The sequence below is a fragment of the Leopardus geoffroyi genome, chromosome B3 (genome assembly GCF_018350155.1).
Source record: "Leopardus geoffroyi isolate Oge1 chromosome B3, O.geoffroyi_Oge1_pat1.0, whole genome shotgun sequence".
Taxonomy (NCBI): Eukaryota; Metazoa; Chordata; class Mammalia; order Carnivora; family Felidae; genus Leopardus; species Leopardus geoffroyi.
In genome coordinates this window covers 126,254,042-126,326,130 of record NC_059337.1, presented here as the reverse complement: position 1 = coordinate 126,326,130, position 72,089 = coordinate 126,254,042, and the positions used below count along the sequence as shown (strand labels likewise).

At 38.3% G+C, this 72,089-nt stretch overlaps 2 long non-coding RNA genes across 2 annotated transcripts in view; both read right to left on the bottom strand.

Annotated features, from left to right (window-relative positions):
- Nucleotides 1-1,551, bottom strand: part of LOC123582324 — a 5,822-nt gene extending 4,271 nt beyond the window's left edge. Inside the window, exons 1-2 of the long non-coding RNA XR_006704318.1 lie at nt 1,386-1,551; nt 1,037-1,130 (exon numbers count right to left, since the gene is read on the bottom strand). This is a non-coding gene — a long non-coding RNA (uncharacterized LOC123582324). The remainder of the gene's footprint in view (nt 1-1,036; nt 1,131-1,385) is intronic.
- Nucleotides 1,552-35,260: 33,709 nt separating this feature from the next.
- Nucleotides 35,261-60,752, bottom strand: LOC123582323. Its single transcript, XR_006704317.1, has 3 exons — nt 60,649-60,752; nt 35,597-35,682; nt 35,261-35,493 (listed from the first exon to the last, which is right to left on the bottom strand). It is a non-coding gene; the product is annotated as an uncharacterized LOC123582323 (long non-coding RNA).
- Nucleotides 60,753-72,089: the final 11,337 nt, after the last annotated feature.

Sequence of the window (72,089 nt, the reverse complement as noted above, 5' to 3'; positions counted from 1 at the left end):
CGATTAAACTAAAGTTAAACAACCAGAATGATTTTAAGATGAACATTTTTTACCCTTGAAATTATTCCCCCACTATAGTATATTGTATATGTCCTTTCATTTACATACACAGACACACAGATACACACACACACACACATGCACACAGATACACACAATCATTTATTGCTAATATCTCTCTGAACAGCAGAAAGTTAAGAAGGATGTCTTTCCTATCTTGTCAACTTGTAGCCTTTCAATATTAGGCAGAACCACTTGTATGGAGGCTTTTGTCCTTCAATTCAATCCTCAACCCACTGTCTTATACATCCTCCTGCGCATGAAGTGTATGCAGGCATATTTCATCCCCTTTGGCCATTTTTGGTTGGGATAAATCAGAGAAAACCTAATACCTTAAATGAAACGGCGGTTTGTAGCATAGTTTTAAAAGATCCACATAAGGCAAGATTGTTCATGCTACTAAAAGATAAAATATTCAGGGTAGATCATTTCTCTCTTCAGATCATCATGACATGAACACAAAATACCTATCTATATCTATCCATTTACATGAAAGTATTTTCTTCCATACAACTGCCGAGAGAAATTATACATTGTACCAGCCCAAGGACTTTGGGGATACTCCTGGCAAGTTATTCTACACACATGTAGCACTTGATCTTTTTTCCAGGAATTTTTAGGAGCACAAGCTCATTTGGATTTCACAACAGCCAAGGAGAGTAGTAAAGCCAGTATTATTCCCATTTTAGGGAAGAGCAAATCCAATGTGATAAGCCCTTGCTTAATGTCAGAACTGAGTGGAAAATCCAAGACTCCCAAAACTTTCATCAATTATCTTTCTACTGTACTATAACAATATGCTTTGTTTTTCTTTCACTATTTTTAAAATACCCACATACAAAGATGTTCATTATAAGTAAATTGTGGTTTTTAATTCTATATATAAAGATGCAAACATAAATTGTCTCACAACTCTAAAAGGCTGGAATCAGCAATAGATATAGTAATTTTTATGAAATATTTACACTCTACTTACTTATGTGTTCATCTTGAAGAATAGGAGTCAGCAGACTATAGCCTACAGGCCAAATCTGGTCTGCCCACTTGTGTTTTGTTATCTTTTTAACAGCCTGTGAATGAAGCATGGTTGTTACATTTTTAAACAGTTGAAAAACACTAAAGGAAGAAGAATTTCATCCCAAGTGAAAACCACATGAAGTTCAAATTTCAGTGCCCATAAATAAAGGTTACTGGAATGCAGCCCACTCATTCTTTTACACACTGTCTTTGCCTTTGCTACCAACTTGAGTAGTAACAACAAAGATCACATGGCTCAAAAGGCAAACCTTTACTATCTGACCTGTTACAGGAAAAGTTTGCCGTACCTGTTACAGAGTATGCCCTCTTCATTCCTATCAGATTGTGTTTTCTTGAACAGGAAATGAGAATGTCCACATCTGGAACACCTTCCATGTTATACTCCTAGCATTTCTGTCCTTAGAAAGGGAGATGAGAGTTGAGACCTTCCTGATAAGAACGATTATCTTACTAATAATCATAGAAAATTCTATATGACACAAGAATAAAAGATTTTGTAATTTGGAAGGTTCCAGGACCTAATCAGTCCCATCCGATAGAAAGGGAAATGCAGGTTGGAGGTATAAGAAAACTTAACAGCCTGTACTTGGGAGCTCCTACCCAGTTCTTTGGAGTAGATGCATTGGAGTAGAAGTAGAAACACCTTCCCAAAGTAGAGCAAAGTTTGCCTAGTGCCTACCCTCTAACAGAAGATGTTTTCAGAGGCAGAAAGACTCACTTCTCTTTCCCCAAAGCTATTAAAACTACAAACATCCGAGTACCTGCACACACCACTAGACCCAATTTCCTTTGGACATAGGCCCACTGCAAGTTAAAATACATAACAAAATTGAAATTTCAGGCCACAGCCACACACTTCTGGCCCAGTCTGTTAAAGGGGCCAACACACCTGTTAAGGATGTGATGGCAAGCTGCCATGTTTTGCCGCAGTCAGAAGTTCAGTGTCATGTAAAAGACTTTTGTCCCTAGTGCTGAGATAATGAGCTTGTTCCTTCCTGATGATTTATGGGATGCAGATGAGAAACTGGCTGATTGAGGCTCTGGAAGATGAAAGTTTTCTGCTCTTGGCAGTAGCACAGTACCCAGGAGAACATGGTTTAACTGCTCCAGTTCCATTACTGCCATCAGAAAAAGTCTAATAACAAATTATGCCAGGTGAATATAAATAGTACTTATTTCACTCAATTTGCTGTCAGGAAAGCGCTCTCAACTTCTTTGCTAAACCAAACTATGCTAGGCTGAGAAATAGTTACCGACATACTCCAGGACCTGGCTTGTCCAGAGCAACCAGCTGGCCCCTAAATTACTACCCCTCCTTCAGTCATGGTTTTTTTGTGCTCATTTTTAGGCCTCTACACTCACTCCCGATTAGCCATAAACATAACCTTGTTCTATCTGCTTAATATAACTCAACAAAACATTGAATTTTGCTAGAATGTGAAAGAATTTCAAGTACCAATGTTATACACCTGAGGTTAATGAGTACCATCTTGTATTAATAGACTCCGCTTTATATAAGCATTAAGTAAATCCTTCTGTCCCATACATTAACCACCAGCCACAAGGACTATTAAACTTAAATTTAAATTAAGTAAAATTAAACAAAATTTAAAATTTACTTGTGCAGTAACACTAGCATGTTTCCAGGGCTCAATAGCCGATGTGGTCAGTGGCTCCCATATTGAACTGTGCACTCCATCCCATCATTGCAGTAAGCACTATTGGACAGGTCTGCTCTAAATCTTTACTCACAAAAGCAAAATTATCCTTCAATCCTCCTCTTACTCTCCACTTACTCTTATAGCCAAAGCAAAGCTTTTGTCTTTTTTATCTTTTGAAGAAAAAAACCGGAAAGAAAATAATGTTTTTTGAGTATCTGCCATGTGCTAAGCATACATTCTTGGTTCACCCAAACAATGCATTTAATTCTTCCCAAATAGTCTAAGAGGTCCTTAAATCCCAGGTCTGCTCTCCCTAAGGCTCCTGTCTTAGGCCATCTCCACTACAGTCATCACTTCACTGATTTTTTTTTTTTTTTTTTTTTGGCCATTAAATAAATGATTACTGAGCACCTACTACAGTGTGCCTGGGAACTGTTCTAAAAGTTGTCATCTACTTGGTGTTGCCTCTGGGAATCCAATTTTGTCAACCTTTGATTTATTTGCCTTTCTCAGGAATCCTTCCACAGCTCCTCTTGTTGGAATGAATGTACACCATGTTCTCTCTGAGCATCTTCCACAGTTTTCCTTTACCAACCCAAAATGATTCCCAAACCTGCCTCCTTCCCCACCTGACCCTTAGCAATTGACTGTGAAACCAATGACTCCCTCTGCCAGAAATGCAAGGAAAATCTAAATATCCCAGTTTCTTTCCACAATTTTATCAGGAAATACACACTTTACGTGTGTATATTAAAAAGCAATCATTGTACAGTCATTGCTCTGAGAAAGTCTAGCTATCTTATTTAAACACCAAATATTTACTATAGGCTGCAGCATCTCAGCTTCAAACAGTTTTCAGAGAGAAGGCAATATTTTATTAGAAATATATTGAATCCTTGTCTACGGCCATACCACCCTGAACGCGTCCAATCTCATCTGATCTCAGAAGCTAAGCAGGGTCGGGCCTGGTTAGTACTTGGATGGGAGAAATATATTGAATCCTTAAAGACCTGAATATGAGAACTGAAACCATAAAAATCCTAGAAGAGAATACAGGCAGTAACTTCTTTGACATTAGCCATAGCAACGTCTTCCTAGATATGTCTCCTAAGGCAAGGAAAACAAAACCAAAAGTAAATATTGGGACTACATCAAAATAAAAAGCTTCCGCATGATGAAGGAAACAATCAACAAAACTAAAAGGTATCCTACAAAATAGAGAAGATATTTGCAAATGACATATCTGATAAAGCATTAATATCCAAAATATAAAAAGAACTCATAAAACTCAACACTCTAAAAATGAGTAATTCAATTAAAAAATATGCAGAAGACATGAATAGACATTTCTCCAAAGAGGATATACAAATGGTCAACAGACACATGAAAAGATTCTCAACATCATTCATCATCAGGGAAATGTAAATCAAAACTACAATGAAATATCACCTTCCACCTGTCAGAATGGCTAAAATCAACAACGTATGAAACAACAGGTGTTGACCAGGATACGGAAAAAGGGGCCCTCTTGCGGTATTGGTGGGAATGCAAACTGGTACAGCCACTCTGGAAAACAGTATGGATATTCCTTTCAAAAAGTTAAAAATAGAACTAGCCTATAACCCAGCAATCACACTACTAGGTATTTAGAATACAAAAATAGTAATTCAAAGAAATACATGCACTCCAATGTTTATAGCAGCAGTATCTACAATAACCAAATTCTGAAAACAGCCCAAGAGCCCATAGACTGATGAATGGATAAAGAATTTGTGGGATATTATATACATACATAATTGAATATTGCTCAGCCATAAAAAGAATGAAATCTTGCTATTTTCAACAACATGGGTGGAGCTAGAGAGTATTATGCTAAGTGAAATAAGTCAGGGAAAGACAAATACCATATGACTTCTCTCATGTATGGAATTTAAGAAACAAAACAAATGAGCAAAGGGAAAATAAAAGGAAGAGAGGCAAGCCAAGAAACACTCTGAACTATAGAGAACAAACTGATAGTTACCAGAGGGGAGGTAGATGGGGTTATGGGTTAAATAGGTGATAGGGATTAAGAGCTGCCCTTATTGAGATGAACACTGGGGGATGTATGAAAGTGTTGAATCACAATATTGTACACCTGAAACTAATATTACACTGTATGTTAACTAACAGGAATTTAAAAAAAAACTTTAAAAAGGGGTGCCTGGGTGGCTCAGTCAGTTTAGCATCCAATTCTTGATTTCAGCTCAAGTCATGATCCCAGGGTCATGGGATCAAGCCCCATGTTGGGCTCTGCGCTGAGTGTGAAGCCTGCTTAGGATTCTCTCTCTCCCTCTCCCTCTCTCTGCCCCCACCCCTGCTCTCTCTCTTTCTCTCTAAAATTAAAAAAAAATGTAATAAAAAAAAACTTAAAAAAGAAATACATTGAATCTTTTATGAAAATACAAAGCCAAGTCAACTAGAAAGAGTGGTAGATGAAAATAGCTATAAATTCTTCGACATTCCTCCCATCCAGAGGTGGAGAGTACTTCCCTTCCCCTTGGATCTGGCCTGGCTGCTTTAACCAATGGAGGATGGTGGAAGTGATGCTGTGTCAGTTAGCTGTGTTAGCCTTAAAAGAGCTGGCAGCTTTAACTATGGTCTCCCTTGGTAACTGAGGCATCATGTAGGCACTCTGACTATCTTCCAGAGAGACCACACGGAGAAGTCCTGAGACTACATGAAGGGGGAGATGCCTTCCAGATGTCTCTCTAAGATGCCAGGTATGTGAGCAAAGCCTCTATACCAGCCCAGTCACCAGTTGTGTACTGCCCAGGGACCAGAGTCTCTGCCAGGTGGAACAGAATAGACCAGCCAAGTCCCGTTAAATTCCTGTCCCAGAAAATCATGATAGATAATAAAAAGGTTGTTGCTTAAGCCATTACATTTTGGAATAGCTTGTTATGCAGTAACAGATAGCTAGAGTTGAGGGAAACAGATTTACTGGTAAGACTTGGCTACGTCATTTGGGCATGTTTCAACATGATCCTCTAGAAAGTCACGAGGAAACAGCCAGATAGATTTTGTGGAAAGACAAAAATAATGTGGGTGAGAAAGGAGAAGACAACGTCCGCTGGTTCTCCTGGATGTTCTCCCAATATTTGACCTGCATTCTATCAACTTATAAGAAATGGCCCCTTGTTCAGTTTACTTGCCTCTCTCTCCACTAGGATATAAGTTTCTTGAAATCAGAGATCTCTAACCCAGACATGTCCCCAGCATCTAAAGGTTATTTTATAAATATATGAGCTATGGCAGTACTCAGTTTCTAATCCAGCCCTACTACTCTCTAGTAATTTAGCCTTGAACAACTTAACTTCCATGTACCTCAGTTTTGTCATCTGTAAAATGGGGATATTAGTATGGTTCCTACCTCACTGGGTACTGAGAAGTGAATGACAAAATATTGTGTTTGGTGAATGAATCAAAATATTATTTACTTAATAATCTTGCCCTAGGCTAGCCCTTGTCAGCTTATAAGACCCAACAAAGTACCCACTTACACACTAAAGATTGCTTACAACCTAGAAGGGATTTCAGAAACCAGGCAGCGTTCTCAGGCAAGGTTCTCAAAGACAAGGCTTTCCAGAAAAGCAGAAAGTGACACAAATTGAAGATCTCCAATCCAATTTTCTTTCCACCTCATCATAGGAGCTGGCTTGCAGTGGCTCCAAGTTATTGGACTCTGGGCCATTGTGAACGAAAGGCCAGGAAGGGCTTTTTAATCCTGAGATTGGAGAGCAATAGCCCACATTCAAAAGCTGGTCCCTGCACTGGCCTCATCTGGCCCACAGCCTAGCTTCCAAAGAGCCTAATGAGTACAGATATGGTTCCGGGGACATGACAAAAGGTGGAGAAAGTAGGAGAAATGAATGCTAAAGCCCTGGGGCTGTGCAGATGTGGTTCTGTAGTGCTGATGGGGCTTCTGGTGGCCAGAGGGTAGGTGCTGAAGGTGCTGAGGCTTTTGTGGGTTTTGCTGGAGACTCCAGAGCTGAGGCTGACCTAGGCCCAGGAGAAAGGACTCTCAGCGTCTCCCAGTTCAGCAGGTTCTAGGAAGATCAAGAGAAACAAGGCAGCCATAACTGCTCATCTGTAGTCTCTGGAAGAAGGAGAAAATTTTCAAAGCCTTCTGGAGAGTAACAATAGCATAGGCATTGAGGGTACAGATCCTGAAGTCCATAACCAAGCTGGTATCTCAGCTTCATTACTTTCTTCTTTCTTTCTTTCTTTCTTTCTTTCTTTCTTTCTTTCTTTCTTTCTTTCTTTCTTTCTTTCTTTCTTTTTGAGAGAAAGAGAGTAGGGAAGAGGCAGAGAGAGAGGGAGACAGAGAATCCCCCAAGTAAGCTCTGAACTGTCAGCATAGAGCCTGATGTGGGGCTCGAACTCCAGAACCATGAGATCATGACTGAGCTTAAGTCTGATGCTTAACCAACTAAGCCACCAAGGCACCCATCCCTCAGCTTCATTACTTTTTGAGCGAACCAGTTAACCTCCCTAAGCCTGTTTCCCCATCAGAAAAAGGGGCAGAAAAACAGTACCTGCCTCAGAAGTGTTGGGAGGTTTCAATGAGATAGTTCAGGACACCCTATTCCATTTAAAATACCTTTTTCCCTCTTCCACTTTTTCTTTTCCATTACATTTAATGCCGTCTGACATTTTAAAATGTGTGCGTGTGTGTGTGAACACGTGTGTGTATAACAATATATGCATAGCTTATTCTTTACTGTTTCTCCCTCTGCTACAATGCAAGACCCAAGAAGGCAGATGAATCTCTCTATTTTTTAAAATATCCCAAGTACTCAGAAGGAAGTCAGGTGCATAGTAGGTGCTCAGTAAATATTTTGTAAATGAAGGTAAAGCCCTTGACCCATAGTAAACCCTCAGTGGCTGCTGATATTATTTGCTTACTCTTGTTCCTTAAATCCTGCCTGAATTGCATTCCCAGCAGTTCTGTGTTCCATAATGCTGAGCTCACTCCTTTCCTATAGCATTTATCCCATTTGGTCTCATATTACAACCTCTGTATTTGTGTATCTTATTTCCTCTACTAGAATAAGTACAGCAATTCAAGTATCAGGTTCAGTGACTAAAGACCAGGCCAGTACATGCAGTCATTAAGAGAATAGGCTTTTGATTCAGACCACAGTTTGAGTATCCAGCTCTGCCACTTAAGCGGGTGCCCTTGGGCAAGTTACTGTCACCAAGCGTAATTTTCCTCATCACTTTAGTGAGTGTGATGGTTGTTCTGCACTCAGAATTGTTTGGAGGATTAAATGAGATACTGCTTTTTAACTCCCTTGCACGGTGCAGACACACAATAAAAAGGAAGTAAATGTCAGCTGTGATTATTCATCGTGGCCTCCCTCCCTCTGGGTATTTTGCATGGCGCCTGGCTCAAAGCATCCAGTAGAGCAAACAATCACTGAACAAATGCATCTCAGATTTAACCTGAAGCAACCCACTACTTCACACAGTTCTCCTAATGTTCTCTCATTCTGCCCTGCCTCGCCCTCTGTCCCCATCCTCCAAGCCAGCTAAGTTCCAGTATCCCCTGCCGACTGACCGTATCACCCCTCACGTTGCCCTGCTCCGTCTGTGAGCCAAAGCTGTCATTCTTACAGCAGTCTGGCAGGGCTGCAGGCTGCTTTTCAGGCTGGTTCTCCTCCGGCCCGTCAGAGATCAGGTCAAGCAACAAAGGAAGAGATTAAATGCCAAGGACTTACTGCATTTGAATGCTTGGTCCCTGGCCCATATTTATGCTAAGGGACAACAATTACAACAACATGACCTTGCATAACAAATGGATCTGTCAAACCACGCTTTGCAAAATGACTTGCATGAATTCAGGCTTAACTGGTGATTTTCCAACACACTGGCCATACACATTGGCCTGCCATACTCATTTGTCAAAATTGAAAGGAAAGGGATGCATTCATTCATTCATTTTTTCATTCATTTATTTCTCTATCTGTTCAACAACAATTTGCTAAGTGCTAGGCTAAGACTGTTGAATAAGACATAGTTTGCACTTTGAAGGAGCTTGAAGTATAGGGGTAGAAATCACAGAAAAGCCAGTGTTCTATGTAGAACAGAACCCCCCCAAATTTCCAATTCCTTCTGGAAAGCTGAGCTACTGTCTTACTGGATCTGGCAGCTATACCCAAATACCATAAACTGGGTGGCTTAAAACAACAGAAATTTATTTCTCACAATTCCGAAGACTGGGAGTCTGGTGGAAGCCTGCTTTCTGGTTCACAGACAGGGGTAGAAGGGACAAGAGAACTCTCTGGGGCCTCTTTTATAAGGGCACTAATCCCATACATGACTCTGCCCTTATGTCTTAATTACCTCCCCAAACCCCACTTCTTAATACCGAAAAAATGAAGATTAGGATTTTAGCATATGAATTGGGGGGGGGGGTCACATTCAGTCTGCGGCAACTGGTAACTATGGCCAGGATTTGGAAAATTGAAAGAAACGTGACATTTTACATGTTCCCCTCAATCATCTAGGTAAGTGTCTTATTTTCAGTGCCCTCTGCCAGAGCAGATTTGAAGACTAGTCTGTGTATGAGAGGACAAACATGTTCTATCATTGCTCTCCTCAGTGGAAGACATCCAGCTGGTTTTATCCACTTCTACGTTGGTCAGTGCATTAATTTTCCATGGCTGCTGCAACCAATTACCACAAACTTAACGGCCTAAAACAACATGAGTTTAGTATCTTAGAGTAATGGAGGCCTAGAGTCTGAAGAGGGTCTTACTGGCCTAAAATTATGTGTCAGCGGGGCTTCTTTCCTTTCTGGAACCTTTAGGGGAAAATCTGTTTTCTCATCTTTCCCAGCTTCTACGGGATGTCTGCATTCCTTGGCTCTCAGCCTCCTTCCATCTCCAAAGCCAGCAATGGCGGGTTGAGTCTTTTGCCATCAGATCACTCAGTACTGACTCATCTGCCTCCCTCTTCCACATTTAAAGGACCCTTGTGATTATACTGAATCCACCTAGGTAACCCAGGAAAGTCTCCTTATGTGAACATCAGTTTACTAGCAACCTTAATTCCATCTGCAACCTGATTTCCCCTTTGCCATATAACACAATGTATTCACAGGTTCTGGGGAGTAGGATGTGAGCATCTTTGAAGGGCTATCAACCTGACTACCACATCTATGGCAGCTTTGCCTCCACACTGTCATTACAGCATTCTAAAATATTCAGGATGAAGAAGAGGGAACCATTCTGAGTGTCACAGGCCATTGGATGTCATAGTTGCTCATATGGGGTGGGTTGGCTGCGGAGCTGTCTCAGAACCCAAGTCTCAGAACATAGCAAACACCTTGCTACCTGTTATCGTTCCATAGTTCTCATCAGAAAGTCACAATGAGGACAAATGTGACTCAGATCCCATATAGCTCCCTGGACATGTTTCCAGATGCTGAATAATCCATCAGCATCCACTTCAAATGGCCATTCCTCCCTATCTCTCCCCATTTCTTCTCCAGCCTCTTTTATCTGGTGCCAAAGTGGGAGAAATCTGCAGAAATTTGAATAAAAATTTGTTGTTCCTGCTGACGTTAGCAACTTTTGAAATGATTGCTTAGGCCAAAAAACTTTGGAATATTTCTTGATTCTTCTCTTCCCATCACCCCACGTGCAATTCTCTGATTATTCTCATTGGCTCTACTTCTAGAATATACACCAAATCTAAGTACTTCTCATCACCTCCACCAGGCCCACCTTCCTTCAAACCCCACCATCGTTTGCCAGTTCTATTGTAATAGCCTCCTCCATTGGTGTTTCTGTGAAAGGGTGCAGAATATGCCACCCCAAAATATGCCATGTCAGCATAAGGATTAACTTCAGCTGAAGGCAATTGAGAATTAAGAAAATTCTCTGTCTCCTCTTTCCCTACCAGGAAGGGCAGGATAATTCTGAATCACCAGGGACAACTCTAGACTCTTAACCCAAAGGGAAACCAAAATAATCTACAAAATCAATCTTGCTAAAACAACCCTTGTTTTATCAGTTTCTCCTTTATATTTACCCTCCTTCCCCCAATTTGCCACCCTAGAAGCTCAAAGACCCTTTCCTTTGTCACTTCTCTACAAATGTATTTTTTTTTTTTGTTAAGATGCCATATAAGCCAAGTTTCTGATCACTCCTTGGAGTTATTAGTCATTGAGTATTATTACTCCCATGTGTATGTACAATGCACACAATAAACTTCTATTTGTTCTTCTCTTATTAATCTGTCTGTTGCCAATCTAATTTACAGGGCTCCAGCCAATGAACCTAAGGTAGGTAGAAGAAAGAATTTTTTTCCTCCCTTGTATCTATTGCCTCTCTTACCTTCTGGCTGTGTCCAACCCTGAAGCCAAAGTGATAGCTTTAAAACAAAAAGCAGATAATGTCATTTTTCTTCCCAGACGACTTTTTTAGTGATTTCCCATCACACTAAAATAAAATCCACAATCCATACCATGGCTCACAGGCCCTTCACAGGTCTGGTCTGGACAACCTCTCATCCCCATCCTCAGTCTTTCCTCCTTGTTCCTAATTTAGGGCACTTTAATTTAGGGTGAATCCCCTGCCTGCCAGCTTCTTCTCTAGGGCTTCCTGTAGCCAGATTCTTCACATTATTCAAGAATCAATTCAAGTGTAGGGTTGCAAGATAAAACAGAAAATACTTCAGTTAAATCCATCTGAATCTCAGATTAACAATGAATAACATTTTAATTTAAGTATGGCCCTTGTATTTACATACTGGGCATCTTGTATTTTTTTTTCAAATTTTTGTTTAAATTCTAGTTTGTTAACATATAGTGTGATATTGGTTTCAAGAGTAGAAACATCTTGCATTTTTATGTGCTAAACCTGGCAATACTATTTAAATGACATTTATTGAATGTGACATCTACATATTCTCACCTACTTCATGTTCTGTCTTTTTAGCCTGACTTTATTATGAATACTATCATTGTTACAGTGGCTATATTGATTACTTTTTAGTTTCTGTTTAGTATCTATCTATCCAAGTAGAATGTAAGTTTCACAAGGTAGGGACAATGTTTTGATTGCATTGCATCCCCAGAACTCCTAGTACAACTTAGGAGTTATGCTAATTATTTATTGAAGAAATAAGTAAATAGCTAGCTAAGTTTCTTTGACCTTGTGCTCTGACTCTACGGTGGCCTCCCTCTTCCCTTCAACGCAGTATACAGCTGTCTAGGCTTGATTATCGCAGGAGGTAATTAAAAAAGGAAAAAAGGCCCCAATTTATATTTCAAAATATGTTCCCATCACATGTGTTTATTCAGGTTAGCACTGGCCAAACACTATAGACACTCAGTCAATGTCAGACCCTCTGCCCTGGATTACACTGGGAATGGCATCTCCCTTTCTGTTTGAGGGAGATGAGAAGCATCTGGCACAGGACCCCTGTGGGAAATCCATTATGCATTTAATTGTCCAGGCACTTAAGGAAGGGATGGGGTCACTTTTCTAGTTCTGCTTTTCCTGTTAATTTAAATGCATGCATTTAAATCAGGTCCTTCCTCCTGCCTGGCTGACAATTACCCTGTTTGACAGTTGCTAGTCCTCAGCAATGCCTGAGACTTGTGAATAATTTAGGAATGCTGCGTTATTGCCTAATCAAGATAACTGAATAAAAGTGAGATCTGGACTTGCAGCATCAGCAGCTTTTTGCCAAAAATGGCAGCATTACAATTGACTAAGTGATAGGCACGTTGAGAAGGAGAGGCACTCTCCTACAGCATTCTGCAATATGTTCATTCTTTGGATATAATCTCTGTCTGATATTCATATCACAATACCTACAAATCCCAACTTGATATGTAGTTGGCAAGAATAAAAAAGAAATTCACCAGTCCTACATGCTGTTTTTTTACAGAAGAGTCTCTACTCCAAACCCTTGCTCCCCCAAATGACATGCCATGGTGTTTGGTTTGGAAAATATGGTCACTCACTATTCATTTGCTCAACTATCAAAATTGTATCATGTGCTTACAATGTGTTAAATATTGTGCTAAGCACCAGGATAAAATGCTACAGGAAGAAGGAGGAGGAGAAGGAGGAGGAGGAGGAGGAGGAGGAGGAGGAGGAGGAGGAAAAGGAGGAGTTCCAGGGCACACAGAAGTTATTGGCAGAAATAGTTTTCAAGCAATATCACAAGTTTATCCATTGTAATAAGTGCCATGAAGGAAAACTTAAGAATGAGATGAAAGCTTGGTATAGGGAACATTGATTTGGATTAGTGGGAAAAGAGAGTGGGTGTCAGGGAAGTTTTTTTTTTAGAAGAAGTGACATGAAAGAAAAGATTCAAAGAATGAGCAAAAATTATTTGTGTGAGGAACAGAAGTAAGAGCCTTCAAACTAACTTACATGAAAACTCAGTGACAGGCATGAGACTGCAGCTTTTGAAAAACTGGAATGGAAAACAATATGGCAGGACCCTAATGAACCAGAGCCAAAGGAGCAGAGAAGTGGCTGGAGAAGGAGACTGGTCAGACTGAAACAGGGCAGGAGGGCCCCATGGCCTCCAGGAACAGGATTTCATTCACAGAGCAGAGGAAAGCCATCTTTGTCTTAAACAGGTGAGTGATAGAAATATATTTGCATCTGAAAAACTTCACTCTGGCTCTTGAAAGAAGCTCACCTTACAGCCGGTTCTCCAAAGTAAAATGAGGGTTCAAAGATCCACTGGGGAGTTAAGAAAAGAGTATATCAGAACACTGATATTTTTTATTCAACATTTCTATTTTTATGTGTATTTTAAAATGCACAGAAATACTAGTGTAGCTCTACTAGTATGTCATCTATAAGTAAATACACATTTATTGGAGTTGTGTGCCTTCTGATAAGATGATAAAAGTACAGGATAAAAAAAAATCTGGTAACCAATGGCTTAGGCAACTTAGAAGGACATAGAGAAAATAAGAGAGACAGGGAAATTTGAGATAGTATCTGCAGGAAAGGGGAAAAACTACAACAACAATCTTTATTGTACCCTTTTAGGTTCCATAAATGGAGCCTGTAAATTTGATGAATGACAGATTAACAGGAGAAAAGGCAGACAAATTTTGTTTGATGTTAATATTTTAATTTTTATATGCATGGAGGCCTTCATAGAAAAGAAGTGAAGACCTAAAGAATCAGTTAGATCTTGGGGTTTGTATATCATTTTAACAAAGAGAAATACATTTGTGAAAAGTGATGTAACAAAGGAAAAGAGGTTTAGTGTTCTAGGGGCACTAATTTTAAGAAGGTAAATATATTGGGGAAAATGAACGAAAGATAATGGCTATTTTAGTAACATTTGTTTATGCTGACTTACCTCTGTGCCTACTTTCTATCTCTAGTGATAAGGGTTATTCTTCTCTTGGTGTGGGAAAGGGTTGTTGGGGAACAACTGCACAAAGGGAAATATATGTCCTACTTTTAGGCAGATGGGGGAGAGCAAAGAGCTCTTTCTGCATTTGTTGCTTTATTGCCTTCAAATCAAAATAATCCTTATGCCAAAGAGACGTATTTAGGGGTGGCATATTGTGATCTCTTTCATACCCTGGAAGGTGCTACATAAAGTTGCTTGTGTAAGAAGCTCAAACAAACCAGCAGCCACAGCTAGAGTGTCATTTCAGGACTCTGAATATTGAGGTCATACCTTAGACATCATTTACTTTCTCTACTGTCTACACTTCAATATGTCTGGCATGTGTCTTCAGATATGGCCCACCACAGGACTCTTAATTGTCCCTCAGTCTCAGTTTCTCCAGGGAGGGACTTCTTTAATGCCTTAAGGTGCTCCCATGGTAACCCCTGACATAAATTCTGCACACTTTGCAAAGGCTACACTTTGAGTTCTACCATCCCAAATATATTTTGTAACTGATAAAATTTCATCCAGCAATTTTCTTAAATTGTGATAATGATCAAATAGAAATCCGAGCTGTTACTGTCTGTCTCTCTCTGGACACCAGATCCTTATAAAGTAACCTCATTTTGCATTCTTTACTGTAAGGCCATTCACCCTAAAGCTCAACGCTGTGGTTGGCTCTACCACCATCTTCTCTGAGTTGAGATAAGCATCCACTCAACAGGAAATTAAAATAATAATAATAATAATAATAATAATAATAAAACATCAGGCATGCTTTCCTTTTTTGCTGGGGCTGTAGTCTGCTGGGGTAGACTGAGAAATTTCACTATCTTTAACCTCAATCTGCATAACAAAGCTGATGTTGGCTGCTTAACATACTGGGAAGATGTTCAAAATACCACCCACACTTGGGATGCTCAACAAAATACAGGCAGGCACACTCGGAATCCTAGGACTCAGGAGGAAGGAGGAATTTGCCCTCCCTTGCCTCCTCCCACTGTGTGGAGGGCAACCAGCCAGGGACACAGGTGTGCAGCTCATTAAGAACAGAATTAAGCCCAACGGGATAGGTAACAACCATATGAAGAATGCTCTGCAGAGCACAGGCCCTCTCTTCCTGCTCTGACCTTGAGAAGAGAGTCAGGAGGAAAATGCTGCCTCCCTTATGTACCTGTTCACTCTGCTGTCAACCCGGTAAGAAGAGCCAGAAAGCTGTTTTACCTCTAGATCTGCAGCAGAAGGCCCAGAAATATGGTTGCTTTTAATAATATATTGAAGGAAATAGCTGATGAGTGTACATAGTATGTCAAAAACTGTCCTGAGAGCTGGAGGAGCTAATGAACATAGCAGAAAGCCTGCACTCCAAAGGGTTCCCAAAATACGTGAACACATCTAAAACATTATTTCTCTCTTAACACTGTTTCCAGATAATAAAGCCGCAGTGAGGTTCAGGCAGCTAAATCTCACATTTCCAACCATACAGTCCCCCAGCGCATGAGGCTTTAGCAAAATTAGAGATCACCTCATGCCACAGAACTCAGGGGTTGCTGTCAAATAATAGAAACTAGAAACAAATCCTCAGTGTCTAAGGTCTATTCAATAGCCTTGCTTTCAAGAAGAAGGTGCACACAGAGAATTTTAGCCTAGAGTAGGGAACCAAATATGGGCTAGACAGAGGGAGGGTTGGAAGTTTCCAAGTATAGACTGCAAGAAGAACTAGTTTTGGCAACCCGAGTGTCTGAATCTATTCTAAAACTTTGAAAACAGCAAGAAAAATTTCACAACTGGTTTATTTTCTTGAAATCTCTTAGGAAGTCTTTAAATTTGTCTGAGAATCTTGGGATATAGTATCTAACAAGTGTAAGTGATGTCAGATAAAGACAAATTCAGACTTGGTAGGGAGAGACTATTTGAAAGAATTATTGCAAGTGGTAAATGTGGAAACCTCTTGCAATAGGGAAAGGGTGGGGGCACTGAAGTAGGAAGAACACTCTGACTATAAGATCTAGAAGTACCTCAAGAGGTAGGCAAAAAGGATGCTTCTTTTATAGAGTAGGAGTAAACAAGGCTACGAAGAGCTGGGTATGGAAAAGGGGGATGAAAAGATGGTGTGATGGGATAGTAGATAAGAGAATGCTTTATCGTAAGGCCAGTATCAGGAAGGGCTGAGTCTTTGTTTTTTTTTTAATTTTTTTTTTTTTACGTTTTTATTTATTTTTGAGACAGAGAGAGACAGAGCATGAACGGGGGAGGGGCAGAGAGAGAGAGGGAGACACAGAATCGGAAGTAGGCTCCAGGCTCTGAGCCATCAGCCCACAGCCGGACGCGGGGCTCAAACTCACGGACTGCGAGATCGTGACCTGAGCTGAAGTCGGATGCTTAACCGACTGAGCCACCCAGACGCCCTGGGAAGGGCTGAGTCTTAATCAGTACAGGCTCCTATAACAAACTACCATAGAGTGGGAGGCTCATACCTAATGGAAATTTATTTCTCACAGTCCTGGAGGCTGGAATATCAGATGCCAGCATGGTCAGTTCTAGTGAGAAGCTCCTCCAGTTTGGAGACTGCCTATTTCTTGCTACATCCACACATGGCAGAGATCAGAAAGAGAGAGCAAGCTCTCTCCGGTCTCTTATTAGGGCACCAATCCCATTCATGAAAGCTTCATCCTCACCACCTCATCTCATCCAATTACCTCCTAAAGGCCCCACCTTTTAGTATTACATCGGTGGGTAGGGTTTCAACATATGAATTTGGAGGGTATACAAACTTTCAGTCCATAGAAGGCTGCTAAGGAGGGGTTGTGCACAGGCTCAGGCTGAGAAGCAGAGCAAAGTTCAGTAATCTGGGAGAATGAAGGAACCATGATCAAAGTTTAGTTAATAAGCACTTTGTTTCAGTTGTTGAGTGGGGACAAAACAGGTTAGCTAATCATTTAATAGGTAAAGAATGGAGGGGTGCTTGGGTGGCTCAGTAGGTTAAGCTCTGACTTTGGCTCAGGTCATGATCTCTCAGTTCGTGAGTTCAAGCCCCACATCGGGCTCTGTGCTGCCAGCTCCAAGCCTGGATCCTGCTTCATATTCTGTGTTTTCTCTCTCTTTGCCTCTCCCCTGCTCGCACCCTGTCTGTCTCTCAAAAATAAATAAACATCAAAAAAATGTTTTTTTAAAAAGAGGTGAAGAATGGAAACTTGAAGGGACTGTGTCTGGCCTTATCATGGGCAAACAAGGGTAGGGGGTTGTCCATGAGTCTTATCTAGGTCATATGAGGAAAGATAGTTCTCTGCACTAAATCATTTCCAGGAACACAAAGAGTGGGAGGATTTGTTCATCTTTGTTCTTTTGCAAGAGCACAGGGCTCAGGTAAAACTTAACATTGTCAGAATAATTACAGAGGTAACAGGGCTGTTTGTTTAAAATCAGATGTTCCAGAAATATCCAGTTTGAATGGAATCTCTTTTCATGTTTGGACATGGTGTTTTGGCTTTTAAGTAATTGGGCATTTACTCTTTTTTATAAAAATCTACAACACAAGAGCCCTTTCAGGGTGCCATTAGAATACTGCATTAACCCGACAAAGCCCTCAATTTAAATATATTATAGTGTAAAAAGTAATTGTCATGGCGAGGAAACCTCTCATTTATGACCAATTCAGTAAATATCTATTGAGTGCCTATAATGTGCATCCTGCTTATTACGTACATATTTATGCAGACAAATACCACCAACACACAATTCCCCAAATCCAACTTTTCAATAAAATCTAGCTTAAACAGCTAGTTCAAGCAACCTACAATAGAGGTAATTTATATACGAAAGGAACTTTGTCAAGGAAAACTGTTCCTTTTTCCCCGTTACCATGTCCTCATCTGGGTTGGTTCTATATAAGTTGTACCAAGAGATATTTCTTAGCAGCTGGATAAAAATGTTCCGGTATTTTCAGAAAATTCCTGTTAGAGAATATGCAGGCAAAGGAGCATAAGAAGTCACATAAGAAATTAAAGTGATAAAAAATTAATTACAACTTAATCCCTAAAATGCTTTACTACCTATACACACAATGTACTGAGCCAACATAATAGGCAGTATACATTTAGATAATCCATTTTTAAATATTACTTTTAAACTGTAATCTCCTTCAATTATGCAACAAGAATAAAGCATCATTAAGCATGTAACAATGGAAGGGTAAACTGGCTGAGTTGCATGTTAAAAAAGCAACCCCCCCCCCACCACGTAAACACTGAAGAAGGGCCCTCCTGCCTCTCCACCTACCCCCTAATTATGTTTCTCCTTCTGCTCTCTCCACCCACCACCCAGAATTATTTCAAAGGGACTAAAGCTCTTATTTACTGAGTTACCCAGAGTGTTAATCATGTCTAATGGTTTTAACACAAAAGCAGCCAAATCTTAAATGTGTTACTTAGAGGTTTTTATTGCCTTGCTTCCTTTTGTCCACTTGGGTTTCTTTTCCTACCTCGAAATTCTCCCATGATTCCAGTAAACCTCCCCGCTTCTACTGAAATCAGCACCTCTTTTCAGTGAGCCTGTGTTGGGGTGAGGGGAGACGGGAAATTTAGGAAAGGAAGAGCAATGGTGCAGAGACTATTGGCTTCAGAAAATCACCTTATAATCCCTATGTCACCATCACACTGTAAGGAAGGAAAAATTTTCCCTCTACCCTCTTAGGATTTTTCATCTGTGCTTTAGAATTAAACTGACATAAAACAGATTAACAGAAGAAAAGCATACAGATTTGTATAAATTTTATGTGACATGGAATCCAAAGAAGTGGCAAAGCCTAAGTACTTTTATATTTCATTGAACAAAAAGAGGCAATTGTGGAAAAGAAACTAAATATTCCAGAGAGGTTAAAGGAAGATAAGAATTCTTTTGACAAGGTCTATTTGTACAGAATTCTTTCGGCTTTGACTCCCCATTGAGGAATGTTTCTTTTCTCCCAATACAGCAAGAATATCTTTCACATGGAAGTTTTTAATCTCCTGTTTTCAGGCAGAAGAGGGAAGATTAGAATGCCCTTCTCTTGCACCTGCTGTTTTTCAAGTGCCTTTAGCTCAAAGTAATCCCTATGCCAGAGCACTATATTTTAGGCTGCATATGCTGCCACTTTTGACCACCTAACACAGTGCCTGACACATAATAGAGACCTCATCAATATTTATGAAGTGAGTGGGGACGGAGAAAAGGAGGGAGAAAGAAAGGCAAGTAGGTGATGTTACTCCTCGTTAAGAAGGTGGAGAACTCCCACTTTTTGAGAGGAATTTACCAAGAAATCAAGTATGTGCCAAACAGCAGAAAATAAAGATATGGGATGGCAGGGGAGCTCACGCACATTCTCTATTTCCCTCCTGCTCTATATATGTTTGGCCTACAAGGGTAGATATGATGTGGTTGGTTCTAGGACACAAAGAAAAGTCAGCTCTGGAAGTCTCTGCTGCCAAGCTGGTCTAAGAATTAATTGCTCTCTCTTAAACAAGTTCAGGGTCCATTAGCGCAGTGATGCGGTAAGGGCCTCAGGGCTCCTTTCTCTGGACTCAAGTACTATCGTCCATCATCGCTGGCTGGGGACAGTTAAGCAATACTGGCGTAAATGGAGCTGGGGCACAGTGTTTGTTAGTTACAAACACTAGGAACCACCTACAGGTCACTGTTTGGTTTTATTTCCCATTCTGCATAATTTTCTGAGAAGGTATGGGGTAATCAGTAATTACTTAGAATACAATGGCCAGAGTTAATTGTTCCTCTTCCAACTGTGTCAAAAAAAAAAAAAAAAAATCCAACAACAACAAGGGAATTAAGCCTGTAAATGGGTTTTGTGTAGCAGGAGGCATAAAATAACGCTTAGCACTTTATTTAGGAGTTTTGTTTTGTTATGGGTTTTTTTTTGTTTGTTTGTTTTTTTCAAAACACTTGTCCATTTACCAATACATTATTTCTATGGAATACCCTTAGGGGCCTGGTCTGGTCATTTTGCTAATCCTTCAAATCAGTTAGGAAACAAAGAGGGTTGAGAGCCTGTGGTGTCCCAGATTTGTCACTGTGAGTCAGGGAATGAGAGAGCTATGCCTGTCAGACCAACCTAACCTCCACTTCCACAGAGAAGTGGCCCCAGAGGAAGCTGAGAGTGGCAAGATGTTCTCCACAGTTAAGCCTACAAGTGCAGGCTATCATTATTGTTCATGGTTAGTAAACCATACATTTTTGAGGATTAAGTATCCAGTCCCTCCTTCACCCCACAGCTTCAAAAACAGTTAACAAATCCTAGGGCTCTTCCTAGTTTTCTTATCAGAAGAATCAACTATTCATAAGAAAATAGGATAAAAACTCAGATGTAGGAATGAATATACAGAATGTAGATACAGATTTGCCTATACATTAATTATAGAATTCTGCACATTTGTACACACACACACACACACACACACACACACACACACCTTCAAAGTCATGACATGCCAATACAGCAACCCAGGCTACAATGTCAAAAATGTGGATGCAAGCGACATTTTCCCAATGTACCCCTGTGTAAAAATCTTTCCATTTCTAATTGCATCAGGTCTTAGTAAAGCATTAATTTCTCTTTATACAACACTCTGTGGCTCCAACCTTCAAATAATTTATTTAAGAAATGTGTTCCTGTTGTAAGCATTAATTTCTTGTTAACATCTTGCACTTTTCCAGTTGAAGATGTGCCTATCCAGACTGCATTCAGTCCCTGAAACTTCAAGAGTTCATCCCCTGCTAATTGAGAAGGTGACAGTTAGGGTGGTGACAGGGGAAATGTCTGTAAAAGAGAAAAAAAAATCTACCCCTATACCTTTTAACAAAATTTCAACCATCTGTGCATGGAATGGCTCTTCCCGAGTGCCATACTGAACCTTAAAATTTTTGTCCTAGGGAGTCTGAAGAGGAGCAGAGGTAGAGATATCAATGTATACCAAGAAAAACAGATTTTAAACACCTCCATGAAAAGATAGAGGCCATCCCATGATGAGAAGCATGCTAATTTTTTTTTAATTTGACAGAATATTCAAAATTATTCCAATATAAGAGCCTCTGAAGAAATATGTATTGTTAATAAAAAGTCCAGAATCTTTAGAATTGTGTCGTCTAAAATGGTAGCTATTAGCCATATATGGCTATTTCAAGTTAAGTTAAAATTAAAACATCAGAAATTTAAACATCAGTCCCTTGGTTGCACTATTCAGATTTCAAGTGCGCAATAGCCATATGTGACAAATGGCTACTGTTTTGGACAGTGCAGATATAGAAAATTTCCAACTTCACAGAAAATTCTATTGGACAGCACTGTTTTAGAACATGGGGATTTTTCTAGAACTACTTTGAAATCTGGATGGATCATAAAGGGTTAAATAAACCAGTTTCCACACTAAGTAAGTCATGGTACTAAGTGAAACTTGAGTTATTATCATGATGCCAGTGTCTTTGAAACATTCATAAGTAAGAAGGAAAAATACCAAATGAAAATAAAAATTCAAAATGAAAAAGGTTCTAGAAAGTACAGACTAATAAAACTCATGTATTGTACTGACACACCCATAATAATGGCTAATGAGAATGGTGGTATACTCACAAGAATGTAATGATTTTTAGGAAACAGAATGAGCTTAAGAAAAAATACACTCTCTTCTCTTTTTGAGAAGGAAATTTGGTAAGACAATGCAGTCTTACCAAAGACTTCAGCAAAGCTATAACAAAGCTTTTAGGACACCCTTGTGGGCAAAATGAAGAAATGTTTCCTGGCTAATAATACTGTTATGTGTTTTCACAAAGGGTAGGACATTGGAACCTAAATGATATTGATTAAAGTACCCATGTCTGTCTGGAGGAAGTCCCAAATGACAGACCTAAGGGTCTAGTTCTTGGTTCTATCCTATTCAATAACTTTATCTAAAGTTTATATTAAGACATAAATGTCATACTTATCAAATGAAAGATGACAGAAATTTTCACTAGAGGACAGAATCAAGCCATAAGAGACTCTTAAGGGAATGAAAATAAAAGAAAGGGAGAGACAAGAAGTGACATGATAAAATTTAGTAGGAATAAAAGTCAGATACTCCACTTAGTATTCTGGTATATTTCATCAGTTTGTACCACTACTTAAAGTGAGGTTCAGGAGGTCAAGTCCAGAAGGCTCTAGTTGACCCTGTGCTCTCTGTAAGCCATGAATATGTGTTTCATTTTATTCATCACATTGTAATTTGAAGCTACCTTGAGAGAACTACACTGATAAGATCAAGAGAGTCATATTCACCCCAGATTCTCTACAGTTCAGGCAGAGGGACAGTCAGAGCCTTATAGCCCAGCTAGGAGGGAAAGAGAAGGAACATCACAGGTGGGAGGTAGCCTAAGTAAGACCTCCTCAAAGTCTCCAGGCTTTACGTTCTGTGCTAAGTCTCTCATGGTCTCATCTTCTCATTACTCCTATAAAATAATTTCATCATAGTCTTAACTACCACAATAACAACATATTCCCCTTTAAAATCATTGGAAAGACATTCTTTTAAGAGAATGTGTTGCTTTTCCTATCTCCTTTCTCTTCTGGATGTTATATTTAAAGGAAATATTGAAGACCTAGGGTGGATCTTGAAAAAGGTGACTAGGAGAATAAAAGAATCAGGAAAAAATTTTCTCAATTCAACTTAGCATAGGACAAAGAGGAAGAAAGAGAGTGGAAATGTGCACAAATTAATATGCTAATTGACATGATATAAATTCCAAATGCAAGAAGGAAATAAAGTGCTTTGGAATTGTCATTTATGTAAGGAATAGAGATTTTTATTTAGCCTCTAGAAAAGACTGATAGAGGACATGATAGTGAGCTTCAGCTATTTGGAGGGCAATTATAAGAAAGATGAATTAAATCTATTCTGTGTTACTCCAGAGGATAGAACGAGGGCCACTGGGTAAAAGTTATGGGAAGCATATTTCAACTCAATAGAAAGAAGGATTTCCTAATAATTAGTTCTGTCCTAAAGTGAAATGAGATCCCTCAATAGAGCAATCATCATTCTCAGTGGGATGTTCAACAGAAGCCATATGTCGGTGGCACTTGGGAAAGACTCCTGATACTGGCAGAAGATTGAACCAAATGACCTCTAAGAACTTTTTTACTTCTGAAAGTATATGACTCTATCTTCTACTTCCTCTCACCTGCCAGGTGGAAAACTAAGGAATGGCCTGTCTGCTCAATACAGAATCATAAATCAGACTTTCCACTGTTCTCTACCCCCTCGCTGTCTCCAAGCAAGATAATGTAGCTACCCTCTCAAAGCCTGCAATGTGGGGGAGTTCATGATGTATTAGACTATTTCTGTGTCTTGGATTCTCTTGGCTTTTATATAAACAACTTAATTTGTCTCACTTTTCCCTCCTCTTTTGGATACAACAGAAAGCATTTGCTTAACCCTTTTCTAAGCACTAAATGTACCATTGAAAGCACAAGGAGAGCTGATAGTACAAAATATAATGCAAACTAAGATACATGTGGCAATCTGGGACTTTGCTTAACTGTTTGATTCAAACAAACATTTGTAACTTCTTGGATATGTATGTTTAATTACTTATAAAATATCTTTATTTCCTTCAAAATGGCACCTAATTAGGATGTAACTGCAGGACTAAGATTCTTAATGAAAGGTTTTGAGATTCTATCCCATTCAAAGTAATCTTTAACACCTACTATTTATATGGCTTAATGCAAATAGCTATGGAAAACACAAAGATGAATAAAGTTTCTGCCATGAAGAAGCTTACAGTCTAGTGATGTGCAAATAATTGAAGTCTCCATGGAGTTACATGTCCTTTGGAAAGTTTACAACTAGCCAGGGACTAGCAAAGCATATTTCATCCAAGAGAAGAGCAAAATGCCATACCATAAAGGGTTGTTAATCCTGGAATAATCTGTTTGTTCTTCATTCAGTGGATGTAAGGAAGTCGATAAAGGCATTTGTGCAGGAGTCTCATCACAGGAATTATATTTAGGGAAGATTAATCCAGCAGTAACGTATATGCCATTTAGAGAGGGGAAGAAACAAGTTTGCTTGTTGGTTCTGGTTGAAGGGAAACCACATGAAGGAAGTAAGAGTGGAAGGCGAAACTGAAGACATCACGAGGGTCAATCAATAGCATTTGGAAATTGATAGGAAGTGACTGGAGAAGTCCATGAACTCAAAATGGAGAGGATGGATTAAACGAATTTCCAGGCATCACAGGCTTAAATAAGCATAAAGAACTTGTTGAGTGGAATAAACAAATAGAGATAAATAAAGGACAAGAGGTATGCAGGTGGTAGAGAAATTTCAGAGAACGAGGTCCAAAGTGAGTGTGAAGTGTAGCTATATTATCTAATCCAGTGCTTCATCTTGGTTGTTTAAGTGATGGTGGTGACCATTGGCACTGACAGGGTTGGAGTATTGGTGGAAAGTTGAATTCCTGAGTGTGAAAACATAGTATCAAGTTAACAGTGTTGGAAATGGGAAAGACTTCAGTGGGAAAGAAGAAAGAAATCTAATCAAGAGATCTGGAGAGAATCTAGGAGACTGGATATATTAAGCATGCCTGTTTATATTCTGTATTTTCTGATGTTCTGACATCTGAGGACTTGGAGCTACTTGAAAGACTGTGCCTCCCAGGGCTAGTTAATTCCTAGAGTCTATAAAGGACTCTCCTGCAAGTGCTCCTTTCATATGAAAACCAACCCATCCAAAACCAATCCATTCAAAACCTATATCTCCAGGGGTGCCTGGGTGGCTCACTGGTTGAGCATCCATCCGACTCTTGATTTTGGCTCAGGTCATCATCTCAGAGTCCTTATCCAGCCCCATCCCACTCCTCACTGAGCATGGAGCCTGCTGAGATTCTCTCTCTCTCTCTCTCTCTCTCTCTCTCTCTCTCTCTCTCTGCCCCTCTCGACCACTAGTGTGCTCTCTCTCTCTCAAATAATTTTTTTTAAAAAATCCATACCCCTTAATCACCTCCCTTATCTGTCTCTTAGGCTCTAGGCCAAGATCTACCTGCCCTAATCATCCTGGGAACAGGTAACAGACAACTCAGGACAGTCTCTGCCCTCCAGAGCCTGCTGAAATTATTTAAATTAGCCAGTCTTAACCTATTTACTCTGCTTCTCCCACTCCCTCCCACAGAAACCACAATAAAGGCTCTTGCCCATGTTTTCCCCTGTTGCCTCCTAATTGATCCCAATGCCAACCTGTGTGGCCCTGCACAGTGTGACACACTCCTTTCTCTTGGGAACTGTGAGTAACTGTTTCAGTACCAGTTGTCACCTGATCTTATGGCCTCACCTAAATAATAATAAAACCAACATTTTAAAATACCAGAGATGACTAAAATGAAGAAAGAGAAAGTGGATAATAAGAATGTCAACAGGGGGCACAATTTTGAATGAAGACGTTAAAATAAAGGCAGAGATCACAGCTTGTCAGGAAAATTGGGAAAGTCTTTATGAAATAGAACTGTCACTTGAGAAGTACAAAAAAGTTTGGACCAGATGTTGGAAGAAATATACCAAACTCCAACTTAGTCCCAAACTTCTAGGGAACATCAAGGGATTGATTATAAGCGAAAGAAGTTACCAGATATTTATCTAGTATTTATTTGTCTTGTGGGAGGGATATGCAGTTTAAATTAAACCTCAGTAGAAGTTTCAACAATGTGTGTGTAAATTAAATGAGATTTAATCCTGGAGGGGGTTACCAGTAACAGAGTAATGTGAAAGGAAAATTCGGTTCAGTTATCATGACCACAGCAAAAGGATGTTGGAAGTAGATTTCTGAATGACACCATAGTAGGGTGAAATAGGGTGGCAGACCTTCTTGCATTAGTGGGATAAGAGTATGGAAAGAGATAAGTTTACAGAAAGAGATGGGGGGGGAGGGTTGGTGTTTGCAGTTGAACTATCCATAAGAGGGACTAGAGAAGAAAGTGTTCACAGCGCCACAGGGAGATTATTGAGGAAGCATAATTTCAGCCTTAGAGGAATTTGGAGGAAAATCCATAAAAAGTGTGCCACTTAGAATTTCTGTGGTCCCAAACAGCCCTCCCTAAATGATAGCCCAAGACCAAGGAGAGTACTTGCTAACACTTTTAATCCAAGTGGAACCCTGAGACTATTCGTTTATGGGTATAAATACAATGTGGATATCATCTGTGCTTAGTGGTGACCACAGTTGGGACCAGAGGAGTTGAACTTGTAGAAAACACAAAAGACATTGTAAAGTCACCAGATATTTATCTGGTATTTATTTACTGTGTGGGGGCGATTTGAAGCTTAAATTAAAGCTCAGTAGAAGCGTCAACTATGATGCCATAGGGATTTATTTAGCTTAGAGGGTTTTGTTTTTAATCTCTAAAAGGGAAACACAAAAATTTCATGACAAGTAGCCTTCTTCTCATCTCAGCCCCTATTCTATCTCCAAATATATAACTGACATTAAAAAAGAAATGTAATGTATCAGAATATCTAGAGAAAGCCTATGTAATAAAGAAAAACAAGGGCAGAGTAAACAGATCAGGAGTGCCAATTGGCTCATGGGCAGAACAGGTTGAGATATGAAGTAGGATGCTCAGGGAGGTCTTGCTGAGAAGGAAAGATTTGAACAAATGCTTAAGTAGTGAGTGTATGAGCACACTGACTACAAGGGAGAAGCATTTTCTAGATGCCAGGCACTGTGTAAAATGCTTTATAGACATGAGTTTGTTTTCATCCACTATGAAACATTTGCTACCATTATCAACACCTGACAGATGAGGAAATGGAGCAGAGAGAGGGTAACTATCTTTGCCAAACTCACACAGCTAGTAAAGGACAGAGTTGATGTGGGTACCCAAGCAGTCTGAACCTTAAAGCCATTGTTTCTTTCAAAACTCTTTCTCTTTAAGCTCCTGAATTTTACCATACTCTCCCCTGTTATGTGGAAGAGGAAACTCCAGAGAGTGCCAGCAAGTTGGTTACAGGAATGTTATTGCTGTGTCAGTTCACAACCTCTACCACAGGGAAAAGAAAGTACTGAGCACCAGAAAGAGAGCCCCAAAGCCAGGCTGTAGACTTCAGTGCACAGTGACATCACCCCTGTGAATGTGGCCCCCTCAGGGTCCTGGTACCTTCCTGGAAGGAGGCAGAGAGGAGGTGAGCCTGAGTGAGGACTTCTTACTCTCTCAGAATACCACATTTCCTTGGTTCTTTTTTTTTTTTAAGTTTACTTTTATTTAGAGAGAGAGAGAGACAGAAAGCAAGCAGGGGAGGGACAGATAGAGAGGGAGACAGAATCTCATGTAGGCTCCGCACTGTCAGTGCAGACCCCAGGTGGGGCTTGAACTCACTGACCATAAGATCATGACCTGAGTTGAAGTCAAGAGTTGGATGCTTAACAGACTGAGCCACCCATGTGCCCCAGCCCATTTCCTCAGTTCTGAGGGAATGCCCATTCATTCATTCATTCATTCATTCTGCAACGACCAACTGCCTCCTGTGTTCACTATACCAGGCTGCAAGTGCATATGACAGACATGCCCCTCTGCCCATGGTACTTCCAGTCCAGGGGGAAGGAAAGAATGAGGAGGTCACATCTGATGGAGGAAAAGGGAATCAGGTAAGAAATTGTAAGCAAGCTATTCACAGCTTTCTGGAGGAAAACATTACCACTTAGATACATGCAAAGTTTGGAAAATAAATTCTAAGTTTAGAAGCTTTAAACTGAAAAACGATTCATCTTTGAAGAGAGAATTTATGGATTTATCACTTTGAAAGGATCTGGAGTTAGAATCTGAATGTAACATATGGCCAGTAAATTAGTTTCCCTCAGGGACTGCCCTGCAGTCATCTTACCCCTCAGTGAAGATGTTGTGTTGTGGTAGAAAAAAATGAGATGGAGAAAATGAGATGGAGACCTGCGTCTCCCACTCCCATATCCAGTGGATTATTCACAGATTATCCAGCAAGCCTGTGGAATCACAAGAGCCCTTAAAATCAGAGCTCATTCCCAGCTGAGGGCAAAAGGGGAAGTTGAAGAGATTCAAAGCATGAGAAAGACCTGAGGTGCTGTTGAAAATGGAGGGAGCAATGTGATGGGGAATGAAAGGGGCCTCAAGGAGTTTAAAGAGACTCCAGCCCTACAACCAGAAAGGAAATGGGGACCTCTGTCCTATGACCACAAGACAGTGAATTTGGTAGACAGCCTGAATGATCTTAAAAACAGAGTCACCTCTCAGGGCTTTAGGAAGGAAGGCAGCTCTGCCTATATCTTGATTCCAGCTTTGAGAAACTCTAAGACCCCACTGAGCCATGCTGTACCCAGACTACTTATATACAAAATGGTGATACAAATGGGTGTTGTTTTAAGCCACGAAAGTTATGATACTTCAGTGTAATGAATTATCATAGCTTTAGCATAAGAAATTGATATATAAATCATAGGATATGGCAATCTGTTCTACGTTGTCATATAATTTTAAGCTTAAATCCCAGCTCATATAGTGAGTGAGTTACTATACTTCTCAAAGCATGGGTTTAGGATACTAAGCCCCAGCCCTTAAAGGAGGCATGGTCGCACTGTGAGAATTAAATCAGTTGAGATATAAGAAAATGGTAGGGCACCTGCATAGCTCAGTCAGCTGAGAGTCTGACTTCAACTCAGGTCATGATCTTGTAGTTCTTGTGTTTAAGCCCCACGTTAGGCTCACTGCTATCAGCCTGTCAGCACAAAGCCCACTTCAGATCCTCTGCCCCCTTTCTCTGCCCCTCCCCTGCTTGTGCTTTCCCATAAATAAATAAATAAATAAATAAATAAATAAATAAATAAATTTAAAAAATGATTGCTATCTTATAAACATTTTTTTAAATTAACTGAAGTACATAGTTTACTCATATTTCCTTAGTTTTTGCCTGGTGACCTTTTTCTGTTCTAGGATTTCATATGACATTTAGTTGTCATGTTCTTTTAAGCTTCTCTTGTCTGTGACAGTTTCTCAGACTCTCCTTGTTTTTGAAGACCTTAGGAGTTTTGAGAAGTACTGGTCAGGTGTTTTGTAGAATGCCTCTCTACTGAAATTTGTCTGATATTTTTCTCATGATTAGACTGGAGTAATGGGGTTTGGGGAAAAGATCACAGAGGCAAAGTGTCATTTTCATCATATCACATCCAGAGTACATGCAGTTGACATGATTTATGATTGTTGGTGTTGACCTTGATCCTTTAGCTGAGGTAGTATTTACCAGGTTTCTCTATGGTAACTTCACTCTGTTAACCCCCTCTCCATCTGGTGCTGTTTGGGAGGAAGTCACTAAGCTCCACCTCTGTGAAAGGAGGGTATCTACATAAATTATTTGGAGTTCTTCTTCATGTGAGATTTCATCATAAACTTTTAATACACTTAGTGTACTTTTAGTTCCCAAAGACTTCTAAATTCTGATTTTACAATATCATCTTCCTCTCTCTGAATACAACCCAAAACCTGGTTAGAGAAAACAGGATTATCATCCAAGGGGAGAATTTATAATCTCTCTCAGGAATGGGGCAGTGTTGTGCAGATAGTCATTTTCAGATGACATCTGTTCCAGTCATTATCTTTCTCCCAACAAAAGTACATTTGATTTAGTTGAAGGTTTTGAGAGGTCACACAACTGTCTCTCAACCTCTCACTAAGCCTGTTTCTCATGTCCAGATGTCAGAGCCATCAGATCACAATCTTCAGCTTTGAAAACCAGCGTTCCCAAGAGGGTTTCAACGCTATGCACTTTTGACATAAGCAGCAGAACAAAGGACACCTACGGCATTAAGTTCTCTCTCTCTATTAGTCCAGACTATGGTGGCAGTCCTTGGCACAATCATAATAAGCCAGAGGAAGGAGTAAAATTAAAGTTGGAACTGAATGGACAGAAGAAATGAACTTCCCAGTTACAGTGCAGTATGGAGAATAGACTGACCTTCTTGCTGGTTCCAGACTGTCGAACTGCAACTCCAAACCACCAACTAGAGCACAGAGTATGGAAATCCCATGAGAGAAGCTATGTCTGTAGTGTCTCCAGCCTTGTCTGGAGGCAGGAGGACCAGAAATGGGAGACACTTTCTATCTACAAAATTGTTTTAGCCCCAGTTGCACAATGGAGAGTTTGGCCAACTTTGGCAAGCTCTTAGAGGAACATCTGTGCTTCCAAGGCTCAGCTGAGCAGACCCCAGACCTCCCATCAGTGCCGTCATTACCCATTGAAATTCAGAGCAATATCAAGTGTTGACAGCCTCCCGGATTTTCCCACCATAAAGGAAATATGAAATTAAGCTATGGGCAGAGAGCAGGAAAGGGAAGAGAGGTGCCAAATAACTTTTATGGAACATTTAATACAAACAACCCAAAAGGTCAGGTATAGAAAATCTACATCAAGGCTCATTCTGAGGGTGAAAATTCATTCGTGGAAGGGGAAAGAGGAGAAACAAGGCCTCAAAACTCTATGGAACTGACATCACCAGTTTTTTTCCTAGAATTATATAGTCAACTAGTTCTTAGTTGTTTCTAAGATACACAAAAAATATCTTCAAAGGTTATGTATAGTTGTCATCATCAATAATTAAGGCTTGGGCCGTGATTAGCCTGTGAACACACTATCATCAGTATCAATTCTTCTTTAACAGTCCTGATAGCCTTTTAGGTCCTGGGATAATTTAAAAGAAGACCAACATGGTTCATTGGAGTGAGTGAGGGACAAAGTGTATGCAAAATAGGCATTAAGGTACTTTATGCCTATCTCATGTCTACAACATTTTTTTCATTATATATATACTAAAAAAAACTCTTCTCCCAGCACAGTACCATTTAATTATCTCCCTATTCCAGCCCCCTCCCAAGAAAGTAATGTGATTATTCACATCTTATGACATATTGCGGGACAAATGGAGAACATTATAAAAAAGAATGGGATCAGCTGCTTGTTTGCCACTATGAACTTTGCCCTTTGTCTTAGAAAGTTGCTTTGAAGACCCTCAGGAGTTCTTGATATCTTGTGAAAATTGAACATCACAATAGCTTGAAATTACAATGTCACAATGCTGTTCTAAACACTGTGCATGTGTTAATTCACTTCATGTAACATTATTATGAGAAAATTGCTATCGTTATCCTTGTTTAACAAATGAAGAAAGTGGGGCACAAAGAGTTAAGTAACTTAATCAAGGCTACATAACTAGGTTGAGTTTTGACTTTGGCAATCTGCCATGACAGTCCATGTTCTTGGCCATCATACTGTTCTTTCCCAAGAGCCAGGCTTATTGGTCACCTGATGGGAGAGTCCCTCCCCAAGTGGATTCTTTTCATTGAGTAGGAGACAAGACAAAAACCAATAGATGACAACATGAATGCATATCTGGAGCAGTTATTAAGTGGGAACCCAGAATTTCAACTGAGGATACCCTAAGACACCAAAGAAAGGGAAATGATTGCTGAACAATCATCTGACCTGAGCAGACCCGCTTGTTGACATGGATAATTCTAAATTTTATCTTTCAAATTTTATTTTTCATGCACATCCCATTTTTGTAGTCCCCAAGCAGAACTGAACTCTGTGTGCAAGTGTCCAACAGACAGGAAACACTCTCCCGGACTGTGTACTGTTGAGAGACAGACATTAGTCTCTGTTAGGCAAAGTAAAGTTATTAACAGAGAGCATAAACCAAGAGTCTGTCTGCTAAGGTTGCTTAAACCTGTGCACTGGTTCATGGAGCCTGGAAATGAGGATTCTAATCATCGCTTGGACAATGGAAAAATCATGGGAAGAGTGGTGACAGAGAATAATACATAGGGCTGTCCTCTCTGCTCATTTTGCTCCATGTAGCAAGTCAAGGTGTTATTTTGTTTTCAATTTTCTCTAGTTCACAAGATGAAAAATTCCTACCAGATAAACCTGTTTTCTTATCTGAAAGTCCTACCACTGCACTTGACTCTGACAAAATGGATCTTTTCAGTCCTGCTTCCAGGCCTCTGTTCTTGCCACTCCCCATCTCTGATATGCCTTTACCCACATTGCATCACCCCCACCTCTTGGCCAGTTTAACCACTCTTCCTTGTAGTCTTAGTGGACCAATATGGCAATGTCTGCTCTAAACTCTTCAGGGATGAATGAGAGGTGATGAAACAGAACTTTCAAGTTTATACTATTGGTTCAAAGTTTGGATGGTGAGTAGAAAAGGAGGCCAGGGGCTTCAATACAGTTGAGAGAAATGGGTTTTCTGACACAGAGGACCCTAAGCACATTTGTGGGCAGAGGGTACCTGGGCTCCATTTGTTGGACCAGAGAGGGAGATCAAAGAAACAATCAATTCAAGGATCAGAAAAGGAAAAGTTAACCTTGGAAAAGAGGAGATAGGGTTATCACAATCTTGGAAGGAAGGCCCACAAGGCATTAGACAAATTAGAATATTTGCACCTCCTCTGACCTCCCACAGTAGGCAAATAGTATTTTCTCACTTTCATTATGACAATGGAGATGTGGGGTTGAGAAGACTCTCATTCCTGTCTAGAGGCTATAAAGATAAAAGTCATGCTGAATTAAGTCAGGTTGTTGAAAATGCTTCTATAAAGTGCTTCATATGCTTGACTTGAGATGCCAAATGTAGTTGCTGAAAATAAAAACACAAAGGTATGCTCTGAAAAGATATATATGTTGTAGATGCCACAGATATGAGCCAAAAGTAGGAAAGTTACAATGCAGAAGTGTAGACTTTTAAGTATTGCATTCATTTTTCTGGATGGCTCAGGAAAAAGTCTGTGAATTGGCCCTGTAGACCTGTGAATATTTTCAGTTGCCATAATAAGGGAGGCAAGTTACTTGAAATTTTTAAAGCTTGAGCCCTAAGCACATGATATATCTTAAGGAGTAAAACTGCACAATTTCACAGAAGGGAAAATTCTGACCTTAGCAATATGTGATGTCCCAGTGGATACGAGGATTAACTGTCTGAACAGGCAGTTGTAATACAGCAGGGAACTTAACAACAACCACTGAGGCATGAAATGTGAAAGAAATAACAAAGCGTGTTCGGGTTATAAAAGGCAGCATTAAATGTTTGCTGATGTGATTGTAAGAGCTGAAGGTTTACCCATGATACATTCTATACACATAAAAGAAAAGTAAGGATGGGATCATGTGTGGAGTATGACACTGCTCAAATATGAGCCAGAAAGAACAAGGGGACAGAGGAATAATATGCTGAATATGAAAAAAGCAGCAATGGTGAGATGCACTTGATATAGTGATAGGAAAAAAAAAAAAACAGATGGTGATTTGAGGATTTATAAGGGTCTAAAGAAGCCAAATTAAACTGTCGAAGAGGAACATTTTCATCTGCCAAGCCAAAGCAGAACAATGGGAGAGATGGCTGGAGTGCTGAGGTTTCCTAAAGCAGATGTTGTTGCTGGTGTTTCTGACTGGATGCAGTTCTTGAATGCATCCGTGGCATGTACCATTCCTGGAGTCTTATTTGGAGACCCAGTAGAACATTCTATGAGCAGCACAGGTCAATTCACAAAAGAGAAAGGGAGAGAGATCAACACTACACAGTCAGGTTGTTGAAGCCAATGAGGGAAAAAACTTTGAGTTCAGTTCCTGGATCCTCTTCCAGGCTGTTAAGTCTCCATCTAGGCATTTAGTCTCTTGTGGTCTTTGCTTCTTCATTGGGGATGGAGAGGTTTGGTAATGAGTACTTATTGTACAGAAACTCCATGAGGGTGTTAGAAAAAGTGCGGCATAATCAGCCATTTTACTCCTTGTTAAAGCAGGCTACACAGAAAACTGAATAACTCCAGGAATCCCACTTGAAAAGGAGTATTATAAGAAGATCTTAAGATTAAGCAAAAATAATGGCTTTAGTCCCCATCTCAGGATGTAGGGACCATATGAGTCAAAGGAAACCAAATTTGACAATGTAAAAATGAAAGCACTTCAAAAAATAGCTTTGCTACAGAATTCTCAGTGGTAGTCCAGGCTTCAAATGAATACTTAATCTTTTGGGAAATCCATCTCAGTGGCAAATCTAAAACAGTAGATGTTCATCCCCACTGAGCCTAGACACAAAAAAGTGAGGAATCGTACAATGCTTTTGTATCTGATAGGATACTTCCATTGTAAGCAACAAAAACAAATGTGCTAACTTAAGCGAAAAGGACATTTATTAGAAGGATGTTGGTAAGAGAATAAAGAACCGGACTTGAAACCTGGCAGTTCCAAACGTGTAAGCAGCAGGATGTACTCAAAGAGCCTCTGCCACTGAAATAGTTGAACCCAATCATTTATCCTCCTTATGTCACTGTACTCAAGATTCATAGTCCCAGAGTGAGAATCTGCTGAGATTAGCTTGGGTCATATGTCTGCCCTTCAGGTAGAGAAAAGTAGGGAACTTTGATGTACAGTCCCCCCAAGAACAGGCAACTGAAGAGAGGTAATCTCCTAAAAGAATATCAGGAACTGATACAAAAGAAAAACGGATGCCGGGCAGTGTAAAACAAATAAAATACAAGTATTTGCCTCAATTAAAAAAAAAAAATCTTGGGGCACCTGGGTGGCTCAGTTGTTTAAGTGTCCGACTTTGGCTCAGGTAATGATCTCACGGTTCATGGGTTCAAGCCCCATGTCAGGCTCTGTGCTGACAGCTCAGAGCCTGGAACTTGTTTCAGATTCTGTGTCTCCCCCTCTCTGACCCTCCCCTGTTCATGCTCTGTGTCTGTCTCAAAAATAAATAAACATTAGAAAAAAAAAATTTTTTTTAATCTTGACATAAGAATTGTAATGCAGAAACAACCGAGGACTTTTCTTACAAATACCTATCAAGATAGAATAGGGCAAACCACGTTAATGGCTAATTTTATATGTTAACTTGACTGGACCATGAAATGCCCAGACATCTGGTCAAGCATTACTCTGGGTGTGTCTGTTTCTGATTGAAATTAACCTTTGAATCCTTGGACTGAGTACATTGTATTGCCTTCCTAATGTGAGTGGCCCTCATCTAGTCAATGAGGGCCTGATTAGAACAAAAAGGCTGACCCTCCCGTGATTAAGAGGGACTTTCTCTTACCTTGAGCTCAGACAGGTTTTTTTTCCTGCCTCCAGACTTGAACTGAAACATCAGCTTTTTCTGGGTCTCAAGGCTGCCAGCATTTAAACTAGAACTCACACTTTGGCCCCTTTAGGTCACCAGCTTGAAGACTGCAGGTCTTGGGATTCAGCAGACTCCATAATTGTGTGAGCCAATTCCTTATAATAAACAAACAAACAATTGATTCTGTTTCTCAGGAGAACCATGACTAATACACTCACCTCCTTAAAGTAGAAATATAGACGTACATGTTTGCCTCACCTGTTGTATTTAGAGTAGCTTGCCATGTTCTGTGGTCATTTAATTCATGCTATGTATCATTTGTCCTTCTGCAGTGGGCACTGAACCTGAAATCAGAAAACTAATTTTAAGTACTAGTTTTGCGAAAATTTAATCTTGTAAGGACTTCTCGCCTTCAGTTTTCCCATCTGCCAGATTTGGATAATGATATCTATAAAGCATGATGGCTTTGAAGATTAAGTGACATTTTTCTTTAATGTTTTATTTATTTTTGAGAGAGACAGAGACAGAGAGACAGAGTACGAGTGGGGGAAGGGCAGAGAGAGAGGGAGACACAGAATCCGAAGGAGGCTCCAGGCTCTGAGCTGTCAGCACAGAGCCTGACATGGGGCTTGAACTCGTGAACTGCGAGACCATGACCTGAGCTGAAGTCAGAGGCTTAACCAACTGAGCCACCCAGGTACCCCAAATAAATGACATAATTAAAGGGAAAGTGTTCTGCTGATCCTGGTAAACAGTAGGTGTTTAATGTTTACAATATATAATATGGAATATAAATCAGGGCAGGGTCCATGCTGTCTACTTTTTTGTCTACATTCCCCAAAGAGTTAGGCATAGTAGATACTTGATAAATGTCTGTGAGAAAAAATGAAATATATAGATAAAAACTCTTTCTTTGGTTTCTAAAATTATACGCATGGCTATGTGCATGGAATGAAGTGTGAATGTATAGAGTCAACTGAATAATATCAACCACTAACACATGGCATGTGATCTCAGCACAAAAATGAGCAATTGGTGACACTATAGACCAAATGGACCTAACAGACATATACAGAACATTCTATCCAAAAAACAGAAGAATACACATTTTTCTTAAGTGTGCATGGAACATTTTCAGGATAGACCATATGTTAGGCCACAAAAAAAATCTTAGCAAATTCAAGAAGGTTGAAATCATACCAAGCATCTTTTCTGACCTTGCGGCATAAAACTAGACATCAATAACAAGAGGAAAACTGGAGAACTCACAAATACATGGAAATTAAACAACACCTTCCTAAACAACCAATGGATCAAAGAAAAGTTTGAAGGGAAAATAAAGTTTCTTGAGACAAATGAAAATGGAAACACAACATACCAGAACATGTAAAATGTAACAAAAGCAGTTCTAAGAGGGAAGTTTATAGCAATAAATGCCTACATTAAGAAACAAGCAATACCCCCAAATAACCTAACTCTACACCTTAAGGAAGTAGGAAAAGTTGGGCACCTTGGGAAGGAGCCCAAAGTTAGCAGAAGAAAGGAAATAACAAAGATTAGAACAGAAATAAATAAAAATAGAGAACAGAAAAATAACAAAAAACATTAACCAAAGTGTCTGACTCTTAATTTCAGCTCAGGTCACGATCTCACAGTTCATGAGTTGAGCCCTGCATTGGCCTCCTCACTGACAGTGCGAAGCCTGCTTGGGATTCTGTCTCTCCCTCTTTCCCTTCCCTTCCCCTGCTTCTCTCTCTCTCTCTCTCTCTCTCTCTCTCTCTCCCTCTCTCTCTTTCTCTCAAAAAATAAATAAACTTAAAAGATAAAAGATAAACAAACTTGACAAGCCCTTAGTTAAACTAACCAAGGAAAAAAGAGAAGGGACCCGAGTCAACAAAATTATAATGAAAAAGGAGAAACAACTGATACCATAGAAATCCAAAAGATTATAAGAGGCTATAAACAATTATGCACGAACAAACTGGATAAGCTAGAAGAAATGGAAAAATTCTTAGAAATGTACAATTTACCAGAGCTTAACCAGTAAGAAATAGAAAACCTGAGCAGACCAATAACTAGTAAAGAGATTTAATCAGTAATCAAAAATCTCCCAATGGAGAAAAAAGCCCAGGACCAGATGGCTTCACTGGTAATTTTAACAAGCATTTAAAGAAGAATTAATGCTAATTCTTCTCAAGACTCTTCAAAAAAACTGAAAAGGGAAAAACACTCCCCAATGAAACACGAGCATTATCCTGATACCCAAAACAGAAAAGGATACTACTAGAAAAGAAAACTACAGGCCATATCCCTGATGAATATAGATGCAAAAATTCTCAATAAAATACCAGCAAATGGATTTCAGTGGCACATTAAATGGATCATTCACCACAACCAAATGGGACTTATCCTTGAGATGCAAAGATGGTTCAACATTTGTGAATCAATCAATGTGATACATCACATTAATAGAATAAAAAAAAAGACATATGAACATCTCAGTTGGTGTAGAAAAAACATCTGACAAAATTCAACATCCATTCATGATAAAACTTCTCAACAAATTAGGCATAAAAGGAATATATCTCAACGTAATAAAGGCCATATATGACAGCTAACTAACATCATGCTCAATGGTGAAAGTTTGAAAGCTTTTCTTCTAATATCAGGAACAAGGCAATATTTACACAACATGTATCTGATGAGATTAACATCCAAAATATAAAAAGAATTCATACAGCTCAATAGAAAAAATAATAATGTAATTAAAAAATGGGCTAAGGACTTGAATCAATATTTATCCAAAAGACATATACAAAAGGAAAACAGGTACATGAAAGGATGCTCAATATCACTAATCATTAGGAAAATGTAAATTAAAACCACAATGAAATATCACCTCCTGCCTGTTAGAAATGTCATCATTAAAAAGACAAGAGATAACAAAAAGCTGGTATAGATGTAGAGAAAAGAGGACCTTTGTGCACTGTTGGTGGGATTATAAATTGGTACACCACTATGGAAAACAATATGGAAGATCCTCAAAAAAATTAAAACTTAACTATCGTATCATCCAGCAATTCCATTTCTGAGAATATATGCAAAGTCAATGAAAACACTAACTCAAAAAGATATATGCACCCCTATGTTCATAGCAGCATTATTTACAACAGCTAAGACATGGAAACAACTTAAGTGTCCATTGATGGACAATGGATGAATGGATACGTAATGGAATATTATTCAGCCATAAAAAAAATACAAGGAAACCCTACCATTTGCAACAAAATGGATAGACCTTGAAGGTATTATGCTAAATGAAATAAGTCATAAAGAGAAAGACAAATACTGTATGACCTTACTACTGTGTAGAATCTAAAAAACAAACTAATTAAAACCAGTCCAAAGAAAAAGAGATCAGACATACAGATACTGGATGCAAAGAGTCATGCCAGGGAAATTGGAGGAAGGTGTTCAAAAGGTACAAATTTCCAGTTTTAAGATACATAAATACCAAGGATTTAAGGTACAACATGTTGACTATAGCTAACACTGCTGTATGATATATAGGAAAAGTAAGAGAGTAAATACTAAGAGTTCTCATCACAGGGAGAAATTTCTTATTCTTTTTTTTTTCTTTCTCTTCTTTTTTATTGTATCTATATAAGATGGATGTTAGCTGGATTTCACAATTTATGTAAATTTCACAATATGTATACATCAAGCCATCATGCTGTATGCCTTAAGCTTATATAGTGTTGTATGTCAATTATTTCTCAATAAAATTGGAGGGGAAAAAATGAGCAATTTTGTAAGACAACTGCAGTCTTCTAGGAAGAGGAATTCAACATCCTGCTAATAAAAGTGTCATCTTCAAGATAAATGACCAGGCCAATGCGATGGGGGGATGTGTGTTATGAGAGATTTTCTATTATCTTCAAGACAAAACAAAATTGAAGTCAATACTGATGATATCTTAAGGGTTATTGGCATAACTCTAGTGAGCATGCCTTATTTTACTATCATCACTATGGATCACTTCTCAATGTAAAATAATCTGCTGACAATTGGGAAAAGTAATATTTATATCTCATATCTCAGGACTTTAAGGGTCAACTATTCTAGTTTAATCTCTTCTTTAACTATTAACTTGAATTGTGCTCATATAACCTGAAAATAAACTTTTTGTCATGTCACATAACAGATCTGATGGAATCATTTGGTTATTTTGGCCTTGTGAGGACATAGCCACAGAGAAAGATGCAAAGTAGTAACTCCTGATTCTGATAGCTTGATATATATATTTCTGTATGGCTAGTAACCCTAAAGGCAGTTAAAATAAAAAATCTCCATAGAGTCACCAAATATAAGTATATAAATTCTTTAAGATTATCTAGTCCTTTCATTTTAAGAAAACTGAAACCCAGAAAGAATATGAAGATTTCCAATTTGCACAGGACTAGTTTTGAACATGATCCAGATTATCTGATTCATTTTTTTTTTTAATTTTTTTTAACGTTTATTTATTTTTGAGACAGAGACAGAGCATGAATGGGGGAGGGGCAGAGAGAGAGGGAGACACAGAATCCGAAGCAGGCTCCAGGCTCTGAGCCATCAGCCCAGAGCCTGACACGGGGCTCGAACTCACGGACCGCGAGATCGTGACCTGAGCTGAAGTTGGACGCTAAACCAACTGAGCCACCCAGGCACCCCATCTGATTCATTCTTTAATTCATTCTTTCATAAAATACTAATTAAGCATCACCTTGTGCCAGGCATTGTTTAAAAACTGAAGACAGATTGAAAAGGACATCATTCTCATGAAACGTGTATTTTAGAAGAGACAATCAAACAATAAAAAAAATAAACAAATAAGAGAGTCCAAGATAATGAAAAGTGCTATAAAGATAACAATTTGGGATAATGTATCTGAGTGTGATGTGGATGCCTCTTCAAAGGGAGTTGTCAGCAAAGAACTCCCCAAGAAAGTGACATTTGAACCAAATCAAAGATCACCAAAACCAGTTTTATGAAGACCTGGATAAAGGATATTCAAGACAGAGCCACAGAGAGTGCAAGGTCCTTGGAATGGCATACACTTGACAGGTTTGAGAGAGAGAGAAAGCCAATGTGGTTGGAACATATGGATGAGGAAGTAAGTGAAATGAGACTGAGGTATTTACAGCTGATGAGAAATTGGGACTTGATTTGCAATGCAAAGGATACCCCCAGTCCAGTGCTCTCACATTGCAGTGTCCCCCACTATCATGAAGCTGAACGTTTTCTGGCAACAAATAACTCTACTTCTGGAAAAATAACTAAAAAGCAGGTTTGGCTCCTTTGCTAAAGAATTTCATTTATCTGTAACATGAGGCTGTGCAGTAAGCCAAATGATTCCACAAAACAGATTCCCTTGGATGGCCCAATCCATTTAATCTACCAAAGGGGTGCCATTTGTTTCCCTTGGGCTGATGCAGAGTTGTATGTCCAAGTTGGACATTATGTAGTCGTCTGGGAAGCAAAAGCCCAGCGAGTGAGTAATGACGAATGGCTTGCCTCTGAGGAGTACACTTCCTCAATGAATCTGTATCAGCAGTGCTGGGCCTTCCAGCTTCTTCTCCAAAATAGGGGCCAAGTCCACAGGCTCCTTAGAGACAAGAGTAATTTTTGCTCATATTTTTTTTTCCTGCCTGAGAAACAGAGAAAGACAGCTCTGGTTTAAATCAAGCCCCCAATCCAAGGCTTGCCTCCATCCTATAATGGAAGCTAAATGAAACAAGTGAAGGTTGTTTTGACTTACACCCAATAGAGTTAGAAATTCATTCAGGCATTCAGTGAGCAATTGAGGCAGGTGGTGATCACGGGAGTGGCCAAGTTAAGGTCTATCTCAGGTCATCCCATTTTCCTCAGCTGGTAAATCTTTGTTACAGCAAATAGGATCCATTTATATGTCAGATTTTCTACCAGACTACCATCCAGTTTAATTCCTCCACAACATCAATTCCATCTCTAGATGAGGATCTATTTTGTAAACCTCTACCCCATCTATCTCTGCTGAGCAAGAGAGAGAGGAAAAGACTGGGAAATCAGAAGTAGGTATCTTGGTCTTGGGTCAACTTGATGTGAGAATATAGACCTTCCCTTGTGCAGCCACGTTTATCCTGCAAAACTTTATTTTCATTCTCATACTGTCTTAGAAGTAAATCAGACCCTGACTAAAAATAGTGATAATTTCAGGAAAGTAACTATAAAACCATATTCCATAGGAAAGAATAACAATGACAACAGGGTATCATTAATTAAGCACTTAATAAGAACCAACCACCATATTATGAGTGCATTAGCTACATTTTCTTACTTATTCTTCAGCAATACCCTGTGCACTGGGTAGTCCAGAAAGTGGTAAAGTGGAATCCCGGTCTTTGTAACTGCAATGCTATACTCTTAACCAAAATTGGAAAATATGTTAGTTGTGAGGTTTTTATTTGAAATGAAAATTAATTCTATTAAGAGTAGATGAATTAGAAATGCTGAGTAGTCATCTCTGTTTTATTCCCCTCTCTCAGGGGTCAGCAAACTATGAGCAAATCTGCACACACACCTGCTGATCTAATAACATAAATTAAATTTTGTTGGAATGCAGCCTTCCCCATTTGTTTATATATTGTCTACGTCTGTTTTTATGCTACAACAGCAGAGTTGAGTGGTTTCAATGAAAGACCGTCTGGCCTACAAAGTCTGAAATATTTGTTACCTGACACTTTACAGCAAATGTCTGTTGACCCCTGCCCATTATCTCCAATAATCCTCTTCTAACAAAGATTTAACTTAACTACAATAAGTCCTGGGATATCTTTCTCACAAACAAATTACTATACAAGATGGATATTTTGCATGATGTAGCAGATGCTGTTGGTGCTCTGGCAAGACTCCATTTATCTCCTAACTGTTCTGAGTTTGGTTCCTAGCAGCTCACAGATGTATCCTTCTCGTGAGACTTGCTTGCAGGAGCCTGACTGGACCCATTCCCCTAGAATCCTTGCAAGGTTAGACCTTCCTTCCAGGGTAGCCCATCGCCAATGACTGACTGTTACGGGATATAAACCACTAGCTCCCCTGCTTCAAGCTGGGACAATCATGTGCACCATGGTCCATAGCTCCCTGTGGGATCAGGCTAAGGTTGGACTTCAGTGGAATCCACATCTTTGCAGAGCTTCCCTCCCTACCCCTCCTGTGTTCTCACTCTTTTCAGGTTTGGCCTGCAGCATTCTCTCGCTAAATCCCTTGCAGGAGAATTCTCTTTGTAGACTTTGTGTCTTAATGACCTGCTTAAGACATATGGCAAATCTACACAAGTATTCACTGTGTCTATATATAATGCAAAGGAAATGTGTGAAAATGTGGTCTGCATTATGTGATGACGTAATGAACTTGGGAAGCTGGTGGAAAGGTGCAAAAATTTTTCTTTTACCCTCTTATTTTGGTGACAGGATGTGCAGATTAAACTGAAAAATAAAGAAATTAACTAGAGAAAGGGATTTTTGTATGCACATGAGAGCCAATGAAAGAAGTAGCTGGCTCCTTAAATGGTTGAAGTTAGAGGGTTATATACCTAATTTAAATAAAGGAAGTGGGATAGAAAAGACTTTTTTGAAAAAAACAAATAATTTTCTTCAGGAAAGATAAATGGGTTTTTAGAAGAAAAATCAAGAAATAAAAACATTTGTGATGTTTGTCTATACAAATATGAGTGGACTTTCCGTCTCCTTCAGGGCCATAAAACTCCCCTAAGGAAGGGAATTTGGGTAGGTTTTCTTTCTTTTTTTTTTTTTTTTTTTTTTTTCCTGAGGAAGATCTCTCCTGAAAAAGGAAGTTATGGTAGTCTTATTTCCCAGAAGTTGCTGCTTCAAAGAAACTCCAAGAAGGTTTCTTTTTGTACCTGTTGATTCTCAATTGTCTTCATCTCAAAAGAATCCTTATGCCAAAGTGTCATAATCTAATCTCCTTCCATATCAACTCTGGGGTTCCAGCAGAATCTCATTGGGAAAGAAGAAATGGAAGGAAGGAGGAGGGGCCACCTAGTGTTATTCTACTCTAAGTTGGGGTAGTCCTTTGTGCAGATGACTCATCTAAAGGAACCCCCATTTTCTTCCTTTCCCCACTGGTAATATTGACCTTCACTCTTAAGACAGCCCATCTTCTGTCTCAAGCCTTAGTGTCTACAGATGCCAAAAAAAGATTGAGAACTTTCCATCATGATGACTCCATTGACTGCTACTGCAAGATTTATCAGCCTTCGCCCCAGTCAGCAGAGGACTCGGAGAAAGTAGCAAATGACAACTGAACATAAAAGCAATGGTCCATTTAAAAATGTATTTTGTATCTGATTCCTAGCCTGACATGTTCCTTGCCATGTGAACCTCAGAAGCTTACTGGGGTGAGAAAAATAAGAAGAGCTTTCTTCTTTAAAACAGGGCACAATTGTCACATACTTTTTAGCTACATTGTGTTGTATTTCTGAGGTTTTAAAAAAAGAACCTTCTTGGAATACCCTCTCTCCTGCACAGGTCATCCTCCCTCACACACACAGCACCCTGTGAGATACTGTATTCTGTTCTGGGCACACTCACATACCCCAGGATAGACAGCCCATTGGAATGTCTGTTAACAAATGCCCTGAGGCATTCTCTTTAGCTGAACAATTAAGAAAAATTTCTAAGAGACTGAACCATGTGTGACCTAAATTGGCTTTAAAAATGCTATTCAGAGCAGAGGGAGCAGCATTTGCAGCATAATGCCCTTCCACCTTGACATTAATTATGCACCGTGGTGTTCAGAGAGCAACTCTGAGCCAGGAATATAAGTGTTTGTAAAGTAAACATGTCAAGCAAGGCAGAACATTGTAAAAAGAAGAAAATATTAAATCCAATGCTGTTATGATCTGTTTCCCTACTCTTTTTTTCTTCACAAATCTTCTACATTCACCCGACAAAGAGATGGCATTTCCCTCTTCAAAGAGAGGTAAGGTGACTCAACAATACTTATAGTTTGGATTTCTTGAAAGAGAAAAAGAGAAAAGAAGGTGCTTTTTTCCACTTTGTGATTGAAAATAAAAGGGGCTTGCTGATTTAAAGAGCTGCACAGCCCTAGGGAACCTGTAGAAAGCATTCTCCATAGGAACAATTCTGTTTCTAGACAGCCATATGAACTGTAATTTCATTCCCCTTTCTGCATTATCAAGGACATTTGCATGACAGCAGGGTCCTAGCAGTTCCTGAGTTTACCTATTCCTAATCCTTACTTCTTCGTTTACTGTCATTAGCCCTTGTGGGTGGCATCTTTGTCAATTGTTATAAATAAAATCCCAATGCCACAAAAGATTCTAGTTTTACCAAGAAGCTTAATGGGAATATTCCACTGTTTATAAGGAACAATCCTCAGATAGTATCCAAAATATTCAGAAGATTCCAGTGGCTTTCAAAATAAGTTTTAGCCAACTAAAGACTTAGCTTCAAGTAAGTCTTATGAGAAAGCTCAATTTAAAACACAGGCACACACACACACACACACACACACACACACACACACACACACACCCAGATAAAAGTGGAGCATCCCTAGTTCCCTGTTTGAGCTGGGTACCACCCTGGTACACACACACCCCATGTTAGCTGTGTGGGTAACTACAAAGAACTCTCAAGGCACCTGCCAACCTCAGTTTGGAAATCAATAATTTAATCCACTCACAATATATAGTTGTCTTCTGGATGAAGTATTTATACTCACTGACAATAGGCCTATTAAAACCATTTCCTTTAAAACCGTTCTACAGAAAAGCCTCTCTGTCTAACAGAATTTCATTCACTAGAAGACAGGTGAAATACATTTTTCTGGGAAATACTATCTTTACTTCTTTAGACATATCCTTTGACAAACCATCTCTGCCAGGAATATCAAGTTGATAGAAACTGTGAACACATTAGAAAATCACAACATTAAAGAAAAGGGAAAAAAATCAAGGAAGAACTTATTTCTGGTAAAACACAAAATTCCTGAAGCAGCCAAAACTCTCTATGGGTCACAAATATTTAAATTTTCTTTGAGAAGGAAATTAACAAGCACTTAAGAGATGTGAAAGATAAATCGAAGATACAGAGTAACTGAAAAGGGTAATTCTATGAGGTCAAGTGTACAGTGTCTAGGGTATAGAAGATAATCTCTCAGTGATAGATAGACCAGTACATGAGAAAGAAACAAAGGGAATGTGATTATGTTTAGCTAAGAAAGGAATAATGTAGAAATTGGATATACGTTTGAAATTCCATTAAGTTAAAAAAAAAAAAAAAGTAGACTTGTTTTTTGTTTCCCCAAGAGCAAAATGAGTAAAGGTTACAAGAAATGAGATTTTACACAAACATAAGAAAAGGCCTTCAAACTAGAGTTGATAAAACAGACTAACTTGGGAGGTAATAAGCTTCTAATAGTAGAGGCATGAAAGTATAGAGAACTGGGATTCTTGAATGGGATTTGGTGCTTGGTAGACCTTAAAAGCCCTTACCAGTGCTTGATATATGCATTCTGTTTTCACTACATATGTTAAAAGATAAACAAGCATATTGAAATTTTAAGAGTTTATTTGAGCAAAAGTTGACTCAAATTAGACAGCACCAAACAGGAAGTGGTTAGAAGCACTCCACACACAGGAGCTGGGGCAAACTTTTATAGAAAAAGGGTAGAAGCAAAGTAAGGAAATTATTGATTGGCTTAAAGCCTAGTTGGCTGTTTGTGACTGGTTGTTTTTAGGTTTTGATTTGGTAAATTTGTGTTTAGGCTTAGAGTTTGCTTTGCTTATATAGGTACCATAGCATTAGGGCCATCTCAGTTTCATGACCTTCTTGTTTAATTAAACAAGTACCAGCAGAAGTCAAAACACATTCTATAAAAAAATCATTATTAAAACGTCCACGAACCACCAAGAGTGCTTGAGGTCTTCATCATGAAAGTTACAAATAACATACAATTGGATGGGGTAAAATCCACATGTAACCTAAAAAAGGAAAAAGTTAGGAGCATCTTTGGAAACTGTGATGTCACCTCCCCAATGATTGGGAATTAGACTGTTCCCTCAGCATTTAAACCCTCCATATCTGATCACACAGTACATCTTGGAAACAAGAGTAGTCATCATATACATCACTTGTTTAAACATAAATATGTGACTGAAGTTGTTTTCAAACTGAAAACCCTACATAATAGGGGACACATACACAGACACACAAACACACACACACACAAAGAAAAATAGACTTAAATCACAGAAACTCAGAATTTGTTTTGGGTCTTCTTTTCTACCATCTTTGGTCTAAAACTCTGTATGATCTGTATTTGTTTAACATCAGTTTGAGCCCCCTTTCCCTACCCTTTGTGTTAAAAAAACAATAACAAACAAACATACACAAAACCTCCTTCTCTGAATATACCTCTCTTTTATTCAAACCTCAATTCCCAAGTGAAATATATCTTCCTCAGACAGACCATTCTCAGACAGACCCCAATTTAAAGAAGCACCCCTTCATTTATCATTTATTTGTTCTTCTTCTTTGCCTAAATAATTGATTTATTTTTTTTTAATCTCTAAGTCTGAACTAGATTAAAAGTTCCACATTTGTTTAGTTCATCATTGTAAATTCAAGACCAAAACCACAGGAGTCTCAATAAATATTAGGAAATATAATGAACAAGTTTATAAGTATAGGAGAAACTTGTTTCTGAGGTTGATTATGGAAAGTCTCTTTTTAAGCTTTTCAAGATGCATACACATTTATTTTCAAGTGATTTTTAAAATTTTTAGTTATGATTCTCTTCATTTTTAAAAATTCCATTTTAAATCAATAATTAATTGAAAAATTGTTATACGATGATGTTATGCTAGGTATTGCATGGTATATTAGTAAATGTTCCAGATAGTACATACTCAAAAACTTCACTCTATTTGGATGTATAACATATACTCAAACAAACTTTACTCTTTGTAAAGTTAGGCATTAAATGATATTCTAGAGATAGGAAGCCTGAAACCATGATTCCAAGGGACAGGAGAGAGATGAAGGACAGGCCACATATTTCTAAGTCTTCAATTTTTTTGTTTTGTTTTGTTTTTTAATCTCTGTGAAAAAATATACATACATATACACACACACACACACACATACATACACACATGTGCATATATGTATGCATGTATATATACATATATATGATAAGTATGTGAAAGACTAATGTAAGGTAGTACACAGAAACACTACATAAACATTATAAAATAATTGGATATTATATGTAACTTTCAATGGATCTATATTCTTTAACATTAAACTTCAAACAAATTTTCAAAAATGTTTATAAACCTCAAGATATATTTTAGTTTCTTTACTAATTGTTATCTACCATGTTTATTATCTTCACTGTTTTAACCAGTATTTGATATTCAAAAGAGAAAAAAGACTCCACTACAGGAAGAACCCCTAAGAAGTCACCTGACTTGGAGGTCAGATGAAATTTTCCAGAGGACACAGAGACTGAGATTTGGTTAAGAATAACTCCAGAGAAGAGGCAGAGGGGATGGCATTCTAGGCAGAAAGAACAGCATTGCTGGAGTGAGGAAGTGAGAAAGAAAGAGTATGCCTTCTTCCAGAAACTGGCAGAAATTCAGTATGGCTGGAGTGTGGTAGATTTGGGGTTGGTAAAGAGCAGAAGTGACAAGTGATGAAACAAGAGAGATAGGTAAGAGCCAAATCCTGAAAACTCATTTAAACCCAAGTTCAAAGTTTGGAGGACTTTAGCAAAAAAAGAGTTGCTTTTAAATATGGCATGAGCAGTAATGGAGCCTGGTTGTTTTGTTTGGTTTTTATTTTTATTTTATTTTATTTTATTTCATTTTATTTTATTTTATTTGCTGCTTTTTGTCAAGAAAATTCTCTTCATAATTAGCTTGTGATGTTTAATAAATTTTTTAAATTCAAAAGCAAAAATAGCAAAATGTTATGATTTACTAAAACCTGAATAGTGTTTTTAATAGTATTCTTTATACTTTTGTATTATGTTTAAAATTTGCATAATAAAAACTTAAGGGCACACAGGCTGATGCCTAAATCAATCCAATAAATAAGGTTCTCCACTTTCTGCTTTTAAAATTCCAGTATTGTTACTGTGAGGAAAGTCATCATTAAGTCCAGACAATGGCCCTCACTTTAACTCTTAGAAAGCAGAATGTTTATAAGATAAGGACTGCCTTTCAAAGCACAGTTGACATGATGATAGGTTCTTTTGCTTATAACAATTCATAACATTTGCTAATGTATATTAGTAGGAAAGAGACATACAAAAATCATAGGAAGGTAATTTGACCCCCCAACAATAAACTCAGAGTGCATTGATGCCTATTGAACATCTCTGTTACAAAAACATCTACCTATTGATATTGCTGATTCATTTCCACTTACTGACTGAAGTCCTGGACTTCTGTGGCCAACATAAGATGTCTAAAGACTACCATGTACCAGCCTTTCATTCTGATTACAGTCTCAGGTTTCTGAATATGTATGGTAATGTAGAGCTAGTGTTTTTCCATTATACATTGCTTCTGGACTTCTAAGCTCTTTGGGACTTCTAAGTGCAAGCTAAAGGTACAATAAGGTAAGGATCATGCCTGGGGTGAGGGAGCTTGTCCAAGAAGCATGAGCCAGACTTATCACTTAAGGTGGCTCCCTCCCTTCCCCACTAGCCAATTTAGGTCAGGTCTGTGCTCCAGACTATGAAGATTAGATCTCCTTTTTTAAAAAAGCAGTATCATAGACTTCACAGTATTTAGCAATCAAGTTATCCAAATGCTTAACAGTCCTCAAATCACCCATATTATTCCAAGATTATCTGAACCAACAAAAATGACATAAAATTAAAGAATTACTATGGGCAGGCAGTTGGGAATGGCTCTGTAAGATTCTCCACAGTGCCTTCACTTCCTCAAAAATGGCACTTTACAGCGCCATGTTTCCTATCCCTATAATATCCCTTACTGCACAATTTTGTAGAGAATTATTTGTGTTCCTACTTCTCTTGCTAGACCATGAACTCATTCAATGGACAGACTGACTAAGGATTATCCATCTTCCAAAATCCAACAAATAATATATTTCCTGTAAAAAAAAGTAGAAGCTCAGAAAATGTTAACCAGCCTCCATTGGCTTGGAATCATCTCTTTTCCAGAAGAATTGGGCTTTGTGGATACCATTGCTGAGTCAGACATTGGCAAGAACCATTTTATACCCTATTGGCATGTGGTTCTCTCCCCATTTCAAAGGTGTTTCTTTCAAAATAAATCTGCAGAAAGCATAGCTCAGGTGTTGACAGCCAGCTGGATGTATCCATTTTCATGAATTGCAGAACTTCCAATGTGGTTAAGGGTGTGAGTTGAAATTAATACAAACATCTTTTTTCCCAGTGTCCCTAGCGCTGAGAGAGAAGAAATCTTAAAATTAAGGTTTCAACATTTGGTGAAAACATAATGAATTTATAATATTCCAAAAGAAATAAGGTTTGTCTAAATCATTTTGCCAATGGTCACAGAAATATATGCTATATCAACCTATTTAAAACAGAAACAGAAATTTAAGAGCTCCTTTAAAAACATAAGAATTGAGGGACTGTACTTTCTGTTATTCTTCTAATCATCTACCTTCAAAACCGCAATGAACTTTCCTCATTAGTTCTGCTTTTGTGGAGAAATATAGCTGCCTGAGGTAACAGCAGCAATTAAACTTTCAGAAGTAGTATGCTAGGTTTACATGCATTCACTTTAATTTAGTTTTTTTCCCCTTTTTCTTTTTATGCGTGTTAGTTGCCATTGTGTCCTCCACCCCTCACTATAAAAATAATAATCAAAAATACCTTAAAATGTAATAGGTTGAAGGTTTATGACACCCAGTGCCAAGGGTATGTCAATAATGTCAAATATGGGATGCAAGGTATTCTAGAAAATTCTGATTGCCACGTGGCCCAAGTGTCCTCCTGCTAATGGGAAAATAAGGAGATCTGGTTGGTGATATTTGCCATGACTTTAATGAGAGATGGCGAGGAGGAAGTAAAGGAAACCAAGTCACGTAAAAACCCTCAAAGGTTCTGAAAGTCAGAAGAATGAGATTGAATCTACAGCAGAGAAGAACTACTCCAAAAAAGTAACCTCCAAGAAATGAAGGAAGAAGAGGAAAATTCCAGAAATCCTTCTAAACATATGCAAACACCATTCTCTACAAAATCTAGAGCATGAATTGTGATTTAGAAATGATTTTGGTTTATTTTTTCCTAGTTATAAAAGAAATAACCTTTGTGAAAAATATGGAAAAATATTTAAAGATTAACTATCACTTATTATTCCAATCCCCAGAGAAAACTTTCGTGAACATCGTGTTGTACTTCCTTCCAGATACAGATATTTATGCATGTTCCATAACATTGAGATGACATTAAATATATAATTTTTGTGTCTTACATTTACTTACATTTTCCGGTGTCATTAAAAACTCTTCTAATACATTATGTGGATGTGCAATTGTGTACCCAAAGATTAGTTCAATATTTGTTGAATATTTTTGTTATTTCCAATGATTCAACTATTTTTTAAAAAAATCATTGGGAATTCATAATCACCAAAACCTGGAAGCAAGAAGATGTCCTTTAATAGGTGAATAGATAAATTGTGGTATATCCATATAGTATAATACTGTTCAGCAATAAAAGGAACGAGCTATCAAGCCACTGAAAAGACATGGATAAATCTCAAATACACATTGCTAAGTGAAAGAAGTCAGTCTTAAATGGTGACATACTGTGTGTTTCCAGCTATATGACACTCTGCAAGAAGCAAAACTATACAGATGATAAACAGTTGCTTTGGGAATGGGAAAAGGGTTCAATAGGTGAAGCACAAGGAAATTTCTAAAGCAATAAAACTATTCTGATACTGTAATTGTTTAATAGACACTATGCATTTGTCAAACCCATAGGATTTTACAGCAAAAAGCGTAAGCCTTAAGATATGGAATAATTGAAATAATTTTTTTAATACTGATCTAGGAGTTCAGGGATCACATGATGGGATATAGACTGTAGCAAAATGATCTGACTGTGCTACAAATGTATGAAACAACTTCATTGACAGGGATGGAAAACCATTCTAACCTAAATAACTTTGAAATGTGTGGATTCCCTAAGACTAAAGGCAAAAGGAACTATACATAAGTTGTGCATTCTTGTTGATAAAATTGTTTCCATGATGGTATGATTGACAATTCTGAAACTACAAGTATAACTAGATTTGAAGAATTAAGTAAATGGATGGTGGATGGTAAGAACTGAGTTCTCCCTATTCTAGTGGGAGGTTACAGAGAAGCAATGGTGGAGGCTAAAGTGATCCATGTAGTCAAGGATTAGAGTTGGGATGAACCCATGTTTAGCTTAATAAAAATACAGATGGTTACATTTAGAAATGGTTATAGGTCTGTATATATACATGGGTTAGTGTACACACATATATTTTTTCACTTTGTCAGCTGAAGGAGCCCAGAAGGAACAAGCCCAGGTCTTGTTTTCTAATATTACTCTTCAATAAAAAGAACAAAGCCTCCTTGGAAGAATTGTTGACCTTAGGACCGAGAGCAAAAAAATATACAAGGAGAGTATGAAGACTTCAGTAGTGGTAGAAACTAAGGAGGTGCTCAAAAAACCCACAACGATGGGTTATGTCAAAGGGACACAGGAACCAACTAAAAAATCTTCAAAAGATGGAATAATTTGAGCAAGAAAATAATGAAGAATTAGACTATAGCCAAAAGTACAAAATAAATATCTATTAATTCATACTATATACATAAATAAATGATTAAATGAATAAGTTAATGGAGGAAAAAAGGCAATCTTCCCATGGAGAAAAATTCCAAATTATGTAAATACTCTAGTCTTAAAGTTGGTACATAATTTCCTGCTCCTTAATTGTAAGCTGCTTGTAGTGGCTTTCTTTCAAAGAGTACAGAATGGGAAGGGGGCAAAAGTAACTTCACAGTGGCGAAACCTGACAAACACAACCTCTGCCAGGTTGTCAAGATAACAGCAACAGTGATAAGTCATGTTGATAGTATGTACCCTTGATAGCATGTGATGAGAATGGACTTCACCTGTGTGGTTTTCCTCCCCAAACCCATAACCCCAGACTAATCATTAGAAAAACATCAGACAGTTTCTAATATGGGGGCATCCTACAAAACACGTGCCCAGTACTCCTCAAAACTCTCAAGGTCATCAAAAACAAACTAAGTCTGAGAAACCCACAGCTTAGAAGAACCTAAAAAGACATGACAATAAAATGTAATACAATATCCTGGATAAGACCCTGGAATAGAAAAAGGTTATTTAATAAAACCAAAACCAGGAAATTATTCTGAATAAAGTATGCATTTTAATTAATAATAGTGTATCAATATTGGTTCATTCATTATGACAAATGTATCATAGTAACATAAGATGTTCATGATGGGGAAACTGGATGTAGTATATATGAAAACTGCATTACTTTTGCAATTTTTCTATAAATCTAAAACTCTTCTAAATCAAAAAGGTTATTTTTAAAACCTTTAGGAGTAATATTTTGGCCACAAAGTGTTGTCTATATTTCTGATTATTTTATGAGAAATGGAATCACTGATTAAAAACAAATAATATTTTAAAGGACCATAATGCCAACTACTTACCAATTAACTTTGCACTAATTTATAATGTCAGTGACAGTGTTTGAGAGTCTATTCCTCTGTAGGAGCCCTGAATTAAAGTAACTTAGATCTTGAATCTTCTTCACAGAAACTGACTATGTAAACATACTAGCTCTTTTCAAACTGAAACAAAATTAAGTCAGAACAAGACAGTGGATAAGTGTTCGAGGTAGAGCGTGGGTATGTGTGTGTGTGTGTGTGTGTGTGTGTTGTGTTTGTGCATGTGTGTGTGTGTCTGTTATCCTCCACTTGCTGTGTGCCTTTGAGCCAGATACTTAGACGCTGTAAGTCTCAATCTTTCTCATCTGTAAAATGGTGATAATGGTCAAATGCTCTACCATTGGGTTTAGAGGAAAACTAAATGAATAATACATACAAATCAATTAGTACATATGTCAAGCGTGGCAGTTCTGGAGAGATGATGGTGAACAGGACACAATCCCTACACATCGGAGCTCACATTCTAGCAGCAGAGTGAGAGAAATGTGAAGGAAATTGCAATATTACGTGGTAAGTGTGAGAACAGGCTAAGGTCAGGCTGCAGTAGAAGCATATGGCATGATCAAGAAAGCCTTCCCAAGGAAAGGGGCAGCTAAGCCCGAATCCGAAGAATTTAGAAGATTTAGCCCAGTGATATGCTGGAGCAGGCAGGCACCCACTTGCAAGGACCAATTATGTACATTGCGTGCATACATCTCTTCCATTCCCTGTTCAAGGAACACATTGGTAGCTTGAAATCTGCCGTGGTAAAAGAATTTGCACCCTGGAAATTGTCAAATGCTGCAGATCAGGGCTCTCCCTCCTCCTCATTTACCTGCACAACAACCACATTTGAAGGAGGAAATGAAGAGGGAGGCAGAAGGCATGATACATTTGGGAAACTAAAAGACATTCAGTCTAACTAGAGTGTGAAGGGGGCATGAAGATAGATAAGTGAGGACCAGATCATGGTGGTAAGCCAAATGAAGGTGTTGAGAATTTACCCTGAGAGCAATGGGGAGCCTCTGAAGGGTATGGAGCAGAGGATGGGACTTAGATTCCATGTTAGAGAGATTCCTTCTGGCTTCAGAAGATAGAGTAAAACTGAAACTGATAGGGTGTGCAATTACCATTAACTTATATGGAACAATTTTTGAGCATTCCAAGACCAAAAAAATAATCTCTCTTAGGCTTTTCTGATACCTTAGGACACATCTTGTTACCAGATACACAAAATAAGTCGAGATAAGCACAGATGCTCACAGACACAGTTCAAAGTGATGGCGGCTTGATGCTGAGATGCTGATGTAGTTCCCTGGAAGGAGCTGGGCGGGGGCCCCTCTGCCTGCTGGAGGGGCGCGCTGCCTCTATCACAGCTCACTGCAGAACAAATGTTGAATGCTATTTTCACTCTTTGCCTTTTTTCATAAAAGCAAAAATCCTCTTCGGGTTTCTTTCAGTTGGTGAAAACAAGCACTAATGTAGGTCTTTTGTAAAAGCGAAGTGGCATAACGATGAATTTTCAAACAGTAGCTGATACCTGTTGTTAGTTTTCTTCTGGCAAAGAAAGGACAATGCTCACTTCCGGCTGATGGCACAATTGGAACAAAGAAATAGCGACAAGAAAGTGCATAGTATTTACAAGAAACTGTGAGTAACATAGTTAGTCTTGGATAGAGAGGGATGGAAGGAAAGTTCTAAAAGATAAGCCCAAAAAGTTGGGTGGCAACCAGATCATAGAAGCCCTTGAACTTGAAATCAGTGGTGTCCAAAGTGCAGTGAAACCCCCTGAGAAAGTGAAAAATAATCCATAGGGGCATGAAAAAATATATTATAACTTTATTTGTATTTATTCTCTTTCCTTTAAAATACATATTTCTGTATATATGTATAGTAATATATACTAATATACTTGGTAAATGCAAGTATTTCATAAATAAATACATAAACCTATATACATGGGACATGTAGTCAAAAGTTTTTATTGGTAAGGGCACATAATCAAAAATTTAGAAACACTGCTATAGACAATGGGGAACTATGGATGTTTTCAATGCTGTGACTCAGTCTGTCAGAGGAAGATGGCCATGGCAGCGGGGTGAAGAAGGGGTGATTACAGGTGGGAAATTTGAGACAGCTGGACCAGTTGTTGGAAGACAGGCTCAAATCCTGGCTTTGCCAGACAACAATTATGGGATCTTACTTAAGTCACACAACTCTGCCAATTTTCAATTTCTCCAGGTGCAAATGGGAACAATAAAAACAGAATTTTACGAGAATGAAGTGACATAAATATGTGGAAACACCCAGCCCAGTGATGAATTAAGTAGATGTTTCAGGAACGTCCAGTGAAATTGATTCTGATGTTCTAATATACATTAGGAAGTAGTAGCAAATGACCAGTTACAAGATGCTGAGGGTCTAAGATTAAGGCACTGTGGGAGGGACTAGAAAGTTGGAACTGACGTAGTTTGGATGAGGAATCAATCACTGAACAGGTGTGGGAATGGGGGTGGGGTGGGGAATAAAAGCTGATTTGGCTCTGGGTTTTCTTGCATGGATGCACAGGAAGATGGACATTCTACTTATGATGGTAGAATACAGGCAAAGAAGCAGGTGAAAGTCACAGTGTTAGTTGGAAGCATGTTGAGTCAGAGGTACCAGCAACACATCTACTTCAAGTTTACTAGGCTCGTAAATTTAGACCAAGAATTCAGAGGGGAGATGTGGGTGGCGTCTGGAAAGAAGCTTTTCTGTGGGTCACAAGGCAACTAGCTGAGCTTTAGGGCCAGACTGCATGTTATCCAAAAATGGTGCTGTGCGCTATTCCCAGACAGTTAACTTGCTTCTTGTGGCCAAAAAATCATGTGTTAGGAGTCTCCCTAAATTCTAGGCAATTCCAACCCCATTTCTAGTGTTTTGTAGAAACAGCCTTACATACACAGACACGGACAGGGGGCTTTGTTTACCCGTGTGGAGTCCATCAGGACCTGATAGTGAGCTACAACCTTTTATCCAATCTCCAGTCCTGGTCTTAGTCTTTAATTCGCATACAAAATCACTCTTGGTAGTTTCTTAGATCCCTTACTGTAAGATTTTGATTCAGCAGGAATTTGCATTTTAAACAAGCACTCAGATTACTTAATGTAGGCTCCCTGGAAAAGAGATTACTATCAGGATTTCCACTGTGTACATGAATTCCTTCTTCAGGCATGGAAGCAGTAATCAGCAGGTCAAACAGGTCAGCAGGAAATGCGAGTTCTATTGCCCATTTAGAAATTGTGGCATAGGGGGTTGAATAGCAGCCAGAAGAACTTTGCAAGAAAGTCATTAGGAATCATTGCAACTGATTTGAGTTCTCTTTGAGTAACCGTGACTGTGCCAGGGCAATGATTCTCTGGGGATCAGGAGGATTTTTGCCCCAACGGTTTTGTGGTAATAATCTATTCTGTTAGAGCTGTATTCATCCTTTGTCTATTTTATAGCATCCCAACACTGGGAAAATTGTAAAATAAACATTTATTTACAGCCCAATACTTCTTGTCCTTGTGTTTATTATAATGATTGTTGAGGACATTGGTCACCGTATCCTCTTTTTGAGGACCCTGGGGACAAATTTCTGTCCAGTCTTAGTATTAGGGATAGCTATGTTTTTCCTAGGAATGCTTTCTATCTTAACCTTCTATAAAATCCAAATTAACCAGTTGACCAGATTCCCTTTGGTGATTGCCTGCTATACCTCTTAGAATTAAATTACTTGAGGTCAAATGGAAGTTCCTTTATGGTATGAAAATACTTTCTATAATAAGATGAATATACTTTCTATAATAAGTATTACATTCAGAATTTCTAAAGGATGTCACATATATCCTATTAGAACTTTATAGAAGTTATTCTCATTATTTTAACAGATAAAAAATTGAGAATCAGAGCAAGTAAATGATTTGCCTGAAATCACAGAACTAGTCATGGGAAAACTAGAATTTTCATACACAAATTCTGACTTCAAATCCAGTCCTCTTTCTGTTTCCTCTACAAAAAAAAAAGAAAAATCATTTTTACTATGCTTTTCAACTTATTAAACCATATATATATATATATATATATATATATATATATATATATACACACACACACACATATATATATATGTCCACATATACAGGTATGTATAAAATTCTATTTCATCTGTACACCAATCCTGAAAGGAGCCACTTGTATTTATCAAATGTTTCACAGATCTGAGACACAGAGCTTCCAGGACTTGCCCTAAGTTAATCAGCACAAGCCATGGCGTTTGGACTCAAACCCCAAATTCATAAACTCAATTCTGAGTCTTCCCCTAAACTATTTCTAATGTGCAATCCACTATGCTTGGGGGTAAACTGATATTCCCGCTATCCGACCACTGTCACTACCAGGGAGAAGCTAAGAACTGAAATGCCAAAATTCTTCTAATTCAATAACTTTATATTTATTATAATAAAAAATAGTCATAAGATAGGAAACCATATGCACCTCTTACCATGTAATGGTGTACATGAATCTGCACTGAGCAGAAGTTAGGAAAAAGCAGATAATGCAGAGATTCTGAGAACATTAGGTAAAAAAGCAGTAGTACACCAGTGAGAACACAGAGCTGGGGGGCAGACAGGTTGACAACTGCATTACCCCCCCCCTTACAATCCTGCCCAAGGAGGGACTCAGAAATGAAGATATTCCACCATGCCCGTCCCTTTGTTTCTTTTCTGTGAAATGAGAAAATGGAAAAAAAAAAAAGTTAAATGTATGTGTCTCCGATGGTGTCAATTTGTCAAGAGCCTAAATTCCCATCTAAAGTGTTACTTTTCTTAAAATATCATCTGGAAAAGAAGAAAGTCGCTGAATAATTTCTCAGCTTTATACAAGAGCACACCCAAAATATGTGCCTGGGGATGGGCTTTCACTCCACCCCATCCTAGCTTATTGGAGCTGCAAGTCTTCTTTCCAAGCAGATTGTCCTGATAGGTCATTATCGATGGCACTGGGGTAAAAAGTGGACGAAGTGGAAATGCGAGCCTAATCTGTCAGGCGAAACAAAGATAAATACCCCAACAGCTCTGTCATATTTCACAGCACATAGTGTTGACTATAGATCTCCTGACATGATAAATTTTATGGCCAAATGTGGTGGCATTTTGCAACCTCGGGTCTACTAAGGATGGTTGGTCCTTCTCTGAGAGGGTCAATTTTGATAAATTGCCCTGTTGAACTCCCGATGAAATATGACATTTCAGGTTAGCCAAATTCTCTTTGATGTGCATATCCCAGTTAGCCTCAAGACATTTACTGGAGGAGTTTTTCTAGTTAGAAGGAGGAAATGAAACCACATATGCCCTTCTCATCTTTCTTATTATTTTGTCAGCCACGAAGAGGAAGGTAGTAGAAACTCATTCCTGGGACAATTGTGGACAGATTTCTTTCAGGAGGACACTGCCTGGGAGGAGAGAGAAAGATCACCTGTTCAATCTCCACCATCTTTTAATTCCCCTGGCACAGAGTCACCACTCAGTTTTTCTTTTGGGTTGTCTTTCCTCATACAGAGAATCTTGAGTAGCCAATGGACTAATGCTATGTATTCCCCAAAAGAAACTGTCACTTATCCAGAGCAAGCAAGAATGATGTCTCTATTCACAGAATTACTTAAGTGCCTCACATAAGGAAAAAAAAAAAAAGCTTAAAAGCTTGTGTGGGCCACCCCATTTCTCCAGCTTTTCAAAACTGGTTGATGAATGGTAGTGATAAGAAAAGTGCCTGGTACCTGCAGGCTAATGTCACCACAACCTGTCTCCAATTAATTCAGTCTTGCACACAAGGGCAGAAACTGTCATGGTTCCAGCTCTGTCACAAAATAATTGTGACCCTGGGCAAGTCACCAAAACTTCTCTAGGACTTTGATTTCTCCTCGGTAAAGCAAGTAAGTAAAGTATTACACTACATGATCTCCATATTTCCTTCCACAGCAAAGCTTTTAGAAGACAGTACAGCAAAGTTCCTAAGAGCATAGGCTCTGGAACAAGACCAAGTTCAAAACTTGGATCTTCCCTATAATAACTGAGTGTCCTTGAGCCACTTTAAAAAAAAAATCTTTTTTAATGTTTATTTAGTCTGAGACAGAGAGAGACAGACCATGAGTGGGGGAGGGACAGAGAGAGAGGGAGACACAGAATCCGAAGCAGGCTCCAGACTCTGAGCTGTCAGCACAGAGCCCAACACGGGGCTCGAACTCACAAACCGTGAGATCATGACCTGAGCCAAAGTCGGTCGCTCAACCGACTGAGCCACCCAGGTGCCCCCATAGCAAATATTTTTGAGAGCCTATCCTATATCAGGCCCTGCAAAGGCTCTGTTGGGTCTAAAACAATGATGTGACATGTCAAAAAGTTGTCTAAATTTAAACTCAGACAAAATTTCAATTATTATACTATGGTCAAGCCATAGAATGTTTATTTTTGTAAGCAATTACTTGCAGAAAATAATTCACTAAGTTACTAATTGTTTTCCCCCTTAGGACTTTGCCTTAGCCTATATACACATTTCTAGCTGTGACTTCCTCATCTGAATACTAAGAGTTTGACTAGATAGCCTGAAAGGTCTGTTCCTTCTCTAATATTCTATGGAACAAAAGTAATCAGCTCCCTATGAACTAGAGCATAAGGAAAGAAGAACAGCCTGGAAATAAAATACTTTAAAAAATAATGACTAGAAGGATATGCACAAAATTGATTATTTCTGGGTGGTCAGCTAGCTTGTGGCTGAATTTCACTATTATCTTAAAGTAATGTTCTCTGTTCCTCCTCGCTCTTTCCTGTTTGGTTGTACTATTATTATATGGGCTGCCTAAAAGAGTACAATGTAACCAACTTTCCTGGAACACTAAGTCTGGAGAAGTTCTGAGAGGATATACTCCTCTCTCCCTCTTGATTGATGGGTCAATTGAGAAACAACTGGTGTATGGAAAAACCATAGACTTCAGAGTCCAAAGACTATATTTTAAGTCCCGTTTCCCCCCTTTGGCTTTATATTCAACCAGGGGCAATTCACATATCCTCTCTAAAGTTCAGGTTTAGCATCTATAAAATGCAGACCTTCACAACTGGCAGGCATAACCCTAGGCTGACTGGCTATCTCTATCTATCCATGTAAGATAGCTATTGTTATGCCTTATTTTCCAGATGAGAAAGCAGAAGCTCACTGAGGTTAAAAAAGATCATATAGGTGAAAGTGTATTATAAATCCCAAAGTTCCATATGCATTTTGTTGTAATTATTATTACTGTTGGATCACCCCATCTAAATGCTAGAGTTTTATGCCTGGTTGATTACAGTAACATACATAAAATAAACTTTGATTATAGGTAAATGTTTTCCTTCTCCTTGATTTGAGATATAGAGAAAAAAAAAATCAAGAGGAGAGTGGCACTTGCCCTTTCAACTAAACTTTAAGCAGTAAAAGGAATGGTCTATATCTACTTACCAGTGAGTATCTCTAGCATGTAGAATTGTGCCCAGCATATAGCAGGAGTTTAGTAAGTACAGGAAAAACTCTTCCAAAGAGTGATGTGAGTTCAACTACTCACTCACATGAAATTCCTGATCACATTATTGCAAGATGAACAAGAAGGGCATGCAGTTTGCTAGCTGAGAAGTATGGGGTGCATAATCCAAATTCAGGTAGTCCCATGACTGTGGCTTGGTTTCACCCCATATTTATCTTCTCTGTCCTAAATATTTTGAAATATTGATTCTGGCTCTTTTATCTGCCTGAGATTTCCAGGATAGCAACAATTACAGACATACCCTTATGCCCCTCTGGCCCCAGTTCAGGTAAGAATGGGAGAACATTGGAAATATGAGGATCCAGCTACCACATTTACCCCCAAAACTGTCCCTCCTATTTCTTTACTTTAACTCACCTCCCTCCCTTCCAACACACCTCCTCCCCACTTCCCTTAGGTGATAAGAACCTTAATCAGGAGCTGGGCAGAGAACCAACATCAGTTACCAATCACAGTGTCTTACTGTGTTTTACTTTTGGTAAATTGAATTAACACATAGCCAGAAAGATAATTCAGATAAACGAAGGTATAGTTATGGCATATTTAAGGAGATAAATGAAACTAGTATGTATTGGGGCAAAGAGTACCCCTAACAAGATTTGATTTTATTTTTTCTCAAAGCGAGAGAAAATGAGATCAGAGGAGAGGTTTAAGGAAAAAGAGAAACAGAAAGACATCCATACTAGCAATCGACCCAATTGTGGCTTTAAAGATCACATTTCGGGAAGAAAACAGTCTCATAGACAAAAATCCCCTAAACAGCAATTTTTCAAGTCTTCAGCTTCCACTAGGAAATCAATTACTTTTCCATGAATATTAACCCTCTTCACCACTCTTACAATATATCTAAGAGAGAGTCTATTTTGGAGTCAGTTAATTGGGTTCACTTGTTCTTCATAAGCCCCAGAATTACACAATGTTGCACACTCCAAATCTGTGGGAATATTCTGCCCCACCAAATTGCAGTTGGCTACCATCTTTGCTTATCAAATTTATGAGCTGTGAGTGTCCACGACCACTAACAGCTGTTTTGATTTTCCCTTGGTACATAGCAATGTTGGTTGAGAAGAAATTCATAAGTGTTTGGCTTTGAAAAATCTTGGTGGCCTCCTGAGACTAGAACATGAAAAGAGAGAAGGTTTCTGTTTCCTTCAGATTTGATTTTAACAAGACCAGACTGACATAATTTTCCAACCAAATGGGATCACTTTAAATACCAGGATATGGTGTGTGTGTGGGGGGGGGGGGGGGGGAGGGTTCCTTACTATTTGACTTTAATATTTAGTTTTTTATCCAAAAAACATAAGACATCATTTGGTAAATATTTAATATGCTGCTATAATATAGATAGTACTGTGTTAGATCTTGCTGAAGACATAAAGAAAAATAAGAAGACTTGCTTCCAATCTGGTTATGAGATATATATACATATATATGTAGATAGACAGATATATAGATATTGATGATATAGATACAGATATAGATATGTATACTACATACATATATAAATAGATATATATGTATTATATATATTAAAAACCCTCACAATATATGGCCACACACAGATTCAAAGAGGGTAATGGCAATATGTAAAAAGGAAGATTAAAGAAAGAGTGGCAATGCCAGAGAAAAATTAAAAGACATAAACTCTGAGTTGGCCCCTCAACCCAAAAAGCAAAGAGGATTTCAGATGATGGAGAGAATGGGATTGGCAAATATGATTTAAACCAGTCACCTTGGGAAATATTAAGAGATCATGTTTACATGGTACATAAGGGTCAAATTTTAAAAGTCCTTAGAAATCAGGCTAAAGAACTTGGCCTTCATGCCATGAGCAAGAAAAAAAATCAAGGATTTTGAATGATGAAGGAACATCAAAGAAGTGATATCAGGAGGGTCCATCTAGCAGCACTAGGGAGATCAGTTCAAAGGAGAGTAGCTTAGAAGCAGGACAGCCAATGGAATGAGCTTCCTGGGAAAGCCCACTGATCCGGGTTCAAATCCCATGCACTAGCCGTATGGCCTCAAGCCATTTACCTAATTTCTGTTTGGTTTCACAGAGCCTCCATCGGCAAAACAGGAATAAAAAAGAAAAACTTTAACAAGTTTTTGGTCAAGATGAAATCAGCTAGCATATGGAAAGTGCCTTGCAAGTAAGTCCCTCAGTATTTGTTTATTGCAGAATGTCTTTATTTTGCCATCTCTCTTATAGGATATTTTGCTGATAATATGAGTCACGGTTGATAAGATTTTTTTCTTTCAGCACTGGGAATATGTTACTTCACTACTTTCTGGCTTCATTGTTTCTCATGAGCTATAAGTCATTCCTCATATCGTTAGTCCCCTGGACACATTAGGTTACTACTTTCAAGCTTTTCTTTCCTTTTTGTTTTTTGGATTTTCAACAGTTTGTGGTATATATCTGGGTGCAGATCTTTTTGTTTATGTTTTGTTGGGGTTCTTTGAGCTCCTCATTCTATCATTTTGAAACTGATTGGGCTTCTGTCTTTTAAGTAATATTTAAGTCAATCCAAACTTGTGAACTTTCTTCAATTTTTAATTTTAGCTTATTTAGCTTAGAACCAAATTTCCCCTTTGGTTATATTTTTTCCTTTTTTAATTTTTTTAATGTTTATTCATTTTTGAAAGACAGAGAGACAGAGCACAAGCAGGGGTGGGGCAGAGAGAGAGGGAGTCACAGAATCCGAAGCAGGCTCCAGGATCTGAGCTGCCAGCACGGACACTGATGACAGGCTCGAACCCACGAACCGTGATATCCGACCCGAGCAGAAGTCAGACACTTAACCAACTTAGTCAGCCAGGCATCCCTGTTGTCATAGTTTTCTTTGATATTTTACCTCACCAGCCACTTTACAAGTTACTTACTCCACTTCTACTGTATTTTCTCTCAAAACTCAGAACAGATACAGTATGGGTTTCCATGCTGTAAAGAATTAATTTGTAAATTCTTTGATTACATTTAATAAGAGCTAGCATTTATTGATAACTCCTTACTAATCTCTAAGCATCTTGCTAAGTACTTTGCAAATATTCTCGTGTAACTTCATCAAAAACCTATGAGCTATATATATACTAACATTATTCCATTTTACAGATGAGGAAACTGAGGCTCAGTGAAATTAAACAGCTTGTCCTAGATTATACATCTAGTAATGAGTAGGTGAGCCCAGATTCAACCCAGCAGTCTGGTTCTTAAGCATCATGTGTTACTGCCTCGATTGAAACATGCTTATTTAATTTTATATTTCTTTTCCCAAAGGCAGACATTTTTCTAAGTATCCAATCTTCATTATAACTTGAATACGATGAGACTGTGTATTACATTTCCATTGGAGCCTCTATTTGTATTCCCATGCAAGAGGTAATATCACACTGTTTCATGTACCGTGACTTTGGTGAGAGATTATCTGGATACAAATATAGGTTCATTTCTTTGCTGCTTCTATGACCCTGACAAGTTATCTGAAATCTCTGTCTTGGTTTTCTCATCTTAATTCAGCATAACTAGAGTAACTACCTCATAAGATTTTATAAGAATAAAATGACGTTAAGTGATATAAAATTCTGAGACAATGTCTAGTACAAACTAAGCTCTCAGTAATATTAGAAATTATCATTATCTTGCAGCTCTCACATTGTACATATCTGGTTGCATCCTAATTTTTCCTGCTTGTCTGTATCTCCTATTACATCATAAACCCCAAAAGTCAGGGGCAATATCATTTTCATCTTGGTAGCTGTAAGGTTTAGAAGTGTCTGAAATGTAGTAATAGTACATTAAGGGATGGATGGATAGACACGTCTTTCTCAATGGGCAAACTAACATTTTACATCAAATGAGGCTTTAAGCCCAGGAAAGGATAACCAGGTGTTCTCTGTTAATTTCCAGAATACGTAAATTCGCCACATTCGTAGCAGTAAACTGCCGAAGGCAAAGACATCAAGAAGTCCCTGCAAACAGAGACAGAGAGGTGCCTGTGGCCCCGTCTCATTACACATCTCCAACAAATCTAGTTTATGCAATTCCACAGAAGCTAATGAGAAGCAATGAGGACTAATGACCTAGAATATCTCTTGAATTCAGAATAATGCACACCAGTCTTACTGAGGGTCAAAGCACAAGCACATCTGGGAAGTTGTCTTCCCTTGTACATGTTTCATCCCCCTTCTCTTGTAATTAATCATCAGGTCACATTGCTCATCTCTCATCCTTGCCCAGCCCACATCTGCACTGAAAGACATATCTGCATCCGCATGGCATATTAGCCTCTTGAAAGGGCCTCACATTTGAAAATGTATTTAGTCCTAAAAGAAACAAATGAACCAGACAACAGAATAGCTCTGTACGGTAAACACAGACACATACACACAAAAGAGTTGACCGATTGGTATTCTCCGAAATACAGTTCAGCAAGCATGGAGTGACACCACTTGGGTTTGAAGTTCAGTTCCATTATTTGGTCCCTGTGCCTCTTTTTCATAAAGTCAGTTCTTTGAACATCTGTTTCCTTATCTATAGTGAGGAGATAATAGTCCCTTTCTCACTGGCTTGATGTCGGCATTAAAGGAGATAATTGGGTAAAGCATTTGCACAATGTCTGGCATGAAATGAGCAATTATTAATATTATGATCCTACCATGTGTTGGGCCCTGGGAATATTTACAGGGAAGATACTTTGATGGAAATACACAAATGGTACAAGAGAAATACAGATAAGAGAACAAGGAAGGAAGAAAGCAATGTTACTGTCATTCTCATTTTATAGACATGGAAAGTGAGGTTTAGAGAAGATAGCAACCAGTAGTAGGTCAATGTCCTCAAAGTTAGTTCAGCCAAATTCAACTTCCTACATGTCTAATTTGTTCTATTTATCAAATTTACTGATTTAATGAAAATTTTTTATAGTTTGAATCGATGAGGAAACTGAAAATCAAATAGGAATATTTTAAGAACTTTAGAAGGAAGGTTGAATTTTAATTTCTGCTAATAAAACATTTTTTTAAGCAGAATAGAAATGTCAGCATTTATTGTAAGAATCTTTCAGTTTCTGAAACGGATTTCTAAGTTTATTTTAACATCATTTCTGTTTTGTCAGATTTTAGCAATTTTAGGATTTTTTAGTCTATTTTTAAAATTCTTCCTTTAGGGGTGCCTAGGTGGCTCAGTTGCTTAAGTGTCCAACTCTTGGTTTTGGCTCAGGTCATGATCTTACAGTCCGTGAGTTCAAGCCCTCCATCGGGCTCTGTGCTAACAGTGCAGAGCCTACTTGGGATTTTCTCTCTCCCCGTCTTTCCCCCCCCCCCCAATAAATGAATAAACTAAAAAAAATTTTTTTAATTCTCCCTCATATTTTCTGTCTTGTCAAAGAATATTAGCAGAACTAATCATTGTATCTGCCATAAAAGATGTTGAAAGTCACTTTCTTTAGATGCTTTGAACTTTTTCATCCTTTTACATCTGGTATTTCAATAAATAACAGTACATTGGCCTACCCCAGTTATCTCTTATCAGCAAACAAAGTTTCTGCATTTCCTATGAGGTTTTTTTTTTTAAGAATAAGATTATTCTTATTTCTTTAAGATGCTCTTGGATTTAAGTTTAAATTTTAATTGAATTTAAATGCTTAATGTGATTAAATCTTTCTTTAATAAAAATAACTGAAAATTAGACTTAATTTAAAATAGACATAATTCCATTTCAAGTTGAAATTCAATTTAATTTAAAATTAAAATTTAATTTAAAATTGTGATATTTCACATGCTATTGAATTTAAATTTAAATTTTAAATGGCTAGAGATACAAACTGAAAGCTGATATGCCATTTAAGATGTTGGCAACAGAATATTAAAAGTGATTTAAGTTTGAAAAAACACAAAATGATAGTCAAAAGCATCCAAATTCAAATCCAAAAGAAGGAGTGGAAACAATTCCAACGTGTATGAAACGTCAAAATATCAGTTGGAAGGTAACATTTTTTATAGGAACTTTTAATCATTTTTAAGTTCTTTGACCATGTGGTCAGCTAGCATATCAACTTTAGTGTAAATCATACTTTTGCTAAACTTACTAATATTTTGTTAAAACTTTCACAAGAAAATTTGGTAAAAACTGGTTATTTGGTTAACAAATCATCAATAGACTTGACCTGCTTTCTAGAGAACTTGCTTAAGGTCACATATTGATAGTATTGAAACCAAAATCCACCTAAGACACTGATAATGTTCCTTTCTGTGCACCATTTCAGAGAATATGAGGCCAACAGAACTCAACTGGAAAGTCTACTTTGGCAAGTTTTACCAGATGCCAGGCAAAATGAAAGTATGGTTTTGAACACATAATCAGAAAATTAAGAAACATGTTAATAGGCTGTTTCCAGATATTTAATGCAAAAGAACAAACCTCTTTTTTATGTCTTCCATCCACTTTCTTGGCTAAATGTTATCTCCCAAACGCCCGTTAACAACAACAACAACAACAAAAAAGTAAGCTTTATGTCCAACATGGGGCTTGAGCTCGTGAGCCTGAGACCCTGAAATCAAGACTCCACATTTTCTACCTGCTGAGCCTACCAGGAGCTCCTGTTAAACATCCTTTTAATCAAACAGGAAGGGAGTTCCATTTTCTGGTTCCCCAATTGTTCATTCAAAAGTATATTATTTAGCCTTTAAGGAGACAGACTTGGAAACATGCCGTAATATTTTTTATTGTCCATTTCACTCCTTAAAGGAGTTGGTAAAATGCTCTCTTTTAGGAGAAAAGCAAGAGGATGCATGAAGGAGAAAAACACATTTTGATGGGTACCCAAAGAAACAGAAAAACAAACAATAGTTGCCTCTTTCTTCCAGAACTTAACAGTTTTGTCTCATTATTTTGAATATATGGTTCCTGTTTAGGAAACTCCTGTCACCCATGTTTGTGATAAAATGTTACTAAAATACATATTTATACTATCTCTTTTCAAGAGTTACATAAACCCCTACTTATTTACAGAAAAATGTCATACTTTTCAATGATTTATTTCCTTTCTGTAATAAAAAGCCTTTTAGAAAAAGCCAAGAAAATTAGGAGCGCACGGGACGATGCACCACACATTGTGTGTAGGTGTTCAGTAAATGGTATTTTATGTCGATAAGGAGGAGGAAGAGAGAAAGGAGGGGGAAGTGTAATTCTAAGTACATTTGTGTTCTTAATTTATGCTTCAAGACAGAATTATTTTTTTTTTTTCAACGTTTATTTATTTTTGGGACAGAGAGAGACAGAGCATGAACGGGGGAGGGGCAGAGAGAGAGGGAGACACAGAATCGGAAGCAGGCTCCAGGCTCTGAGCCATCAGCCCAGAGCCTGACACGGGGCTCGAACTCACGGACCGCGAGATCGTGACCTGAGCTGAAGTCGGACGCTTAACCGACTGCGCCACCCAGGCGCCCCAAGACAGAATTATTTAGTCACACCTCTGTATTTAATGTAAAATCGGTGATGAGGCAATCACTAAAATGTAAATCAGGCAGAAAAGAATAAGAACTAAGATCTACTTTTAACCATTTTCTTGGTGAGTAGAGAAGAAAATACCATTTCACACATTCCACAATGGATGTGTTTTAGGAATTCAGAGGGTTGGGGATTTTTTTTTTTTATGTCCCACGGTTTGTCAACATGATTGCCATTTATGTTACCAATGGTCAAATAACTAGTCTTATTTACTTATTTAACCTTCCAGGTAATATTACCACCACTATTTTATAGATACGGAAACAAAATCAAAGAGGTTAAGAACTTGTCCACATCTAATGGCTTAAAAGCAAAAGAGTCAGAACTTGGTAGATCTAATTCCAGAGACTGAATGGAAGCAGATTGTTTTTTTATTCCAAGAGGAATATCTTGACAAAGAGTTTGGCCTGATCACCAAGCGTTATAAAATTCAAGGATTTTTTTCTCTCTTTCCTGTAAGCTGCCATAAAATTGCATCCCTGTCTTCCTTATATCATATCCATTACATGAAGAAAGATCATAGGGCCGAGAGAAACTTGCAACCAGGCTAAAGCACACACTTAGCCCTTAACCTTCACAGATAGACTCGCTGGCTCCACAGAAATAAGGCTTTTGGAGTCACAATTTTAGATGCCAATTTAACATTCCAAATGCTACTGAGGCAAGAATTTATTTTCACTATGACTCCTTAGTATTACTAGATGTGAGAAAGATAAAATTAAATGTGAACTCTCTAGTTCCCAGGCAGACTGCAAGTCTATGACAGGACATGAAATTCTGGGTGATTATACTGCCTCCTATGCCAGTGAAACTATTTCTTACACAATCCAGTGATAACATTCAGGTCCACACTCTAAGAGAAGGACCTTTTTTCTCCATTTCAAAACAGCTTACATTATTTGCGTTACAAAATGCACATACCAGGCACCACCGTGAAAATAATTCCCTCTTACTTCAGGCTGGTGCAACCAATATTGTTTAATTTCCTAACATGTTCTACATGCAACTATCTCACAAGCCATTTTCAGTACCAGTGATCAAAATGCTGGGGATAAAAGTAGGGAAAAGGGGGGGATGGTAAACTAAGAGAGTTAAGAAGGTTATTAATAGCTATAGAATTAGACAGCTTTGCTGAATAAAAAGGACAAAGTTGGCAGGTTCATAATTGCGTCTGATTGATTGATGTGACAAATGTAACAATAGATGAGGTACAGCAGAGTTCTAAACAGCAATAAGTTACGTACATCAAAACATAAGAGCAGACGTTCTCTTTTATTCTCTTTTAACTTTAGCTTAATCTTTGAAACTTTACCTGATTCACGGACCTCAATGTCTGGCTTTTCTTTTCTGGAGATGGGCTTTAGCTTGGGAGTCAGGGTGGGCTGGAAAGAGGGTCCCTTGCTGTCATTGCCAAGAATCCCAGGGAATCAACAGGCAAAATATAAGTTGGAGAGAGCCAAAGATAATGAGCTGGGAAAAAGAGACCAAGTAAGCCAATAGCTGAATAGCAAATATGAAACAGAATTGGGGCTTAAAGCACAGAACCAAGGGTAGAAGATAAGAGTGATGAAGTAGGAACCTTGAGTAATGGCACCAGGAGTCAGTGTAAGTGAATTCTGAAACAGAAGCCATTGGTCTACGTGGTCCTAAAAGCCTAAGGCCATGATGGCAGAGCAATAATGGTTAACAGGTCAAAGAGACAGAGGACACAAAGCTGAACTAATGATATCTTATGATTCTCAAATTCAAGTGCCAATGGAATTCATAGAAGAGAATCTCAAAAATAATTACCAAAATTAATTTTATGTTTCATACATGGAATATAAAACAGTAGATGGAATTCTGCCAGACATGGGTTAAGTTGCAAGCTCTTTCTCTCACTATTGTGTGCTTTGGTTAGTAATGTTGCCTATCTAAAACTCAGCCTCCTGAGAATAATAATAGTGCTTACCTCACAAGGTTTTAGAAAGACAAAACAGTATAATTCACATAAAGTGCTGAAAATATTACCTATTACATAGAAAGTGCTATGTCCTTTTTTTTTTCCTTAAGAACAGCTTTATTCCAGTATAAATGACCTACAATAAACTACACATATGTAAGCTGTACAATTTGGTAAGTTTTAACATATGTATTCTTGCATATAACCAGCTCTATAATTAGGAAAATGAACATACCCATAGAAACTTATATAGTATGATTGATACACACACACACACACACACACACATATATATTAAAAATATCATATAGTATATACTATGTACTCCTTTTTTTGAGAAAGAGGGAGTCTAGCTTCTTTCATAAGTTCAAGACCACTGGATTTGCTAGGAGAATTCACAGGACTTAACTGCCCATGGCTATGACTTACTGTAGCAAAAAGGATACAAAGTATAATAAGAAAAGGAAAGGATGCATGAAGTGAAGTCCTGAGGAAACAAGAGTTCTCTCCCAATGAAGTCACACAGGACACACTAAATTCCCCTCCCCCAGCCTGGCAACAAGTTATAACAACACATATGTGTCATGTTAACTGCCAGGGAAGCTTATTAGAGACTCAGTGCCCAAGGCTTTTATTGGGGGTTGGTTGTGTAGGCAGCACCTGCCCAGAGTGTTTCAACCTTCCAGACTCTCAAAACAAAAGCAAGCGGTTCAACATAAATGATACTGTTTGTGCAGTTTAGGTACACCGAGTCCTTCTTAACAATTCTGGGGATGGTGAGAACACTCTTGAAATCCAAGTTCTCAGACACAAGCCAAGGCCAACCAGTTCAGCAGGCCTTTGTAAGAAAGCAGTCTCAGGCCTGTCAGTGTTAACCTTTCTCTGAACATTTACTCACATGTTGTATATATAGTCCATTCATTTTCATTGTTGAATGGCATTCCATTATACATTAGACCTCCTTATCCTTGGGGTATGCGTTCCAAGAACTCCAGTGGATGTCTGCAATGGTACTGAACTATATATATATATATATATATATATATATATATATATATATACACACACACACACACACACACACACACACACTATGTTTTTCCTATACATATGTACTGATAATAAAATTTAATTTATAAATTGGACACGGTAAGAGATTAACAATAGCTAATAATCAAATAGAACATTTATAATAATATATTGTAATAAAGGTTATGCGACTGTAGTCTTTCTCTCTCTCAAAATATCTCATTGTACTGTTCTCACCCTTCTTCTTGTGATGATGTGAGATGATAAGATGCCTACATAATGAGATGAACTGGGGTAAGTAGCACAGGCATTGCCACATAGCATTAGGCAACTACTGATCCTCTGATGATATGTCAGATGGTCTTCTGGACCTTGGTTGACCACATAACTGAAACCACAGAAAGAAAAGCCTTGGATACAGGGGGCTACTGAACATCTATACAACATTTTCTTTATCCATTCCCCTCTTGATAAACAAATAGGTTTTTTCAGGTTTGGGGCTATTATAAATAAAGCTGCTGTGAATATTCATGACCTAGCCTTTGTATAAACGTATCTTTTCACTGCCTTTGGGTAAGTAGCTGGGAATGGAATGGCAGGGTCATTTGGTAGGTGTATATTGAACTATGTACAAAACTGTCAAGCTGTTTTTCAAACTGGGGGTACCATTTCACATTATTACTATTGGTGTATAAAAGTTCCATTTGTTTCACATCTTACCAAAACTTAATATTCTCATTCTTCTTCATTTTTGACTTTCTAATAGGTTTGCAGTGGTATCTCATTGTGGTCTTAATTGGCATTTCCCAAATAACTCCTAGTGTTGAGTATCTTTTTATGTGTTTATTTGCTATCCACATATTTTTTGTAAAGTGTCT